Source organism: Gossypium raimondii, chromosome 7 (assembly GCF_025698545.1).
Source record: "Gossypium raimondii isolate GPD5lz chromosome 7, ASM2569854v1, whole genome shotgun sequence".
NCBI lineage: Eukaryota > Viridiplantae > Streptophyta > Magnoliopsida > Malvales > Malvaceae > Gossypium > Gossypium raimondii.
The window spans coordinates 45,981,212-46,053,300 of record NC_068571.1 but is presented as its reverse complement, the minus strand read 5'-3'; the positions used below and the strand labels follow the sequence as shown (position 1 = coordinate 46,053,300).

Below are 72,089 nucleotides of genomic sequence, written 5' to 3'. Positions count from 1 at the left end.
TTAGTCTTCAACTTTATTATTCCCTTTGTCTAACCTCGAGTTTCGTTCTTCTTGATCTAAAATAGAAAATTTAACTTATTTAATACTCACATTCATCAAAACAGCCCTCGACTCTAACTTTTTCAAAATTACGAATTTGCCCCTAAACTTTTACATAATTACATTTTTGCCCCAAGGCTCGGAAATTAAACTTCATCCCTTATTATTATGTTTTATGACATGCTGAACATTTTTCCCTTCTATGGCAACATCAAATTTCCACTCTAACATGTACTTAAGAACATTAGGTATTTTTACCGATTATGTCGTTTTACTCGTTTTCACTTAAAATCAGCTAGCAAAAGTTGTTTAACATAATTTCTAACTTCATATTCTATCATAAAACATCAAAATAAACAATTTTCACCTATGGGTATTTTTCCAAATAAAAACCCTAGGTTAAATTATTGCTAAAATAAGCTAAATTAAGCTACCGGGATTTCAAAAACATAAAGAACATTAAAAACGGGGCTTGGGATCACTTACTATGGAGCTTGGAAGCTTGAAAACCCTAACTATGGCTTGCCCCCTTGCTGATTTCGTTCACTATGAAGAAGATGAGCATAATTTGCCATCTTTTTCTCTTTTAATTCATTTTAATTACTAGATTACCAAATTGCCCCTAACTTAAAAATTTTCTATTTCAGTTATCCCATGTCCATTTTTGTCTACCAACTTAACCAATGGTCTAATTACCATATAAGTACCTCCAATTTAAAGTTTCATAACAATTGGACACCTTTAACATGTAGAACTCAACTTTTGCACTTTTTACAATTTAGTCCTTTTGACTAAATTGAGTGCCCAAACGTCGAAATTTTCAAACGAAATTTTCACGAAATCATTTTGTGAAATCGTAGACCATAAAAATATAAGAAAAATAAAATTTTCCTCATCGGATTTGTGGTCCCGAAACCACTGTTCTGATAGCCTTAAATTTGGGCCATTACAAAGCAAGTTTAAGCAAGATTGAAGAATTAAGAGGAAAGATAAAAGAGCTCGAAGATGCATTGCAAAACTCTGAATTGCAAGTAGAACTTCTTGAGAGGCATAACGAACAGTACCAAGAGCAGTTCCATCATTTCCAAAGTCAGATTAGAGATAGGGATTACATTATGGGTGAAGTCGTAACTCAGGTTCGGGAGGAAGCTGATCATCTGCAAACCTTAGTAGTTCAGGCTGATGTATTGAGTTTAAAGTATGAATCAGAATCGAGTCGAGGTCGAGAGTTAGCTTGCCTCCTTAGGAAAGTTAAGGCTTTGAGTATAAAGGCGAAGCCGTATATGTAATCCACTTTACGTGAAGAAACTTGTTTTCTAATCAAGTTTTTCTAAATGAAATTGAATTAGAATCAATGCCTCTTTTTGCATCCATTCATCTGTATTGCATTTTATCATATGCATTAAAATTTCAAAAAAGAGCCCTAATTAATTAAAATTATAACAGTTACCCTGGAAACCAACAAAGATCTGTCAATTAGATATCACTACGGTACGCGTCACAAAACAAAAGCAATGGAACAGAGATTAGAGAGATTGGAACAGTTACAAAAGGAGATGCAAGATCAGATGCAAGAAAAATTAGTTAAAATGCAGCAAAACATGGAAGAATCCCAAAGAGATTTATTGAGTCATTTAACGCAGTTACTAGCTGGGGGGCATGATATGGGGAAGAGTCCTCAGGCCAATTCTGGGGATGAACACGAAGACCCTACTTATCCTCCAGCTTTCGCTCCAACTAATATCCAGGCGCAACCAGAAGTGTACCCATAAAGGGTACCTGTCACCATTAGATCCAGTACAAGGTCGGTGCTCCGGTAATGATGAACTTTCCAACAGGCTCGGGTTTTAATCCCGGGGACAACCCCACCAATCCCGTGGTGGCCAATCTCAATGATGTAGCAGAAATAGAGAAGACAAGAGCGGACTTGCCAAAACAGCTAGAAGACCGGTATAGGTGGCTGGAGGAGAAGTTTAAAGCTATGGAAAATGCTGATTACAATCAAGGAATGGACGCTAAAGACTTGAGTTTGGTACCGGATTTGGTGCTCCCTCCAAAATTTAAAATGCCAGAGTTTGAGAAGTATAACGGGACTACCTGCCCTGAAGCACATGTCACTATGCTCTGTCGAAGGATGACGGGATACATCAACAATGATCAATTGTTGATTCACTACTTCCAGGACAGTTTGATCGGGTCAGCGGTAAGATGGTACAACCAATTAAGCCGAGCCAACATCCACTCATGGAAGAATTTGGCACAGGCTTTTATGAAGCAATACATCTATGTGATGGATATAACACCCGATCGAATTGCATTGCAGAACATGGAAAAGAAGCCTAGTGAGAGCTTAAGATAGTATGCCCAAAGATGGAGAGAATTAGCAACGCAAGTCCAACCACCACTCCTGGAGAAAGAGATAACCATGCTTTTTATTAATACTTTGAAGGCTCCATTTATCAATCACATGTTGGGCAGCGCCACTAAAAGCTTTTCAGACATAGTGATGTCCGGAGAAATGATAGAGAATGCCATAGGATGTGGCATGATAGAACCGGGAGAGAGCGCCAGAAGGTCAGCCCCAAGAAAGAAAGAACACGAGATAAACAATGCAAGCGTGTTTAACAAGGGTTATTCTACGTGATGGATATAGCACTCGATCGAATTGCATTGCAGAACATGGAAAAGAAGCAATTCATCTACGTGATGGATATAGCACCCGATCGAATTGCATTGCAGAACATGGAAAAGAAGCCTAGTGAGAGCTTAAGACAGTATGCCCAAAGATGGAGAGAATTAGCAACGCAAGTCCAACCACCACTCCTGGAGAAAGAGATAACCATGCTTTTTATTAATACTTTGAAGGCTCCATTTATCAATCACATGTTGGACAGCGCCACTAAAAGTTTTTCAGACATAGTGATGTCCGGAGAAATGATAGAGAACGCCATAGGATGCGGCATGATAGAAGCGGGAGAGAGCGCTAGAAGGTCAGCCCCAAGAAAGAAAGAACACGAGATAAACAATGCAAGCGTGTTTAACAAGGGTTATTCTAAACCAATCACGGTGGGACAAGCAAGAGCAGTAACCACTAACCATCAAGGTTCTTCAAGGCAGGAATCCAATCCAAGGCCAAATGAAGAAAGACCCCAATTCACACCCTTCCTAATAACGTATAGAGAGCTGTACCAAAACTTATATGACGCACACGTGGTATCTCTCTCCTATCTAAAACCCATGCAACCTCCATATCCTAAGTGGTACGACACGAATGCCCAATGCGAGTATCATGCGGAAATAACGGGGCATTCGATTGAAAACTGTACTACGTTCAAGAAGTTGGTTGAAAGATTTATTAAGATGGGGATCATAAAATTTGATGACCCATCAGGACCAAACGTAGCAGAGAATCTATTACCCAATCATGTTGATAAAGGGGTTAACGCGATAATCGAGAATAAAAGAAGGAGAATAAAAAATGACTTAGTCGAGATAAAAACCCCGTTAAAATGGGTTTGGAGACTAATGATAGAAGAAGGCCTTATCAGACAAGATTCAACGGAAAAGCCCGAGGGAACGAGAAAGTACTTTGAGTTCCATGCTGAAAAGGGCCACGATATCCAAAAATGTGTCGAGTTCAGAACCATGGTGCAAAACTTGATGGATAATAAAGAGTTGGAGTTTTATGAAGAGGTCAAAGGACTAGAAGAGGGAGAATTTTACGCTTCAGAGGAAGGATCAGCGAGGAAAACCCAAAGGGTTAATCACCCAGTAGTGATTATTCAAGGCCAAGGAGCACAGAACCTGGAATACAAATAGCGCCAAGGGTCATAATCTAAAAACCTGTATCCTTTCCCTACAAGGATAGCAAAAGGGTTCCTTGGAATTACGACTGCAATGTGACGATCCCAGGAGAAGAAAACTCAATAAATACTTCAAAAGAGGATGATAATGTAGGCTTTTATACACGAAGCAGAAAACGCTATGATCCGGCAAATGCAAGAGTGGGACCTGCGAAAGGAAAAGCTTTAGCAGTTAAGCGAGGGGAAGCAAAAGCGGCCAGAATTGAATCGCATATTAATCAGCCGGTAACTGAAAATGATGCTAGAGAATTTCTAAAATTCTTAAAGCATATCGAGTATAGCGTGGTGGAACAGCTACATAAGCAACCGACTCGTATCTCAATGCTCGAGTTGCTTCTGAGTTCAGAGACACATCGTAATGCATTGATGAAAGTACTAAATGAAACTTATGTCGTTAATGATATCTCGGTGAACAAGTTTGACCGCTTGGTTAACAACATAAGAGCCGACAATTTTATTTTCTTTAATGATAATGAAATACCACCGGGAGGAAGATGAGCCACCAAAGCCCTACATATCACCACTCGTTGCGGAGAATACACGTTGCCAGGGGTGTTAATCAATAATGGATCGGCCTTGAATGTCTCACCCTTATCCACCTTGAACAGGCTACCGGTGGATAGCTCTCACATGAAATCATGCTAGAATATAGTGAGAGCATTTGATGGTACTGAAATGAGGGTAATAGGAAGAATAAAAATACCCCTTTTGATTGGCCCGATTGTATACGAGGTGGATTTCCTAGTGATGGATATCAAGCCTTCGTATAACTGCTTGTTAGGAAGACCTTGAATTCATTCAGCAGGAGCGGTGCCTTCATCATTGCACCAGAAGTTGAAATTGGTAACAGAAAGCCGATTAGTTATGATAAGCGTTGAGGAAGACATCATTGCATCGGTAACCAGTGACGCACCGTATTTGGGAATGGATGATGAGGCAATCGAATGTTTATTTCGATTTTTAGAATTCGTGAATGTGACCTTTTTTGTTGAGGGGAATAAGATCCCAATGCCCAGCCTATCTAGAGCCACGAGGATGGGACTACAACTGACTGTTGGGAAAGAACTCGTACGTGGGAGAAGACTTGGAAGATGCATTCAAGAAAGGATAGAGGTACCAATGATGAAAGATAAACGAGACCACTTTGGTTTAGGATTCAAACCAAATGCCAAGCAAAGAAGGAAAGAGTTAGAGAAAAGATAAGAGAGAAGGAAGGCGCGTTTGAATGGAGAAGAAGTCAATTGGGAACCTATGACTTTCCCCCGCATATCCAGAACCTTCGTATCAGTGAGAACCATGTATTCTGGATGGAAGACACCAAGAAAGGAGATTACGGAGGAAATGTTGGGAAATTTAAACATCAATGCCATATTCAAAGAAGAATTCGAAGAAGGAAATACATCAGGCATCTGTCCCTATGAACCTGGGAGTGTTCTAAATAATTGGACTGCAGAAGAAATACCTGAAGTTTTTAAAGCTTTCCTAGAGTAATATTAAAAACATACTAATTGTTTTAAGCCTAGAGACCGTGAAAATTTTTTTGTGAAATGGGCATATGTTTGAACATTGCGACTTTAATGAAATATATCTTCGCAATGATTTTTTGAGCATATATTCTCTTAAGATTCTTTCATTCTTTCATTCAAATTGTCATTTTGGATTCTTTTATTCCAAATCATTCTTTCATTAATTCATGACCATACTAAATAAGTATTCTTAAATTCATACATTCCTTGTATATTCTTTGGTACCTATAACAGGTCCCCAGATATCAATGACATAGGAGACTCTACTATGGACTTGGAAAATCCTCTTGAATGGGATATATGTTTAGAGGAATCTCATGATTTTGAAGATAACATATATTGCAACCTATCTCCGGACTTGTTGAGGATGGTAGAGCAAGAGGAGAAACAAATTCTACCACATAAGGAGACGGTGGAGAAGGTAATCTTGGAAGAGGGAAAGGTAGTGAAGATCAGAACATGCATAACTGAAGAAGCAAAACGAGACTTTATTGAGTTACTTCGAGAATTCAAAGACGTCTTCGAATGGTCATACCAGGATATGCCTGGCTTAAATATTGATATTGTAGTTCACCGTCTTCCTATAAAGGAGGATTGCAAGCCAGTTCAGCAAAAACTCCGAAGGATGAGGCCTGATGTTGTATTAAAAATAAAGGAGGAGGTTCAAAAGTAATTCGATGCTGGGTTCCTGCAAGAGGTCAAGTACTCTGAATGGGTAGCCAATATTGTACCTGTCCCTAAGAAAGATGGGAAGGTACGAATGTGTGTAGATTACAGAGATTTAAATAAGGCTAGCCCGAAAGATAATTTTCCCTTGCCTTACATCGACACTCTGGTAGATAACACGGTGGGGCACTCGTTGTTTTCTTTCATGGATGGTTTCTCGGGATATAACCAAATTAAGATGCATCCTGAAGATATGAAGAAAACTACATTCATAACCCTATGGGGGACTTTCTGTTATAAAGTAATGCCATTTGGGTTGAAAAATGCGGGAGCCACATACCAGAGAGCCATGGTGACCCTTTTCCATGATATGATGCATTAGGAGCTTGAAGTATATGTTGACGACATGATCGCAAAATTCCAGATGGAAAGAGAACATGTGCAAGTCTTAAGAAAGTTGTTCTTAAGATTAAGAAAGTTCCAACTCAAACTCAATCCAGCCAAATGTATCTTTGGAGCTAGGTCAGAAAAACTTCTGGGGTTTGTAGTCAGTGAAAAAGGGATTGAAATCGACCCAGAAAAAGTCAAGGCAATTCGAGATTTGCCTCCACCACGTACTCAAAAAGAAGTTTGAGGTTGCTTAGGAAGATTAAATTATATTACTCGGTTCATCTTGTAACTGACCGACAAATGTGACCCCATATTCCGTCTTTTGAAGAAACACGAACTAGATATGTGGAATGAAGAATGCTAGGAGGCTTTTGACAATATAAAACAGTATTTGTCCAATACTCCAGTGTTGTCGCCGCCTAGGCCAGATAAACCATTGATCCTGTATTTAACAGTGTTCGACAACTCCATGGGATGTGTGCTAGGTCAACATGATGAGACGAGGAAGAAGGGGAAGGTGATCTATTATCTTAGTAAGAAATTTACTGACTGTGAGATGAGGTATTCGCCTATTGAAAAATTATGTTGCGCACTGATCTGGACCACCCGAAGATTGAGGCAATACATGCTCTATCATACGACCTAGCTAATTTCAAAGTTAGATCCTCTAAAGTATATGATGGAGTCAACGGCGTTGAACGGGAGGATGACTAGGTGGCAGATTCTACTCTTCGAATTTGATATAGTCTACGTAAATCAGAAGGCTATCAAAGGGAGCGCGATAGCAGAATTTATAGCCACCAGAGCTTTAGAAGACTACGAACCTCTGAATTTTGATTTTCCGAATGAAGACTTGATGTATGTGGCAACCACCGAAGAGGATTCCTACGAAAGTCATCATTGGAAGTCAAACTTTGACGGAGCTTCGAATGCTGTAGGCAATGGAATTGGGGCAGTCCTGGTGTCCCCTAATGGAGATCATTATCCTTTTACCAGTAAATTAGATTTCGATTGCACCAATAACATGGCTGAATATGAAGCTTGCATAATGGGCATCCGGGCAGCCATAGAGCGAAAAATTAATATACTAAAGGTATACGGAGACTCTACATTAGTAATATACCAGCTCAAAAGGGAATGGAAAACGAGAGACCCAAAGTTAGTCCGCTATCGAAAATTGGTTTTGGAATTGATTGAGGAGTTTGACAGTGTTAAATTTTTTTATCTCCCACGAGAAGAAAACCAGATGGCTGATGCTTTGCCCACTCTAGCTTCTATGATCAAAGTGAACAAGCCAGAAGATTTAAAGCCTATTCAGATTAGCATTCATGAGACCCCAGCTCATTGCTACAGTATTGAATAAGAGGAAAATGATGACCATCAATGGTACCAAGACATATTACGATATGTAAAGAGCTGTGAATACCCCGACCATGCGACAGAAAATGACAAAAGGACATTGGGGAGACTGGCTCTTGATTATGTCCTGGATGGGGAGGTTTTGTACAAGTGGGGAAATGATCAAGTATTGTTGAGATGCGTAGATGCTGTGGAGGCTAAGAAAATTTTGGAAGAAGTCCATGAAGGTATCTGTGGAACGCATGCCAATGGCTTCACAATGGCCAAATAGATTATGAGATTCGGTATTATTGGTCAACCATGGAAGGGGATTGCATTAATTATGCCAAAAAATGCCATAAATGTCAAATTTATGGTGACAAAATGCATGCACCACCTTCACCCCTTCACGTTATGACTTCTCCATGGCCTTTCTCCATGTGGGGAATGGATGTCATCGGGTCAATATTTCCAAAGGCTTCTAATGGGCATCGTTTTATCTTTGTGGTAATTGATTATTTCACTAAATGGGTGGAGGCTGCTTCATATGCTAACGTCACGAAATCAGCAGTTAGCAGGTTTCTAGAAAATGAGATTATATGTCGATACGGGATGCCTGAAAGGATCATATCTGACAATGCGCTGAACTTGAACAACAACTTAATAGCAGAAGTTTGTAGTCAGTTCAGCATCAGACACCATAATTCGTCACCATACCACCCAAAAATGAATGGTGCTGTGGAAGCAGCTAAAAAATATCAAGAAAATTGTAGGGAAAATGACTGAAACCTACAAAGACTGGCACGAGAAATTACCTTTTGCTCTCCTGTTATATCGAACATCCATTAGGACTTCTACTGGAGCAACACCTTTTTCTTTGGTTTATGGGATGGAGGCAGTTTTACCCATAGAAGTTGAAATCCCTTCTCTCCGGGTATTAGCTGAACTAAAGTTAGATGAGGCCGAATGGATTCAATCTCGATATGATCAGCTGAACTTGATAGAGGAAAAAAGGCTAAAAGCTATTCGTCACGGTCAGATGTATCAGAAACAAATGATGCGAGCCTATAACAAAAAGGTTTGTCCCAGAGAATTTCACGAGGGGGACCTAGTGTTGAAAAAGATTCTTCCTCTACAAAAAGATTTTAGAGGGAAATGGATGCCAAATTGGGAAGGTCCTTATGTTGTAAAGAAGGCCTTTTCTGGAGGAGTTTTTATCTTGAGCGAGATGGATGGTAAAAACTTGACGAATCCTGTAAACTCAGATTCTGTCAAGAAATACTTCACTTGAAGAAAGAGGACCAAAGTGAAAACCCATAAAGGGCACTTTAAGTTCAAAAAAAAAAGGAGAGGCCAAGGCGAAAACCCGTAAATGGCGCCTTGAGACCAAATGGGATTTAAGTTGAAAACCTGAAAAAGGTGGCTCAAATTTTGATGGGACATGAGGTGATCGGAGCAACTTAAATTGTGATCAGACCTGGGGCATGTGGTGATCTTGCTAGACGTAAATCAACAAGAAAGGGTAGGTGATATCTTGGGGCATCGACAAAGTACTGTAGATTTCCTAAACACATATCAAATTCAGAATGGTCTTCAGAAAGTTTGTGCAGGGAAGCTCATGCTGCGATATCTGGGGCACCTATTGTCATCTTATTTATTTTGAATCTTAGCAAAATTTGCTGTCTTGATTAATTTATTCATTTCAAGCTTTGCTCTCAATAAGATTCCCTATTATCCATTTTGATAATCTTTTTCATCTTATTCAGTTCGTATCTTAGCGAAATTTGCTATCTTGATTAATTTATTCATTTCAAGAGTCGTTATCACTAACATTTTGTTTAGTCCATTGTGATAATCTTTTCGAACATTCTTCATTAAAATAACGATTAATAGACTGATTATTTGTAATACCCCCTACCCGTATTCGTCGCCGAAATAGAGTATGAGGCATTACCAGATTTTATCGAATAAATATTTTTATTTTTTATTCAATATAACCCCTTTATAATTCTCTAATCTTCCCTGCAAATTTTAAACCAAGACCAATCCGGCACAACCAATCCATTTCAATATATTTTCAAGATAGATTTATCATATTCATAAGATAATCTCATCACATACCAAAACTAAAATTTGTTAACCATACCAATGGCTAACTATACATTCATTTCACATTAACATCTACTTTACTAGCTTATACATGCCATTGATTTCCAAAATAAAGTTTCTTTATATACCGAGATCTTGAGGTTGATAGTGTGATGCGTCTCCGACCAAATCCGACCTCTAAGCTCTTAACACTACAAAACAGGGGAAAAGGAACACGGGGTAAGCACTTTGTGCTTAGTAAGCTCATGTAACAAGAATTATACTTACCTAATATTTTCAATACAATGCAATAAACATTCATACATCCATTCAATGCATTATTCCCCTATCATGCACAAACTCAACATTCAAATTAGTCTAATAATTTATACCAGTCCAGGCTAAATCTACTGCAACGACAATTACTCTAATGAGCTTGGATCTGAATTACCAGTCCAGGCTAAATTCAGACCCTAATTCGGATTACCCGTCCGGGCTAAATCCACTTTCCACATATTCTTCGGGAGGGCTATATCAGGATAGGATCACTCGTCCGGGCTAGATACTTTTTACCGTCAATTCCTTTTCAGAGATCCATCAAATTTTCCTTCCATTCAACTGGGATTTATTTTCTCTTTTCATCAAGAATATCAATACTTCATCAATTATCATACAATAAACATCCAACTCATTTTCACATCAATAACAAACATTTCAAGCATTTAAGAATATAATTCAAGTTACACGAACTTACCTCGACACTTGTTCGTAACCAAAAATCTACTAATCCCGAACTTTTTCTTTTCCTCGATCTTGCTTCGTATTTGAATTTTCCGGATCTAAATAAATAAATTTAATCATTAATCTAATACATTTCATGTTCATATGTAACATTCTCTATAATTCCATTATTATTTATAGTGCATTCGAAGCTGTCTCACTGAGTCACAGTCACTAAATTATTTATATCTTGAGCTAAGGAACTCCAAATTAAGATCCATTAATTTTCCCTGAAAATATGCTTACATATCTTATTACCATAAAATTTTCAGAATTTTTGGTTTAGCCAAAAAGTACAGTTTATTCTTTAAAGTTTCCCCTGTTTCATTGTTTGACAGTTCCAACCCCTCTTCACTAAAAATTAATTATCTCATTATACAGAATTTGGATGATGTTTCTGTTTATTTCTTCTGAAAATAGACTCATTAAGGATTCTAACCATATAAATCATAACTCATAATAATTTTTGTACAATTTTTAATTATTTTCCAAAGTTAGAACAGGGGAATCCGAATTCATTCTGACCTTGTCTCACAAAATCTATTATATCTCATGATTTACAATTCCATTGCTTACACCGTTTCTTTTATAAGAAACTAGACTCATTAAGATTTAATTTAATATTTTATTCATCCTCTAATTAGATCTCTAAAATTTTGGTGATTTTTCAAAGTTAGAGTACTGCTGCTGTCCAGAACTGTTTTAGTGTATGATGTTAATTACCATTTTTCCCTAAACTTTCAATAAATGATAATTTCATCCTGCTCAATTAACCTCTCAATTGAGCTGATTTTTCTCAATTAACACTTTATCACATTACTTTAAACTACTTTATAATCTTTGGAAATCAGAATTTTAGCACTAGACTTTAATTCCAAACTTTTTTATGATTAAGTCCTACAAATCAATTTCTATTGAAATTACCTAATAAAATCATCTAATAAACAAATTAAAGCTTCAATTTCATCCTATTTCATCATAAAATTCCAGCACATATTCATAGAAACTTTCAAATTCATTCGTAAAATCAAAAACTAATGAATTTAGTAATAGGACCTAGTTGTAAAAGTCTTAAAAACATAAAAATTACAAGAAAAAGGCAGGGATTAACTCACTTGGTGCAAAAATTATGAAAAACCAGCTTGAATAAACCCTTAGGACGTTTTTGGCTGATGGGAATGCAGAAAAATAAAGAGGAATCTAGATAATTCCACTTTAGTCCTAACTTTTAAAGTAAATTTTGTAATATTCCAATTTTACCCTTAATTCTTCAATTCTCCAGATTTTTCTCAGCGTATGCCGCCCAAAATATCTCCTTTTGGGGTTATTTTCAATTTATGTCCCTCTTCATTTAACAATTGAGCTATTTAACCCTTCTAGTAACTTTTACACATTTTTCAATTTAGTCCTTTTGAATTAATTGACTACCCAAACATTTAGATTTTCTAACGAAATTTTAATACCATATTACTAACACTTCATAAATATTTATAAAAATATTTTTGACTCAATTTTACGAGATCGAGGTCTCGATACCTTATTTTTACCCAATTTCTTCAATACTTTCTTTTTCTAACTAACCACTAAATCGGTAAAATTTTTCTATCGATATTTTCATACGATTTTCCTATCATACCAATATTCATGCAAAAATATTTAAATAAATTTCTCTTTAAATCGGATTTGTGGTTACGAAACCACTATTCTGATAACCTGAGACAGGACTGTTGTTTAGCACACATCAAGTTTAAATGTTGAAATGTCTGAGGAAAAGTCTAAGTCAGGACTATCCTTTCAAATTGGTGACAAAGCTTTAATGAACAAGCAAGTGATGATCACCGAGTGATAAGAAGAGGTTTTTCGGAAGAGAAAGTTTTACGATTGTACATAAGCGTTTAGAATGGTGTAGGAAACCAAGGAGATTCAGATCCTGTGTCCCAGAATTACAGTGGATTGGACCTTGAAGATTACAGTAGGGGCAATCTGGTTAAGTAATATGTGAGCATTACCAACCGGATAAGATAACATTCTGACGTGTTGGCAATAAAGCCTTATTGAACAATGAGCAATAACAACTCAAACATTGAGGGATCATTTTCATGACATTTTACATTTATGCATACGCATTTAGTTAAGATGTTTTGATTTATTTCGATCATAATATTCTAATCACTAGGTATAATTAGGTTCATAAAATAGATTATGCAGGTCATGTTCCCCAGAGAACATATCAGTGAAGATAGCAGATCTTGCCTTCCTATACTGACAGCGAAGCAGATTTAAGCCGTTAATCTTATTTCCCTAAGCAGTGGTGGAGTAGGTTGAAGATTGCAGATATTGTCTCCCTAAGCAGTAGTGGAGCAGACCGAAGATGGTGAATCTTATCTTCCCAATATATAGAGAAGCAGATTTAAGCCATTAGTCTTATCTCCCTAAGCAGTAGTGGAGTAGGTTGAAGATTGCAGATTATATCTCCCTAAGCAGTAGTGGAGCAGAACGAAGATGGTGAATCTTATCTTCCCAATATAGTGGAGAAGCAGATTTAATCCATTAGTCCTATCTCCCTAAGCAGTAGTGGAGTAGGTTGAAGATTGCAGATTCTGTCTCCCTAAGCAGTAGTGGAGCAGATTGAAGATGGTGAATATTATCTTCCCAAGATAGTGGAGAAGCTGATTTAAGCCTTTAGTCCTATCTCCCTAAGTAGTAGTGGAGTAGGTTAAAGATTGCAGATTCTGTCTCCCTAAGCAGTAGTGGAGCAGACCGAAGATGGTGAATCTTATCTTCCCAATATAGTGGAGAAGCAGATTTAAGCCATTAGTCCTATCTCCCTAAGTAGTAGTAGAGTAGGTTAAAGATTGCAGATTCTGTCTCCCTAAGCAGTAGTGGAGCAGACCGAAGATGGTGAATCTTATCTTCCCAATATAGTGGAGAAGCAAATTTAAGCCATTAGTCCTATCTCCCTAAGCTGTAGTGGAGTAGGTTGAAGATTGCAGATTCTGTCTCCCTAAGTAGTAGTGGAGCAGATCGAAGATGGTGAATCTTATCTTCCCAAGATAGTGGAGAAGTTGATTTAAGCCATTAGTCCTATCTCCCTAAGCAGTAGTGAAGTAGGTTGAAGATTGCAGATTCTGTCTCCCTAAGCAGTAGTGGAGCAGATCAAATATGGTGAATCTTATCTTCCCAAGATAGTGGAGAAGCAGATTTAAGCCATTAGTCCTATCTTCCTGAGCAGCAGTAGAGTAGGTTGAAGATTGCAGATTCTGTCTCCCTAAGCAGTAGTGGAGCAGATTGAAAATGGTGAATCTTATATTCCTAAGATAATGGAGAAGCATATTTAGGCCATTAGTCATATCTCATTGAGCAGCAGTAGAATAGGTTGAAGATTGCAAATTCTGTCTCCCTAAGCAGTGGTGGAGCAGATCAATTATGGTGAATCTTATCTTCCCAAGGTAGTAGGGAAGCAAATTTAAACCATAAACCTCGCCCCCTGAAGTTACAACAGAGTGGATTGAAGCTACAAGTCGTATCTCTCTGAAGTTGTAGTGGAGTGGACCGAAGCAACAAGACACAGTGGACTAAAATGAAGCTACTTGAAAAGAAAAGCATCAAAAAAGTGAAGACTTGATGAGACCGGGTAAAATTTATCATTCTTAGTCTTTGTTCTATTCTCGTTACACGACAATGAGCAAAGAAGGGCAGCTGTACAACCTAATTTTGCCCGGGCCCAAACAGCCCAATACCCAAAACCCATTATAAACCCAAAAAACCCAACAAAATAAAACAAACCCAATTATAAACAGGCCCAATACAAAACCCTAGCCCATTTTCAAAAAAAAGGGGGGGAAATCAGCAGCCACCTAACCTTAGGTGCGTCGCACCTAGGGTCTTCGCCCACTTGCACTGCCGCCGTCTCCAGCGGTCACCAACTCTGCCACCGCATGGCCTCCTCACCTGCTCCACCTGCCAAACAAAAGGAAACACGCAATAGCAGAAAGCAGAGAAAAAAATATAATAAAAACTAAAGTATGTAAATCGGCTATAAAAAGCCTAGATATCAACCTTGTTTTTTTTATAGGAAGATTTTCAGAGAATAAAAATAGAAAACTAGTCTCAAGGTGAATACCTTTTTTTTGTTTTTTGTTTTAATTTTGATCTCCTATTATTTTTGTTTTATATATATATATATATACGAAAAAAAATAAAACAAAAAACAAAAAAAAAGAAGGGAAAATGAACCTTACCTACGCCGCGCCGGAGGAAGAGAAGACGAGCGGTTCCCCTCGTTCTTCGGGTCTTGGACTCATTTTTCTGAGATTTGGCCTTGGGTCCGTGTCCTAGAGACATTCGACTCCAAAAAGGGACCAAAAAGATCCGATTTTGAGCCACCAGCCGTCGCATGTGGCGGCGCTACGGTGAAAGTTCCTCGAAGACAGAAGGCCGGATATTATGAGAGAAAATGGGAGGGGCATCAGTTTTTTTATGAACAAAGAAAGAAAAAATGTTTTTTTTCTTTAAATTTTTACTTATATAGGCCATCAAAACGACGTCGTTTTGAGGCTGGCCTTAAACGCCCAAAACGGCGTTGTTTTACCCATAACCTGCGTGTGTGACCTGACCCGCCACAGGATCCCCAAATTTTTGACTTTTGGGATATTTCCCGCTTTGGTCCTTCCGCATTTTCCATCCTTTTAATGCAGTTTATTTTTTATTTGTAATTTTGACCCTGTTATTTTTCTTTTATTTCGATTTGGTCCCCATTGAAGCTGTGCGTTTTGGAGGGACGAGATTATTTCCTATTTGGTCCCTCCTTGTTGTTCGCGCGTTCAATGTGGTCTTTCTCCTTTAATTTATTTGCGACTTGACCCCAAATTTATTTTTTTAAAATTCAATTTAGCCCTCTGTTTATATTTTGGTTATTTTATTATTAAAATTAATAGTTTGATATTATTATTGCTATTATTATTATCAATATTGTATTATTAATATTATTATTATTGCCATGCATTCATGAGCATCTTTTGACTCCAAGTTTTATTATGTATATACATATACATTTTTATAATATATATACTTACATTTTTATTATAAATATATACTTTTTATGTTTCACATTTCATACATACATATACATACGTATATATATCTATATATTTTAATTCATATACATATATATGTATATATGCATACCTTTTTTTAACTTATATACGTATCTATATATATCAATATACACTTTTTAATTTACATGAATATAAATACATATATATATATATATATATTATATATGTACATACATATATCTTTTTACATTTTTATAATTTTATCCATCTTATTTATTTATCTACTTATTTACATTTTCATTATTATCTTGAAAGAATTGTTTTAGCTTTATTTATATGCTTGCACTACAGCAAAATGGACTTTTGGCGGCGTTCTTTTAGGCCTTTAGCGGCGCTTTTAAGCGCCACTAAAAGTATTAGCGGCGCTTTCACAAGCGCTACAAAATGCGCTGCTATTGTCATTGCCGCTAAGTTTAGCGGCGTTTATGTGAAGAAACGCCGCTAAAGGCCATGACCTTTAGCGGCGCTTCTGTCACAAACGCCGCTAAAGAACATGACCTTTAGCGACGCTTCTCGCAAAAATGCCACAAAAAACATAACATTTAAAAAATATATTTTAATCAAATAATATTTATTTTTATGATAAAAATTGTATTATGTTTTATTTTTTAAATTTGAACTTTAAATATACTTTTAAGGATAAATAAAAAATTATTTAAATTAAATTTTCTATGAAAATGATAAAAGAAGGCAAATAAAGGAAACTTAAATAATAATAAAAATTAATAAAAGTGAGAAAACGTAAATAATTAATAAAAATTAAAAATTGTAAAATCAACACCAATGCAATGCAATGCAAGCCATTGTTGAGTCTAATACAAGTGAAGAAACTAAGATCCTAAGAAGAGAATCCTATTTTACTAACAGCAGTAAATGCAACTGACAAGATATATCCATACTTTGTCCAGTATTAATATTGAAAAATCAGATCAGAAGAAGCAATCTCTTTGCACACCATTTCAATTCCTAGTAAGGCCTTCGAAAGTAGTTGATGAAAGCTGGCATACACATCCGATCAATCAGCTTTTAGTTTCAGAATTTCCTTGGCGGTCCTTAAACGAAAATAGGGCATGTGTTCCTACATAAGCATGGAAAAATTCAACTCAGTTCAAAGACAAAAAACCAGATATCGGGTTTCAAACGAATGAATGTGCATGTGAGAGTATCTCCAATATGTACTTCTGCCTTTTGTCATATATTTAGGCAGATGGACAACAGATTTTACATCCCAACAACTACTGCCCTGAGTACTAGAGTTTAATCACAGAAAAATCAAAATAAAACATGAACTACAAGGATGAAAAATTGTTCCATGGACTTACCTGCTCAAAACAAAGACTTAAGCCTCTGCTATAGAAGTCGATATATTTTAACATAAACATGCCACAATCAAACCTGTACATAGAGAAAATTGTTTAGGGGGAACAATTCAAATTCTAACACGAAAGGCATATGACACCACGAAACTAGCAGTGCAAATTAATAATTGAATTCACCAAATATTTGGAACCAATTGCAATAAATAGTTAGTATAAAAAGACTCATATACCTATAAAGCTACCTCACAATCAATTATTACATAATGTAAGTTATTTTGTTTAAGAAATAAGCTTATGAAGAACAAGTACTTCAAGTAATGCTCCCTAAAGTGTATTGCAACAGATACTAGAATACACACCCATTCTCCTGTGCAGCAAGATCTTTTTAGTGATATATAATGAACCAAAATTGATATTGTGTGAAAAAATCAAACATAATGCACATACATACCATCTGATTGCATCTGCAGCCAATCTTGTGTGCATATCAATTCAGTGAGCTTCGACGGTTAGGGGATGTAAGATATAGATGATACTGCCAATGCTAAATTACATTGCTCCAGTATTTATAAAACTTTGCTTTCCTCTTCCCTGCCAATGAACTAAGAAAAGTATTAGGGCTCTTGCACAATTCAATCAACAGTATGTAAACATGACAGATTTTAGAAAAAAATGTATATTTGCAGTAGGAATTTTTTTAGTAGAGAAGACATTAATGGTTTCAACAAATTGCTTGAAATAGCCAGTAATGGAACTTGCCCATTCCCACTCATCGTCACCTGAAGCAAGGTCTGAAATTCAGATCAAGCTCTTTTTAAAAACTTAAGTGAACTATGTAGCAATGTTGTAAACATGTTTGCGCCATAAAGGTGAAGCACCTACTCACCATGTACTGACCAAACTTCTCTTTGATTGCAGGCAAATTAGCACCACCACCATTACCTACCTCAATCTACTAGTTAACAATTATAATTGTTTTTCTACTAGTTAACAATTATAAATTTATACTTTTTTTCTCATCAAAAATCTTTTACCAAATTTTCTTATATTTTCTCATCAACCAAACACCCAAAATACAGAATTTATTATTAACTCATGTTAACAATAAATGCGTTAACGATTAGAAATAGTATTCTTCATTTGGAAGCCAATGAAGCTACAGAAGGATGAATCATTAATTTGTAACGAAAACTGCATGGAACAGTGGCTAGGACAAAAAGGAATATAGATTTGAACTTAAAAACTGCATAAACTATATCGATGTAGGCATAAGTAGAAGGATGTTCTGGTTTTGCTTGTTTAGACTAGTTGAAATTTGAAATTCTTTATCTTTTCCCTCGGTATAAAGATGATATACTTTTACATGTACTTCTTACATGAACGGCACTAGTGGTATTTGAAAATTTGAATAGCAGCAACAATTCTTCACCAGTTATAGAAAATGGCATCAGCATATAAAAATTGTCTAACTAGGTAATGTCATCATTATTAAAAAGAAAAAAAATGACTATCAAATCTGTAGATATCTACCTGCTGGCAAGGTCAATACCAATAAGGTCCTTTACAGTATCTATATTTTCACTATAGAAATAAAAAAAAAACACAGCGAGAGATTAGAATTTTTTTTCTAAAAGAGATGTTTGCTGCTAAATTAGAAAGATATATGCTAGAGAAGCATTGCAGTGGCAAAAGAACTATGCAAGGTAACACTGCTCCAAATAAGAGATCCCTAATTTTGAAGAAAAAGTTTGATAAACCAAAAGCAACAGCTTCAAACTGTTTCAGTTGTTTCAGTTGTTAAAGGCACCATGGACTTGCTCAAATTTTGCCAGTAAGTATAACTCAGTATATCTAAATGACAAAGAACAAGAAACCTACCTAGAACCAGCTGGTCGAAGAGACTGAGAAAGGGTGTATAAAAGTTGTGTCCAACACTCTTCAGCATCCTGTAAAAGACCCCAAATTACATATCAGAATATAAACAAATCTAAGACAAAAGAGTATTGGGCTAAGTGGAAACATCAAGCTTTTTAACAGCCACAGTTTTTCCATCATTCAAGTTTGCATAATAAACTCTTCCGTAGGAACCCTCCCCAATTAAAGCATTTGATCCGAAATTGTCTGTCTTTTCTTTCAGTTCTTCTAATAATGCAGGCACTTCAATAAGTGACGACGATTTTCGCTCTTCAGGTTTGATAGGAGAAACCACCTTTGAGTTCTTTTGATGTCCTGAAAGCATAGCAAAGATAACACAACCATGCTAACAAGAAAAAACAAATTAAACCGTAATAAGAAAATATCTTTATGAAGAACCTTTGACAGAGAAATTCATATTTCAAAATGCCAGATTGGAATATAAGACAATACATGTAAAACATCTTAAAAATAATCTTCATATATTATCAAGTAAAAGCCATATATAGAAATTAATATTAAGACTTCCTATGCAAAGTAAAAGAATTAGGAGATGACCAATGCTAACAAATATATAATATGCCTGAGTTGCATTCACTAAAGTAAACTTTATGTTTACTTTTTTTTCTTTTTTGTTAAAAAAAAAAAAAGAGTGAAGTCCTATGTTACTCAAACCCGGATGTCATTTTCATTTATCTTATAGGTGTACAGACCCAATTTTACCCGAGCCTAGTGCCAAAAATATTAACCCTGGGCCCAATTACAAAAACAAATACCTAATAGCCCAAGGCCCAAAATCTAAAACGGCCCATTGGGGCCCAAAAATTAAACAGCACAGGGAACCCTAGGGTTCCCTGCCCTTGCCTCGCGCCGCTGCTCCCATGTGCATTGTCAGCACGCCCACCGCCCGAGGTCTGCTCTTCTGGTACGACCTTGCACCAATGCAGCAAGTTGACTTTGCCCGAACCTGCAACACAAGAAAACAGCAAGGACAAACGGAGCAAAAAAAGCAACAAAGAAGAAACAAGAAAAAAGAAACAGATAGGACCTTTTAGTTTCGGCTATAAAGCCATTTCTCCAAAACGATTGTAGGGGGGATTTTTCTTTGATTTTTCTTTTTCCTTTTCGGCAAGAGCCGAGTTTACTGTAAAAGAAGAAGAGTTTTCTCTTCTTTCATTTTGGCTATGAACATTAAGGAAAATAAAAAAACAAAATAGATTTTTGAAGGTGACTTTCTTTTTTTCATATATGCGTTTCTGCTTGTTTATTTTATTTTACTTATTTTATTTTATCTTTTACATAAAAAAAATAAGAAAAGGGAAAAAGGAACTCACTGGGAGTCGCTCCGTCTTCTCGCCATCGGAGACTCCTTCTTCGGTGACGGAACCGGTTGAAGAGAGGAATAGCGGCTTTTTCCCCTTTATTTTCGGTTGTTTTGAGGCTAGATCCGGGCTCAGGGGGTCGAGATCTAGAAAATAAGCTTTTTTGCCTTCGCCGGCCACCGTGCGCGGCGGCGCCGACGCCGGCGACCGGAGTCCGGCACGGTGGCCATTGGCCGGAGCCAAGATCAGAGGGAGGGGGGCTAGAGAGAGTTTAGAGAATTTTTTTTAAATGAATGGATGAAAAATGAAAATTTTTAAAAAAAATTGACTTAAATAGGGCCCATGAAACGGCGTCGTTTTGAGCTTCAGCACCAATAGCCAAAACAGCGTCGTTTAGCCCTTTAACCCGCGCGTCGACCCGACCCGCGACCCAGGGTCCGCGTGTTTTTGTGCGGGCGGGTTATTTTCTCGCACAGTCCCTCCTATTTTTTGGCATGTTGCAATTTGGCCCTTTTTCACTATTTTCTTTTATTTTTTGATTTGGCCACAAAATTTCATTTTTATCTCGATTTGGTCCACTACAACGCAGCGTTTTGGGGCTTTGGTTTATTTACCCTGTTGGTCCCCCATCTTTCAGCGCGCGTTACAATTTGGTCCCTCTTGTCTTCTTTATTTCGATTTCGCCCCGTTTTTTTATTTTTATATCAATTTAGTCCGTGTTTTAGCAATCTTATTATTTTGTTAATTATTTTAATGTATTATCATTTATTATTATTATTATTATTATTACTATTATTATCATTATTAATTATTATTAGTTTTATTTTCCTTTTATTTATTTGTTACTATTATATTAATATATTAATTAGTTTTATATTATTTTCTAACTTTATTTTTATTCTATATAAATACATATATGCATTATGCATGTACATATTTTTATAATTCATTTAATATATACATACATACTCATATTTTTCATATTTTATAATTTATCTACATATCTATATATATATATCCATATACATTTTTTTCTTTCACGAATACATATATATATCTTTTATTTTCTTTCTTTCTTTATTTATTTACATGTCTATTTTGATGCTTTAGTTTTTATTTGTTTATTTATTTATTATTGTGTATACATGATTGACTTGTCTTTTATATTTATTTATTTCATTTTGATGATCGTTAGTATTATTCGTACTTACATTACCGAATTCATGATATTAACATCGTGTTTTATTTTTACTATTTTGCGTTAAATTGTCTTCGTTCAATGCATAAATTATGACTTTTTGAATAAACAAAATTTCGTGTTTAGATTTGATAAAGTCGTACCCTAACTTACTGGGTTTCGATTTTCGCAATAAATCTAAATGCTGAATCTTTTCAAACTCAAGTTTTTAAACGATCCCGGGAATTAAGAAAAGATCGTGTCCTAACTCACTGGCATGATCTCTTTTCTAAACCCGAGATAATTAAATGTCTTTTTAAATAATTAAATTTTTTGGCATGTATTCTCGTATCGGGAATTCGATACGTTGTGTCCTAACGCATTGGATATGACATGTCGTTTTCTCGAGACGAGGATTTTTTTTTCTAAAAAATAATAAAGGCAATGTTTTGCGTTTGGAAATTCGAGAAAATGTGCCCTAATGTGCTGGGTTTCGATTTCTCGTTTGACCAAATAGCCAAATATCCTCTTAAATCTTAATCCATGTTATTCAAGTGTTTTCTAGGATAGCATTTTCAATTTCTTTAAAGTTCTCAATTTTCGACACCAAGACATTAAGTAATCAACGAGGTACCAATTTTGGGCGTATCGAGGGTGCTAATCCTTCCTCGTGCGCAACTGACTCCCGAACTCGTTTTTCTGAATTTTGTGGACCAAACTTGTTGTTTTAATAAAATCAAACCGTTTATTAAAAACAACCACTTTTCAAGGTGACCCGATCACACCTTATCAAAAAGGATTGGTGGCGACTACCGTTTTCGTTTTCATTTTTCAAAACCCAAGTCGACCCAGTTTTGTCAAAAAATTGTGTCAACAATAGGGATATGTATTTGAAGGGTAATATCTCCATACCTATGTCCACCCTGATTAAACTTGTTTTCCATCCAAAGATCACAGTGCAATGAATCAAATAATAATAATAATAATAATAATAAATGAATCCCTCAAGTTTTGTTCTCAGTGGAAATAATAATAAATAGAAGCAAAATTAGCTGATAAACACATGAAACACATTAAAAAGTGAAGGTAAAACAATTGATAAACCAAACTTTGTGAGATAAACATGTAAAAAGCAGATAAAAGAAAATTTGTGAGATAAACATATAAAAAACAAAAAAGTTTGTAACCCAAATTAAACAATTAAATATACCGATTTCCTCTCTCTCTTTTTTTCTAAATAAATAGGATGGTAAACCATGGTTGAATTCTTTTCATTGAAATGGAAGGAAGGAATTGAGTAACTAGTATTGGAAACAACTGAAAGAGACACATTTTCTAAGTCATCATTCAAAATTTCAGTCATGGTCAAGTTATTGCCTCGGCTTGCTTGAAGGCGCACCTTCCGCCTCTAATCTCCTAACCTATAAGTATAATGCACCATGTCTTCAGATATTTTCAAGATTCCAAAATCAAACAAAAATACAGCTTTCTAAAACAAAAGAAGGAATCATTGTAATTTACCAAAGCAAAAGTGTCGATGAGAAACAATCGCTTTCCATTAGATTTAACGAAATGAGAACAAAGGCCTCATTGTGAAAATAGAGTGGGAGAAGCTAACAATCAAATCGTAGAGGGAGGAATCGCAGCGCGTAGTTCTGCTCCTCCAAATTTTTTCGTTTGGGATTTTGTGAACAAATCAGCGCAAATTTGGGATTTTTTAGTTTTTGGGTTTTAGAGGGAAATTTGGGGAAAAAAGCAGCGCCAATTTTTTTTAAGCAAAATGAATTTTGTGGTTATTGCTTATCTTTTGCGGCGTTTTTTATAAAAACGCCACAAAAAATTATATATCAAATGGTTTAGAATAAATATTAGCATTAGTGGCGCTTTCTCAAAAACGCCACTAAAAACAGAGCATTTGTGACGCTTTTTCAAAAACGCCGCTAAAGCCTCAAAAACTCAATAAAACGACGTCGTTGGGCCTAGGTTTTTTGCGGCGCTTTTCTAAAAACCCACTAATGCTCATTTTTAGCGGCGTTTTCCGAAAAGCGCCGCTAATGCTTATTTTTAGTGGGAGACTAGCCTATCTCATACCATGGTTTAAAAAGTAGGGTAAAGTCAGGATAAATTACCATGGTATGATATTTAAATACATCAAATGGTTTAAACCATTTAATCTAAATTTAGATTAAATATTTTAAATATAAAAACATTAATTAATTGTATAAATTTTCATCATTTAATATATTCAAGTAAACATTAAATCCTAAACCATTTAATATATATAAAATTGATCTATTATCTCTTAAATAATTTAGACTATAATCATAATTTTAATAAATTAAAATTAATATTATCTCTTTTACAATTATATAAGAAATTATTTAATATATAATTTAAAAACACTAATTAATCTAAGCCCTACACCCCTAACACCTATCTCTTAAACCCTAAATCATAAAACATAAACCCTAAACCCTTATCCCCTAACCCCTAACCCCTCTTTTACAATTATATAAGAACTTAATTAATATATAAATTAAAAAATACTAATTAATTTAAACATTAAACCCTAACCCGACCCCAAATCTCTAAACCTTAAATCACTAACTCTTAACCTCTAACCTCTAACCTCTAACCTCTAACCCCAAACCCCTAACTACTAACCCCTAAACCTTATTTAATATATAAATTAAAAAAATACTAATTAATCTAAACCTTAAACCCTAACCCAAATTCCTAACCCCTAACTCTTAAATCACAACCCTTAAACCAGAATCCCTATTCCATAATCCCTAATTCCATAATCTATAAACCTTAAAATTGCAACTCCTAAACTGGCCTTAAATCCTAAATTAACCATATACCCTAAACCATATATATTAAACCTTAAACTATAATAATTAATTAAATATTTTAAAATTAATACTATCGTATCTTTTACAATTATATATGAAATTATTTAATATATAAATTAAAAATCAATCAGTCATGTACCCAAAAAATTTAACATTATTTAAAATAATAGTATTTTATTTTTTTTATTTTTAACAAATATTTTTCAATGTTTTTGCGGCGCTTTTTCAAAAATGCCGCTAAAAGCCAGAGCATTAGCGGCGCTTCTTTAAAAACGCCGCTAAAAGCATGAGCAATAGCGGCGCTTTTTCAAAAACGCCGTTAAAAGCCTGAGCATTAGCGGCGCTTTTTTAAAAACGCCGCAAAAAGCCTGAGCATTAGCGGCGCTTTTTCATAAACGCCGCAAAAAGCCTGAGCATTAGCAGCGCTTTTTCAAAAACGCCGCTAATGCCCCGAAAGGTAAAAAACGATGTCGTTGGGCTTAGGTTTTTTGCGGCATTTTTCCAAGAAACGCCGCTAATGCTTAATTTTTAGCGGCGTTTTTTGTGCAAACGCCACTAGAAATGCCGCTAAAAGCCTGTTTTGGTGTAGTGTATTGTATTCTTGTATGTTATTGTTTTGTTCTTTTATTTATCTCATTTTCGTTGTTGTTGCTCGTATTATCTTTACACTATCGTATTCATTATTGTTTTGCTATGCATATCAACAATGTAATTTGTTTTTGCATTCTTTTATTACAACCTCGTGTTTCATTTTACTCGATATATCAAAATTGGTTTAAATAAATGGCATTTCGTATGTTTAGATCCGAGAAGATTGTACCCTAACTTACTGGGTTTCGATTTTCACGATGAATCTAAATATACGAGTCTTTTCTCAAACTTAAGCTTTAGATGATCTCGGAAATTAATAAAAGATCAAGTCCTAACTTACTGGGCCTGAACCCTTTTTTTTAAATCCGGGATAGCTAAATATCTTCTAAGCAAGTAAATTTTTAGCATTCATTCGCGTATCAGGAATTCGAGACACTGTGTCCTAACTTACTGGATATGATTCTCGTTCTCGATTAATGTGAAAAATGCCTATTTTCCCGAAAATTTTCAACATTTTAATACAAGGATTGTATTTTTAAAATTCTTCAAATTTTTAAATTTTCGACATTAAGACATTAACTAATCAACTAGGTACCAATTTTGGGCGTTACGAGGGTGCTAATCCTTCCTCGTACGAAACCGACTCCCGAATCCGTTTTTCTAAATTTCGTGGACCAAACCTGTTGTTTTAATAAAATTAAATTGTTTATTAAAAACAACCACTTTTACGAGGTGACCCAATCACCTCATAAAAAAGATTGGTTGCGACTCCCTTTTTTCGTTCTCAAAATCCAAATCGACCCCGTTTTATCAAAAAATGGTGTCAACACAGGGGATGTGTCAGCAAAACGCGTCCTTGAGGGCTCGCTTTGCCTACGTGGCAACAAAGCGCATCCACGGCAAAGCGCATTGACGTGGACGCGTTTTGCTGCCACGTAGCGCGCCCCTGGGGACGCGTTTTCTCCTCGCGTGAACAGTGCAACAATCATTTTTTTGACCGTTGCCCCCCAACGGTAAAAAAAACTATAAAACCCCCCACCCTTTCATTTTTTTCACAAACTAATCATCTCTCAATTATTTTCTCAATTTCCTCTCAATTTGCTCTCAATTTCCTTCCAAATTTCTCTCTAATTCATATTTAATTGAGAGAGAAAATAATTGAGAGGGTGGGGGGGTTTTATAGTTTTTTTTTATCGTTGGGGGGGCAACGGTCAAAAAATGACCGCTTAATCGCTTCACGCCAAGAAAACGCTTCCCGTGGGCGCGCTACGTGCAAACGAATACGCGCCCACGTCAACGCTTTTGTTTACGATAACAACAAAGCGCGTTCACATAAGCGCGCTTTGTTGCCACGTAGGCAAAGCGCGCCCTTAGGGACGTGCTTTGCTGACACGTCCCCTGACATCGCGCTGACGTGGACACGTTTTCAAGGAAAAAGGCCCGTTTCAATAAATTTAAAAATAATGGGCTTTTTTTGGTATTTTGCCCTGTACCTTCCCTACTCCATTTTTTTATGTATACTAGTATATATGTATCATTATTATCATATTATTATATGCATTATTTATGTCAAACTAATAAATGTATGTTGTTTATTTCAAATTTATTTCCAATTTATTTCAAATACTAATTATCCAATGTTTTATTATTTTATTTTGTGTCTATTTTGAAAATCATGTATGTAATTTATTTTAAAACTTTTATACATAGGACATATTAATTATTTTGTTTTCCTCCTTGTGATTATTTTGATGCATCTTTTAGAAAATTGATTGTTAATTCATTTGATATTTAACTGTTGATATTGGGGTTTGTATAATATGAATAAAATTATCGTTATTTGTATTTATCTATTGCTTGCTTGTTACTTCTTAGTATGTGTTTAGATTACCATTTATCTTTTACGCTATATATTAATTATGCTATATTTGTTTTAAAAAGATGTGTTTTATTAAAGCAGTACAATCACGCTATTCCATAATTTTAAAAAAAGCTCGGTGTTCATGATTCTCAAGAGGATTGTGCCCTAACTTACTGGGCTTCAATTCTTTTTGATGAATTTAGATAACCAAGTATTTATTTTGCAATAAAACCATACAAATTCTAAACAAAGTTTTTTTTTCGGGATTTCAAAATGTTAGATCCTAACTCACTGGATATGACATTTTGTTACCTCAAGTTAAGGATTTTAAAATAAAGACAATATTCGGTGTTTAGGAATTTCGAGAAATTAAACCCTAACTTACTGGATTCTGATTTCTCGTTTGACCCAAATAACCAAATATCCTTCTCAAAATGCATGAATTTTAAAAATTGAAAAAGACAAACTTAATTTCGAAGATTGAACTGTTGCACCCTAACTCACTGAGTGTGACAATTTATTTCTTTGAAATGGGTATGTCTTATCATCCAATTCAATTATTCAAGTTTTCTTTTCAAAGGATCGTATTTTAAAATCTTTTTAAATTTTCAGCACTAAGACATTAAACAATCAATTCGGTATCAATTTTTGGGCGTTGCGAGGGTGCTAACCCTTCCTCGTGCGTAACCGACTCCTGAAATTATTTTCTAAAAATTCGTAGACCTAAAATCGTTTTCAAGGTGATCCGATCACACCCCAATAAAAGATCGGTGGCGACTCCCATTTTCATTTTCAAAGCCGATCCATATTTTTTTTCCAAATAAAAAAATGGTTTCAACAGTAATATTGAAATTAATTAGATTAATCTCCTACATTTTAAATTTTTATCTTATATTTCCATATTATTTTTAATGAAATAAACTTAATAATTCATTTAATAATTGTTTACTTAAAATTCTTTTGATTATATAATCTTGAATCTTCCATAGTAAGTTAAAAGTAAAGAAAAATAATTGCAATTAATTAAATGAATTGCTTGTTCTAGGTTTGGGTAAAGAAGAAATGAAAATTTCATGTTTTGTTTGGCATGGAATATAAAATTAACTAATTTACAATTGAAAGACTCGAGATCATATAATCAAAAAATTTGGGTTTAATATACAATTATTAAAGATTATTTATTTGAGTTAGTTTTAATAAGATTTAAAAGGAGACTAAATTAATTAATTAAATTTAATTTTAATATTATAGCAACAAATCAATTGACACTATTAAGGGATAAAAAAATGTAACACCCCTAACCCATATCTGTCGCCAGAATAGGGTTACGGAGCATTACCAGAGTTTACAGAATAATACGGTTAATTCATGACATTTACTATTTATATCTGAAACCAATCATATTCAATCATATTGTCCCTTAAATGGACCCTCGAGGCCCAATTTATGTGTTAGAAACAAATCGAGACTAAATCGAAAACTCATAGAATTTTTCATGAAATTTCAAAAATTTTCCTTGGTACAGGGGACACACGCTAGTGTGGTCGTTCGTGTGGGCGTTCGATGTGAGGCACATGGTCGTGTCCCAGCCCATGTCCTTACCCGTGTAACTCTCTGACTTGGGTCACACGGCTAAGCCACACGTCCGTCTACTAGGCTATGTGCAAAAACCTGGGTATTCTGTTTCTAAATTTTAAGGTGCAGAGGACACACAACCATACCATTTGCCCATGTGCTAGGCCGTGTGTCACACACGGCTGAGACACATGCTCGTGTCTCTGCTCGTGTAGATGAAAATAGGCCATTTTATGACTCTTTTTTTTCACCCATTCTTGACTTCAACCTACACACTTCAAATTTCATACATATAGACCATAAGAATATCTCTAAAACAACCAAATTCTAACTTTAATATAATCATATTATCACATATATTCTAACATTCTAATTGGATCATAAAACAATTCACACATTCAACTACTTATATTAACATGTTTTATCAATTTATTCATCTCTAAGCCTAGGATCTATCTATCCATTAACCATACTAATACTATACCAAACATGATAGAACCAGTTATATATAAGTTAACTTGAAACATAAACAAAATATAATTCTTAGCATTTACACAACCATTTCAATCCCTATACATGCCATATAAAGCATAATATGTATAGCAAAATCTATCAAAGCAAGTTAGATAGTGCGATCTGAAGTGTTGATCCAATCTCCCGATTTCTCGAAAATCTACAAAAAACATTAAACAACACAAGTAAGCTTAATGAAGCTTAGTAAGTTCATTGGTTTCAATCATAAATCTTATCGAACATAATATAATAAATCATTTAAATAAATCATTTTACATACACTTCCTGCCAATCACAACTTCAATTGATGAATCCACTTATTCCGATCAATAACAATAATAACTTTAAATCTTCAAACATTAATTCCATATGCCACTTACCAACCTTTAACAAATTGGAAAACGTCTTACGAATTTGAGTACATCGTATATAGAAGCCCGAAGGCTGCACAGAAGCACATGAGTGCTAAACAGAAACCCATTAGGGTTGAACAGAAGTTCATAGGAGCTAAAGGGAAACCCATAACGGTTAAACAGAAGCTCAAAAGAGCTAAACGGAAACCTACTAGGGTTAAACAGAAACTCATATGAGTTAACTGAAGCTCATGAGAGCTAAACGGAAAGTAAACACGAAAGTTTGCAACAAATGCTGAACCCCGATTTACTTGGGTAAATTGTTGTCAATTTTTCCTTTGCCAGAATGACTACATCAATCCTGCATTCCGTTCGTTTCGAACATTCAATTCAATTTCATAACTTTAACATTAATTTTATTTTCAACAAATGATATGAATAAATACATAATACTGTTCATTAATTTAACATTTAAAATTTAAATTTAACCATACGAACTTACCTGGGTTAAGTTGCAAGATTTGAAGAAGTTCAAGGACTATTCTGTTATTTTCTCTTTTCACGTTTGTCAACGGTCTCTTGATCTAAAATGTAAAATTATTCATTCATTAGCATATATTTCAGTTTCAATTCACTTCACAATTAATACCCCTCAATTTTTTAAAATTACACAATTACTCCAATTTTGACAATTTTTACAAATTAGTCCGTTACTAATTAATCCATCAATTGAGCTAATTTTTTTCTCAATTGGAAATTTATCTAAACATTCTAGGCTAATATACAGCTCTTGATATCCAGAATTTCAACACTAAACCCTAATTGTTAACCTTTTCACAAATTGGTCCTAAAATCAATATCTATCCAAATCACTTGATAAAATCCTCATATAATAAAATTAAAGCTCTAAATATATTAATTCATCATAAAAGTCCAGACTCACCAATGCTAACTTTCAAAATTATCTATAAAATCAAAAACTAATGAATTAGATAGTTAGACCTAATTGTAAAAGTCTTAAAAACACAAAAAATTTAAGAAAAGAGCAAAAATTGAACTCAAATGATGTAAAAATATGAAAAACCAGCTTTTGGAGACCCTTCTATGGTATTGGCTGAAGATTGATGAAGAAATGTCTAGAATTCAATTTAGTCACTTTTTCAATTTTTATCTTAATTCCCAAATGACCATTTTGCCCCTAAGTCATCCAATTTCAAGATTTTTCTCTGCACATACCGTTTCAGCCTTTTTATAAGTGTTTAATTGCCTTTCTGGTCCTCGCTTATTTAACACTTAAGCTATTTAATCTCTATTTCTTTAACTAGCAAGTTTTTGCACCTTTTTCAATTTAGTCCTTTTTATTTAATTAACTATCAAAATGTTAAAATTTTCTAACAAATATTTAATACTAACTTAATGGCACTCCATAAATATTTATAAAAATATTTACGGCTCGGTTTATGAAATCGAGGTCTCGATACCTCGTTTTCAAACCCAATTTACCTAATAAATTCTTCTAAATCACAAATTACTAATTCAAAAGTCTTTCTAAAGTCAAACTTGACTCATAAATAATAACTAATAAATTTTCGAACTCACTCGTCAGATTTAATGGTCTTGAACCGCTGTTTCCGATATCACTAAATTCAAGTCGTTACAAAAAACTTTGGATAACTTATTTAATTGATTTTGATATTTTGAAATTTCAATTTTCAATATTGAAAAAAAAATTAGAAATTTCAACAAGGAGGTAAACAAGTACATTTTGACAATTTTTAAAGCATTATTTTAGTTTTTACCGCTTTTTCACTTTAATCTTTATTTTTTTATCCCGATCAATATTTAAAAAAAAGAAGAAGAAATTTTTTGAGTGACCAAAATGAAAGCAAGCTATAAGTTGGGTGACCACAATGAAAGTGTGAACATGATGTGGTGTGTACAAGTTAACTGCCGTTAAAAATTTAACGTTTAGGTGACTAAAATAAAAATACTCTAAAAGTTAAAAAAACGAAATTACAAAGATTTCATTTTGAGTCACTAAATTAAAATCTCCCCAAAAATTTGAGAGGACTAAATCGTACAAAATGATCTAAAGAAGAAAGAAAAGAGAGCTAACTTTACTATTTATGTTTAATCATATGACACATGAATTTAGATAAAAGTGATTTAAAATTTTCTTGGTCCACACTTGCTGGTGTAAGCTCTAATTTAAGACCTTATTTTGGGGTTATGTTTCGTTGGTTTTAGTTCAATTTACAGAGTCTAATTGCATTAAACTACTAGAACACCAGATCTAGAAATAAGAAAGAAAAATTGGGAATATGAAGAAACAATACACCTTTTGTCAATGCATTTTGATTGAATAATTTTCTTTTTCTTTCCTTTACTGCAGAATTACGTAGTAATGGTAAAGGTGCTATGTTCGGAGTCAGTTTAAGCATCATATTAATAAATTTATTTTTATTTAAATTCGACCAGACCTAAAATATACCTAAATTCATCCATAATTGTAAATGACTAATTCAATTTCATTTTAGACTGGTTCATATTATTTTTATTTTTGAAAAATATTTATATTATTTTAATTTAATAATTAATAATTTTAAATATTTTTCATTTATTAAAATTTTATATATAGACATCTTAACTTTATTTAATTTTTATGTAATAAAAGTAACATAGTATAATATATTACAAACTTAAAAATGGATTGGGCTCAAGCCTTAAACGTTCAAATATGAATTTGATCCATATTTTAAATGAGCATAATATTTTTACTTCAATATTTTGACATAATACAACACCACTATACCGGTCTCATTTGTTTTTCAAAATTTAGATGTCATAGAGAGATGACAGTCATACCCTACAACAACATTTGAGATTTGTATTATATTTGAATTTTAAAATTTCAAATTAAAATACTATAACATATTAATCATGTTATCAATTAGTGAAATTTAGATCTTATCTTTAATAAAATTTACAAATGTAATTCTATTTATTAAATATTTTTATATAAAATTTAAACATTTTATTGAAATAATATTGTAACATCCCCAAACTTACTGAGTCAGGAACAATGTTAAAATATATTACAATATGAGAAGGTTATCAAATAGAAATTATCAAAGTTAGTAGAGGGTGAAGATAGATACTGAAGGTAATTGAAAAGGCTCGTATATTGTGAGAAATAAATTTGGGGTATTGACTAAATTGTAAGAGAGTGAAAAGTATTGGGGCAAAAGCGAGAGAATTAAGAGTTGGAGTGATTAGATTGAATTGAAGGGAAAAAGAGGAGGGATTAGAGGTGAAATTTTACCAAAAGAGAGTATGACTATGAATGATATTGTAGAGAAAGTTGATGGACTAAATGGTCAACCTATAATTTAGATAATTATAACATGTTAATGGTTAAGGACTAAATTGATGTAGAATGATAATTGGTGGAAATATTTTAATGTTTATTTTTTAAAATTATTAAACTAATAGATATTATTTTAGGAACATGAAGAAAGGATGATGACATTTATTCATCTTTTCTCTCCCACACGTTACTTCCTTCATGAACAAAATTAAGTTTTAGTTTTTATTCATTTTAGTCTATTTTCCACCATTTCCAAGTCTTCCAAGCTTAACTCCTCCAATTTTCTTTATGAATATTTAGTGAAATCAATAGAAAAACTTAGTAGCTATCTTAGTTTCATGAGAAGTGCAACCATAGTTGTCTTAGAGGAGAGAGAAAATAAGAACTAAGGTTTGATCATAAGAGATTAAGGTAATTGTGATCAGTTTTTCATGAATTTCATGTTAGTTTTGTTTAAAGAACATAGATATGTTATTTGATTATAATTTTGATAAGTAAATCTTGTATGCTTTTATGTGAAAATGAAGAAAATTAGGAGAAGCAAACAACAAGTTGGTGACAAAGGAAAAGAAAAAACCAAAGAATAGAAGAAGGCAAAGAAAGCTTGATTCCAAGCCTTTGGTAGTAAGTAAAACAATACTTTTTACTTAATAAATATCTAAGTATAGAATTTTGTTAGATCAACTATATTAATATTTATATGATTAATATTGTACATGAATATGTTATAATACTTAGTTGATATTAATTAGTGAATGTGTTGAAATTTATTGGATATCAATTACAAGGTAATAATATTATGTTTTGTATTGGAAGTGTGAGAAAAGGGACTAATTTGTAAAATGGGGAAAAGTTTATATGAAAGGTAAAAATTATGAATGAACATATGTATTTATATATATGAAGTGATATATGCTATTGAATGATTTATGTCATGATTTTGAACTATTATGAGAATGATTGTGGAGTTTTGAACTGATAGGGATTAAATTGAAAATAATTCAAAAGTATATAAATTTTGTTCTGAAATGTAAATGAGAAATTGACTCTACTATATTTGTCCATATAGGCAAGATATGAACTAGTAAAGTATAGATGACATGCCATTAGAAAGCATTTAGTGTGCTCTTTGTTCTGTTAATGCACTTCGGTGCCACTTTGTTTTGATTAAACACTTCAACTCTATTATGTTTTAACATAGCACTCTGATGCTACTGTGTTCTATTATTGCACTTTAGTGCATCTTTGTATTACTTTTGCATGTTCTACATGTTCTGTTAAATATAAATTGGACATTAGATAAATTCTAAAAGATAAAATAAGGTTAAGATTATTGTGTTAAGATTAAGCATAAGTGACTGGAATGATAATGAATTCAAGCATAATAAATGAGGTATAGTATAGAAATTCTATTGCTATTAAGCTCTAAACTTAATTATTATAACATTTTTGTATTTTGTTTACATTTAATTAATGAAAAGGTAAGTTTATTTCTCATCGTATTTACTAAGCTTTCACAAGCTTACTGCATTATTTTTAATACGTGGGTAAAGATGTGAAGTGAGGATTTGTCGAGGATCAATTTCTTCACATCTCAAAGACTTGGAGAAGAGTATGAAATCTCCACCATTTTGATCTAAGTAAATGGCATGTATATAGGCGAATAATGAGTAAGAAATGGTAAGGAGAGATTGATTGATTGACATGACGAAACACTGAAAACTATCTTTACATCTATGGTCCAACTCATGAATTAAATGGAGATTTTACATTCGGCTAGGGTTCCATCTTATTAAAATTTCCCCAACTTGTAATTATTTTTATTCCTATACTAAATTTTAAATTTAATAAGAATTATGGTCGATGTCTATGAATTTCACCCTAGTCATTAGCATGATTATTTTGTATGGTCTCGACAACCCTACACTAATCTTAATGGACTGAAATAAATTACAAGAACCGATGTGTTCAAATGTGGACCAAAACCTCGAAACTAAAAATAGTAAAGAAATAAGGCAAAAAAATGTTTACCTTACAAGGACTAGGTGCATTGATATGTGGATATTCATAATTCTCGCCGAGACAAAATGCAGTCGAGCCATTAATCAGACAGATTAACGTTGAAAAGAAAACCCTAAAATAAGGGATAAAGGTAGATTATAAAAGGTTTGCAACATTGCATCATTGTATTAAAACTTATAAACCTGCCTTGAAACTGTATAGGAAAGATGCAGCGGTGGAAATTCTGAAACCCCCATGCAACTATCATATATTGAGATTTCAAGGTTAGTTCCATAAACCTGTAATACATTTGTAAACAAATTAGGTTGGCAGTTTCAATCCAAAGTCATACAGATTAGGTGCTGGTCACCGCAAATTCTAATATTTATAGAGTTGGAAAGTATGGGAGAGGGCGAATTTTGAAAAAGCATGACGATCGTAAAGAAAAAGAATAAGAAGACGAGAAAGAAGAGAAGTTGGAGGGACAAGAATATCGTAAGGAGGAGAAAGGAGATAAGAAGGAGGAGGAGGAGAAGAAAGATGAGGAATGTGAAGATAAGGAGGATAAAGAAGGTGGTGGAAAGGAGGAGGAGGAGGAGAAGGAGTTTCAAGATAAGAAGAAGAATTTATAGATAAAAATGGAGATGGGTGTAAATAAAAGAAATCAACCCATTGTATTATATTGTGTAGTATGATAATTTACAAGTAAATCAAATTGAGTCAAAAGGAGAATTTGTCTGCTAAGTGTCTCCTTTGAAGGAGATGATTCAACGCCTGCAATTGGGGCCTATGTAATGCTAATTTCACTCAACTCTGGACTTTTGAGTAGTCCCAAATGTATTATCTTTCACTATATCTTCCAAACTTTTATTTAACTTTTTAAGGGTTTTTTTTTTTTTTTGTGAATTTGATTATTATTATTTAATTAAAATATTTGAGTATTAATTTTTTAAAAAATCAAACCGCTTTACCTTTTTTGTCTATTTGAATTTTTTGAGTTAAATTTGACCATTAATCTTTTAAAAATAAATCATTTTCTTTAATAGAAATGTTAGACTAAAACATTAACTCTTTTAATGATGTCTGGCGTAACTACCTACATGGTAGTCTACGTGCATTTTATGTTAATATGGTATTATTTGTCTTAAATGTCACGTCAAGAAATAATTTAAAAATTATAAAAATATTTAAAAATAAAAATTCAAAAAACTATAAAAAATTTCATAAAATCTTAAAAAAAAAAGAATGAATGAAGAACATGCGAATTGCCATTCCGATTTTTAGTTAATATTTTCTTTTAAAAAATCAATTCAATACTTTTAAAAATTTAAAATATGTCTCACCAAATCCTAATTTTTAATTGGGGCTCAAGAGATCAAGTGTTCACTATGTCTCATTGGAGAGGATAATCTTCAATTTACCCCATCCAGTAATTTTATTATATTATTTCTTATATAAGTATTATTTTAATTATAATTTAATATTAAATAATTAATTTTAATACAAATATACTTTTAATAATTATTTTAACATTACTATGAATTTAATTTGATTTTAAAGAATGGCTAGAAATTAATTGCCCCCTTTTCATACAAAGTAAATTAATTTGATGAAGTGAGTAAAATTGTCTCTTGAAATTACTTATAAATTATAAAATGTTCCAATGTATTAAAATTTTGAAAATGTTAGATACAAATGAATACCCTCTTACAGGTATACTTAATGCAAGCATTGATTGGTTATTTTACCAATTAAGGCGACACTCTTTCATTTGTCCAACAATTTGCTACCTATATAGTAATTCATTACCTTGCATCACAAGTCATTTGTTCATTTATGTTTACTCCTGATCATTAATCACCATAATTTCTTTCTTACATTTACAAATATTATATCTTTTACACTCAATCACATTACTTCTTGGCTTATTCAATCTTTCCTTATTCATTGTTAATTGAATGTTGGAGGTATTTATACTAGAGTCTTGTCTTTGACAAATTTAACATGTTAAATTTATCAAGATATGCGTTTAGTAGTATATAATATCATTCATTTACCGTTGTTACCATATCACTCTGCATTAATCAATTAATACATTGCACGTAAACTAATCACTTTGCAGCCCGTAGTATGGAACCATATAGTCGGATATTGGTATATATTCAATCTACACTCCCATATGTGTATTAAAGTGCTCCACCTTACAATCTAGGACACACATTGAAGCGAAATACACCAATATGAATCAACAATTCAAATTCATTTTTATTTATCTTTTATGCCAGATGGAAGTCCTGTTGATGAAATTATTAAGAAAATAGAGTTGTAGACTCAAGTTATATATTGTTTATATCTAAACAATCACCTATACAATATTGAAATTTTGATAAAGAAAAACACTTCAAGAAAAATTGGAAAGTATCACCGTAGCATATATTTCATATCACATGTGCATTAAAAATATGAGTAACAAAAGATTTGATCTCTGCTTCTAAGTTGTGTAAATCCTGTGGGATAAACTAAAGATATCTATTGAATACCCTTACAACCTATGATTCTTTGTTGAAGTTTCAGTTGAATGTTAACTATCTCGATACCTTATCAATAGTCACACATAATTCGATTTAATAAGACATCTAGAGAGCAATTAGATTGAAATAGAGTGATGCAAGAAAAATAAAATATCATTATAGTGTTTCATTCATTTATATTTACCAATGTTCCAATTATGCCTTTTGTTGTGAATATAATAGTGAATAAAAGAATTTTATTTTATCATTGATAATTGAAATGTGACTAAATGGGTCTGGGTACTACATATAATTGTTAAAGTTTCAGTTGAATGTTAGATATTTTAATACCTTATCAATGGTGATGCATAATTGATTTAACAAGACATGTCTAGAGAGCAGTTGAATAGATATAGAGATACAAGAAGAAAGGAATATTATTATAGTGTCTTATTCACTTGAATTTACCAATTATCTAATTCTGCATTTTATTATGAATATAATTGTGTATAAAAAAGTTCATTTTATCATTAATAATTGATCTAGGTATTTCATATTAACTCTATTTATATTTACGACCTATTATATATTGAATAGTTGTATGGCAATCAACTCTAAAAATACATTAAGTATGTTAGTCGCACGGCTTATTTTCTTGTATAAATTTTGAAGAGATAGGAGATAGCGATATCTTTATAATTTCCACATTTTCTTATTTTTTAAAATATTTTGGATTTAATATTTTTTTAATATTTATTGTGTTATGAATTTAATTCAAATGTCACGTTAGTGATGATGTGTTATGTAATGTCAACAAAGTCATCGGTAAATGTTTCATATCACGTCAGACAAAAAAAGTTCCGCTAGTTGACTGACAGTTTCAATTAATTTTGGATTTGTTTGAAATCTTTTGTAACGTTGTAGGTGAGAATGAGAAAAAAAAAAGGGTTTAAGGACTAAAGTGAAAAACCTACAAAGCATCAGAGGTGAATTTCACAAGTATGCCTTTCTAAAATTGCCACTTGGTTTTTCGTAGTAAGAAAGGCAGCGGGGTTTTCGAAAGAGAAACAAAAAAATGCTAATACATACTTTTGTGTGCTCTTTGATCCGAGAAATGAATGATTCCCGATATGTCAAACTGAGTTTATTAAATGCTAAATTGTCGGTAATATGATATTAACTCAGAAATTTAAAAAATTGCAGCTGCAGAATAATTGGAATCGATTGCATATTATTCTTGAATTTGAACCCTTCTTGAAATGAACTCATTTGTGACCAATCTTTGATAAAAGAATTGTTCAACCTTCATCCATGGCGACAATAGAACCAAGAAAAATCCATAATAAAGATCACTCAACATCTATAAGAGTATAAAATATCTTACGCATTTCACAAACCGTTTATGCCCACACCATATGTACATCCAGTGCTCATAATGTAAAAATGACATCCAGAACTAAACAGGTAAACGTTAAAACCAGGTATTATCCTTAAAAAACTACTAATGCTTGTCTTGTCTTGTCTTAAGAAAAAATCATATAGTTACTGGTGTGTGGCCTGGAGGAGTCCATCACGAATCTGAGTAGCGACATCACGAACAGCTCCAGGACCATGAGGGATAAACACAGCTGAGGACTTAGAAGCAGCACCAATTTCTTTCATGGTGTCAAAGTACTGGGTAACCAGGACCATATCCATAACATCCTTTGCAGTAGTCCCCGGGACATTAACGGAGAATCCAAGCACGCTATCTCGCAAACCATCAACAATTGCTTGTCGTTGGCGAGCGATACCCAGCCCTGACAAATATTTGGACTCAGCCTCACCTTCAGCTCGTTTGATTTGCAAAATTTTCTCAGCCTCTGCCTTCTCATTAGCTGCCACTCTCAGCCTTGCAGCTTCAATTACAATACGATAAGAAAAATCATATTAAGGTCACTGCTTATCGAGAAAAATAACAGAATGGAAGAAAAACGCCATATTCACATTAAAATCACATCAGAACACTAAATTCTAGGTAATAATTTACTACAAAATATAGTGGTATTCTGTTGATATCAGCACAGACACCACTGCAAATTTGTAATAAAAACAAATTTATCTGCTTCTGGAGTCATGAAAAGCTTCACCCGTGGGTGAAGACCCATCGGGTTATTTTGGTACAAAACTTATATATTTTATTTACCAATGGGGGAAAAGAAATGCATGATATGATGATGGGGAGGCATTATTGAAACACCCAATTGACAGACATCTCGGGGTATGCACTCTAAAGCTAAAATGATTCAAGCAATAACAGATGACAAGAAATTTGAAGGATCAATGTCAAAAGGTTAATTCCCAGGAACCAGTTCATATTTTTTGGCTGAAAAATTCATTAGGCCAAGTGTTGCTTTTATATTTCTGTACTAGCATGATCTTATTTGCTGCTTACTTCAGAAAGAACACAGCTATGAATCCAATGCACATTTAGCCTAACCTAAAGAACAGCAAGTTCGAAAGAGCAAGAACCAATTAAGAGGCAACAAGTATTTTACCGGCATTAATTTCATTCATCGCACGCTTCACATGCTCGTCAGGTTCTATGTCCACAATAAGTGTTTGAACAATCTCATACCCATAGGCAGACATAGCCTGGAAGAAGAACAAGAGGGTAACAGAATTCGAAACATACTTAAATGTCAGCTTCAACATCGCAACAATTTAACATAACAATGCCTTAGACCAACATGTGGGGTTGGCTTTCACAGAATGTGATGTACTTAATCAAATTGATTACCTTCTCAAGTTCTTCTTCAACAGCTTTAGCAATTTCAGTCTTTTGTTCAAAAACATCATCCAGATTTAGCTTCGGAACACTTGCTCTAATAACTAAATGTATTGAAGATCAGAAGAAGGGAAACGTTATAACATTTTCTGTGTAAATTTGAAGAAAAAAGTGATGAATGAGTTCATTCACATGTATATAAACTTATGAGTGCACTGCAATGTCAATACCTACTCAACAAAGTATTGTTCTTACCATCAAACACATAGGCTTGAATTTGTGTCCTTGTGTTTGTCAGCTTGTAAAAGGCATCACTTGCCTTGTCTGCCAGTGCCCGGTATTGAATAGATGCAACAACATTAACAAATACATTGTCCTGATAAGATGTCCATAAAAACCAGTTTCACACTGTACAACAGAGGCATATTAATGTATGGAAAACATTATTTGACAAATTTAAGGCATTTGAAAGTTAGATAACAAGAATATTTATGGAAGTATTAGACCATTTTATTTCTTCATAATCACGAATTTTCCCTTCACTTCAAACAACACATCCTCCTCCACTTAAATTCCACCAGAAACAGAGTAACTGACAAAAGCATGACTATTTATGCTAAAGTTGGAGAAACTAATAGAAGTGCACAAAAACTGAAAGGCCATTTATATTCATCATCCTAAAACGTCTAAAAGTTATAGAGCAAATAAGTCAATAACTGAAAAATTACAACATATACAGACCTTAGTCTTGGTTTCACAACGAACATCCAACTGCTGCAATCTTAGCGACAGGTGGCCAGCAAGTTGACTTCCAAGAAACCAAGGTAGGCAATGGCATCCAGGTTCAAGAACATCCTCAAACCTGCCAAATCTCTCCTTAATGGCTACTGTAGACTGGTCAACTTGTACACAACAGAAAAGATTACCCATTTGGATTTTGCTCTGAGAGTCGAACAGTTTATATATCAGTCTAAAAGAACTCAAAACAAATACCAGTACTATCTATGAACTAGCATATTCCAGCATGCAACATAAGCGACAATCAATGGTTTCTGCATTTGTAGGGCATAAATATAAACCTCAGAACATGAATATTAAGATCATAAAAAAAGGGTAACCTAAAAACAGAAAATACATCCAACAAAGTCATGAGAACAAAATAACCTTCCCAACTCAAACCCAATCAGCTTCAAGTGGCAATTTACAAGAAAAAATAAGCTTGGCAGATCACCACCTCAATTCATAAAAACCAACCCAATTCTCAAAATTATCTCAGGGTACATGGATTCTAGAGATAAAAGATAAGAGCATATAAAATGATTTAAAAGACTTACAACTTAAAAAGGAAGGCAAAGCAGAAGAAACCAAAGAAAAGATAGGAAGATAAGGCCATAAAACTCGAATGAAAATGTAATATATAAATACTGCTGCAAGTTGGCTAGGATATTTTTCAATAATTGTCATAATTTCCCAAAAACGCATTACTGAAGCAATTTCATTGACCATAAATTGCAAGTCAAACTGAGACTTTTATTCAGCTACATTCTCACCTAGCATTCTGATAAAATAAATAAATAAATAAATATCAAGTTGTCAATTACTTTTCGCTGTTAATATATTAGTCCTACATGTATAAATGATAACAAATTACATATAAATAAAAATAAAATAAATGAACATTAAGAATTCTAATCCCATCATGAAAAGCATCTTATTTCTTTAAAACCCACGAAAAGTAATATGATATTATACCTATTGTTTGAACGGAAACTATAATAAACCATAAAATTTTCGACATGGGTTGTAACTATCAGGACAAATTCATAGGAAACATGAACAAGGCAAACAGGTATACTCCATAATCATATTAAACAAAAAAACAAAGGGGGGTGGGGGATTGTGACAGCTAGTCTCTTGTTTGCCGGCTTAAATAGCTAAATCAACCATATGGATTTCTTGTTTTTGACCAATTGCATTTGGTATCGTCGACGAAATCGATTCAAAAACTAATGGAATGTAATTCATTAATAAAATAAGAGAGGCGATAATTAGAAAGGAAAAAGTGGATTGGATTTTGAAGTGCAAAGAAAGAAAGAAGGTTTTTCAAACGTAAAATTGAGATCATATAGATGGAGCGAGAAGATTATGTTTACCTGATTGATTGGATTTGTCTTTGTGTTATTGATTATTCCTTTTCAAAAGGAAAATTGGAGTTGTTGAAGAGGAAGAAGGAGAAGAAGCAGCACATAGAATCAACTGAAATTGCGGGCTCATAAAGTGTGGATTGTTTATTCCCAATTAGAACAAGATAAAATAGAATCTTCACCCTCAAGTGACCTTTTCCATTAAACATTAAAATACCATTTATAAATTTCCCATTTACTTCATGTATTTTTAATTTTAGGGATTTACATCCCTATGCTGTTTAGGTTTAAAAATCCAAATTCCATAATTAATTTTGTTAAATTTATTAGAGTGGCATTTTGAAATAAAAAAATATTTATTCAGTAGCAAAGTAACTAAACGGTGTTAACAGTCGAACCTGGATTTTAAAATCTGAAAAGTAGAGAGACTAAATTCTTAAAAATAAAATTATAGCGGTTAAATTCCAAATTTACGAAGAGTACAAAGACCTACGGTATATTTTAACTTAAAATGAAACTAAAAATTTATCATAGGCGTATATGTATGGAAACTAAGCATTTAGAAAATAGGTGCGAGTCTAAAAATATCATACAATAAATAATGAAATATAAAGTTTGAAAATAATAATAACAATAACAATGTAATAGGTATGAAATTAAAATAAAAATTAGTTTAAATTGTGAGTAAATGAATTTTAAATAGACCAATACATCATTTTAAGAATATTAAATGCACTTCAATTGTTTATCATTATCTTATCATTTTCTTGAGTTAGTATCCAGTTGACTTCGACACCAAGTTAGCCATGCACTTAAATAATAGTATAGATATTCAAACAATGATGATGAATCAATGTGTAATAAAATTGAAATGTATAAAATATTAAAAAATTATATCAAAATATCAACTTTACTTTTTGAAATGAGAAAAGATAAAAGTATCATTGTAATAATATTATTTAAAATGTATAAGATTGTTTTAATAATTTCCTTAATCGAATCGATATCATTGCAGTCACACACTTAAGTAGTGTTTGGTACGATGAAAAATAGTTACATCAACGTTTGCCATGTTAAATTTATTTACTTTTCTTGAAATCTAACTTTCTCTTAGAGTTACTTTCCCATTAATATGGTAATGTGAGAAAAGTATATTAAAACAAAACTGGCCTATTTCATATTAGTTTAAGATATTAGTCTATTAAAAATCACTTTTTATATCTACTTGAATTATAACAACATTTCTTTTATGAGAATCAAATCATAGATTTAATTCATTATAAAATTGGGACTTATTTGAAACATTTGCATTCTTTTTTAGATTTAATGACCCTCAATCTTAGAAGAAAGAATAATAAAGAACTAAAGAAAGGTAAACACTTACATTTGTATGAAATACTTATTATTTTGGTAGAATACGGGTAGAAGAATTATTTCATTTAAGTTGTGCATGAATTGTAGATTAGATCGAATGTGATTTTATATTCCTATGACTTAATTATTTGTAATTTTGCTCGTAGCAATATTTTGAATCAACTATTTTTTTATATTCTTATAGGTCAACTTTTAACTAAAACAAAACGGATTTTAAGTATTTTTAATTTATTCCAAAACAATGTTAATATACGGGTTATTATATTTAGAAAATATATGCAAGATAAATTTGAAACAATTTTACTTTTAATTTAAATTATAAATTAAAAATAATTTTAAAATTTTCAATTCAAGTTTATTATTAAATATCTAATCTAAATATTTGTTAAGAATAAAGTTTATTATAAAAATTAAATACATGAATATTTTCGTTTATCTAATAAGAGTAAATTCGTAAATTATCATTATATTCATTGGAAAGTACTTAATGAACCAAATGTGATAATTTAACTTTCTTGATATTTTAATCAATACTTTCCATTGTATACCAAAAGTTGTAAAGTAACTTTTCAACAATCATATCCCTGGCACTCACATTCCATTGAAATTATAGCATGAAAAACATTGAACTCTACCTTAAATAATAGTAAGTATAGATATATAGACAATATAAGTGAAACAATTTGTATAATAATATTGAAATGTATAAAAATATCAAAATATTTTTTGTTGAAGTGGTGATAAAAGATTTTATAAATGCTGATGGCAAGGATTTAAAAGTCAATATTTGCAAATTTTATTGGTTTTTCTAAATATATTTAAAAAAACAAAATTACTCATATCCATATAATTTATTTAAAATAAGTAATGTTATTTTAGTAATTGAGTTGGTAACTCGACACCAACTCAATCACACGCTTCAATAATAATATAAAATATAAACAATGTAGGTGAAACATTTTGTATAATAATATTGAAGTGTATAAAATATTAAAATAAAACTTTAGTTGAAATAATAAAGAAAGTATTTTATATACTTTAGTGACATGCATAGTTATTGAAATCGGATCGGATTATATCAAAGTAAAGGAAAAGTCAATTAACCCAATAAACAAGTATAAACCGCGACTGAATTGTGAACCGGATGAACCGCTAAATTTTTTTTTAGCCCAAATCACTTAAAACCGGCCCGAACCATTATAGTTGAATCCAAAATAATAAAAACAAAATAAAAAAGAAGGTAAAAGTAAAGCATGGGTGGGGTGGCCTAGTAGCACTTTCAGACTTTCTTTGCCAAAGGCAAAGCTGCCTCTACCTTGTTCTGCTTACTACCACTTCTCTCTCGAGATTTTATGTAATTAAGATGTGAGTGGAAAGAGAAAGATATGAAATGAGGAGGAAAGTGTGATAGAGAAAGAGACAGAGACGTGTACAATGGAGAAATGAGACTTTAATTTTTGAAAAGAGAGAGATATGGGAAAAAGACTATATACCAAATACCATTTATTTTCCTTCCCTGCTCCAACAAGATAGAGCCTCTTGAAAAGTCAAAAATTAGGCTCTTTTTTTTTTTACTTAAATAATACAAAAAATAAATTTAATAACTGAAACGGTATGCTCATAATATTATTTATTAAAATGATATAGTTTTACTAGTGTCGCCTGTCAAATTGGCAGCACCTGGCTGAAAGTTTATTAAATTAAAAAATAAAATTTTAAAATTTCTTGAGAGTGCTTATATACATGATATTCTTAACTATTCTTTTGAAAATTTTGATTATTTTTTAGATTTTATGTTGATGTTAAAGTGTATATAATTTTATTGCATCAAAAAGCTTGAAATTCAAAATATATTTACTTTAATATTAAACTAAAGGGCTTTTATGAGTAAAAACCATAAGTTAAGGGCTTGTGTAACTACAAAAATAGGATAAGGGCTTGTTTAAAAATAATATAGTGAGTTGAATAAAAATAGTATAGTGAGTTGAAGAGAAATAAAAAAAACAAATAAGGAGGGCTTATAAGATAATTAGCCAGATTTAAAGCTTGGCGCCCCAGGCACCCTTTCCCTTTTTTAACAACCACTCTATCTGGAAAAATTGCATAACAGGTCCTAAATACTTTAGATCATTACTTTTCAATTAGGTGCCGCCAATTTAACAGGCAACACCAATAAAACCATACCATTTTGGTAAATAATTTTATGGCCATACCATTTCAGTTATTAATTTTATTTTTATATTATTTAAGTGAAAAAGCCTCAAAAACTAACATATGAAATTTCAATCTCATTCTTTCTATCTTATTTTTCCATATGCTAATCTATATTTATTGTATATTGTTTAACAGATTAGATTGGAAATTGGTGATATTATCCATTTCGGTTTTAAAAAATTTGGTGGCATGTTTTTCTTTAATAAGAAAATTTTGAAATGTCATCTTTTGGGCAGTAGATTTGGACCATCAATAATCAAATGTATTGTCTCTAACCTTTGTAAAGAGTCGTGCAATTTCATGGGGCACCTCGTAGCTCAAGTGATATTATGTTTACAAACATGTCACTTATAAGTTCTTGGTTGATGGTTCGAGCTATATTGAGTCTAGGTACCTCCATTATTATTCACACGCCTAATACTAATACCTAACTCGAGTCTCGTAGGTACCTATCTCCATTGATTGAGGTGTCCTCCTCCATGAATCGTACACAACTCTCTGTAGAGGCCGAGGACAAAATCCTAACATGGCTATTAAAATTATTTTGTTAAATTTATGTTCATTACAATATTGTTCTTTAGCTACATGGTTACCAAGTGAGTATTTATTTTTATTTCAAAATGTCACACCAACTATTTTAACAAAAAAAATTTAATAGTGTTAAAAATGCATATGAATTTTAAATTCTGAAAGATAGAAGGACTAAATGGTTACCAAAATAATAAGGGTAAATTACATTAGTTGTCACTCAACTATGTTTCTTTTCGTTTTTCGTCATCCAACTATGAAAGTTACAAAATAGTCACTCAATTATTAGTAAATTTTTTTTGGTCACCTAACTATGAAAAGTTACAAAATAACCACTCAACTCTTTAATTTTGTCTTTTTTGTCACCCAACTATTTTAGATTTTGGGGTCTATTGACCAAAAAAGACAATTAAATAATTAAGTAACCATTTTGTGACTTTTTATAATTACATGATAAAAGAAAATTTACTAATAATTAAATGATAATTCTATACCAAAAAAAGAGTTAAATCAGTACTTATATAATTTATCCTAATAATAATCACATGCCAAATAGATCACCCAGGAGAAATTGAGTAATCAATGATTGAGGAAGGTTTATTAACTTGGAACTTTAGTAAATAAATGTTGAGAGAAGACAAAAGGAGACGTGGGGCAAGGGGAGCTAGACGTGTGGGAAAGCAGGCAGCGCGGGCGGTGGGGCAAAGGAGGAGGGGAAGCGTGGGCGGTGGGTGACCCATCCTTGTAATTTTGAGCTCACCCGCTTCCTTTTTGATAGCGATTGATTGGACCCCATTCTCTCCCCTCTTAACTTATTTTATAACCGTCTATTTACCGAAATACCCCTAAGTTTAATCAATTAATTCATTATCAAATATGCTCCTCTTCTTAAATTTAAATTTAAATTTAAATTTTATATTTTTATTTTTATAAATTTATTCTTTTGACTTTTCAAATTTCAAAATTTAAATTTTGTTGTTTATAGATTAAATTTTTTATTAAATTTGTTTATATAACATTTTAAAATAAAAATATTCATAATAATTAAATAGGGTAAACTACTAAAATAATCATTTTTGTTTGTTTCAGGTTACATTTTAGTCACTTACATTATCGTGTTGTAATATTTTAGTCACTAAGTTGATAATTGTTGTTAACAGTGTAGCGGTAAGCTAATGTGGCACGTTAAGTCATCATTTCAAACAAAAATTTATCTAATCAACACTTAATTATAAAGAATCAAATTAAAGTCTTTATATGTAATCTAAGTTTTTAGTTTGAAGAGATTGGATCATTTGGATTTTTGAATATCTTAAATATCTTTATCTTAGTCTTAATGAAGACAATTGAAGACCTTTTATATAGTTACTTATGGGGAATGTGATTGCAATTGATTGTATCATATCAACCCTAATAATAAACTCTTATAAACGGTTGAGTTGAATTAGGTAACATATAGATATATCAATTATCTCTCTTCAAACAAGAACTAGTTGTAACGATTCGGAAATTAATGGTATCAAAACCAGTGGTTTTGAAACTTCGTTTTTCAATGATTGAGTCCGTAAATATTGTTAATTAATATTTATGAGTCAGTTATAATATTATATTAAATTTTGGGTGATTTAATTTATTAATTGGATAGTTAGTTAAGCTACATGTGTATTTACCCTAAACTTAATGGTGTTACAAAAAAATCGAGACCTCATTTTCAAAAATTGAGCCTCTAAATATTTAATAGTTTTTAGATAGGTGAATTAAATTTTGGATAGATAATTTCGCCAAATTAGTGATTAATTAAGGCATAAGACTAAATTGTAAAAGTGGTAAAAAATCGTTATAAATTTTAATTGCTAAAGAATTTATGTAGCAATTAAACCAAGATCCAAAATGGCAAATAATTCATTTGGGTATATAGTGGACGGTTGGTAAGATTGTAAAAAAATAAAAATATTATAATTATAATAAAATAAATAAAACATGAAAAACATAAATTAAAGAAAGCGAAAACCATTTTCTTCACTTCACTCGTCTCTTTCACGAAGCAAAAAGGAAAAAGAATAGGTTTTGAGCTTCAATATTTTCGGTCTTGCATGCATGGTAGGTTAAATTAGTTCATTTTCTTCTAAAATTTATATTTTTGATATCGTTATAATTTGATTTAGTTAATTTGTGTGCTAATTTTTAAAATTTATAAATAATATCATTGATGAATGATTGAAGTTTTGGTGTTTAATAGTTACGTTTTAAGCTTAGATATGAAAAATGACTAATTTGTAAACTAAAAACGATTAATTTTGAACATAGGGGCTAAAGTATAAATATTTTCAAATTGGCATGAAATTTTTGTAATTATAGAGGGCTATAGAAGGATGAAATTGAGATCGATTTCGAAATTGAGACTCAAATTTGAAAGATATGGTAATTTCGGTTTTACGGCCTAAATTGAATAAAATGCAAAACTTTAGGGGCATTCGAATAATGAAAAAAAAGCTAATATATGATTATAATAGAATAAAATAAGAGGGTTGGAATTGATAATTTGAACTAAATTATTGTATAGATTGGAAATTGAACCAAACTGAGGATAATCGAGAAAAAAGCAAAATTACTGATTAGTCCTTGAAGATTTTGTTGTTTGCTATTTTGACTAGGTAAGTTCATATGGTATGTTTGTGTTAAATTTTATGTATTTAAAATTGTAATTTTAAATATGTTTAATTGAAATTTGGATTATTTACAATTTGGTACAAAAAGGTGAGATATGGACTAAATTATAAAGAAATGACAAATTGACTAATAAATTGAATATAATGAATTTTAGTTTGAGATTTATTAGTTGAATTGATATCATTATGTTTAATTTCCAAGATAGAAGACTAAATTGAATAGAATTGAAAATAATATAAATTGATGAAATTGTGAAATTGGCTTAGTATTGTAATGAATAATGTTATGTTATGTATTAAAATGATGTCTTGATTGATGAATTGATGATATTTATATCGATAAAACAAGGATTGAACTATAAAGAAATTTGAATATTGGTTATTCTATTAACTGTTCGGGTAGAGTTGAATATAATTGACATGTCATAGGATAGGTCAAGTACGGGTTCGACTACGAGTCAATGAGTGCTGGACACATTTATACTTTGGTTATACCAATGAGGCATTGGGTGCCAAACACATTGATGAGCGTAGGGCACACGGCAGACACTGGGTATCAAACTGGTGTGATTGGTTGGATCCGTGTATTCGTCTAAGTCCGAGTCAGGTTAATAGGGATATAAAATGTAAATTGGATAAATGATATCTGAATTGAGTTAAAAATGAGCCCTGAGGGCTAACTGAATACAACTGATGTTTATAGACTAAAAAATTATTGAAATGAGAATCTGGATTTGAGCATATATGTATGTAAAATATTATGGATGTGATATTGAATTGATTTAATGTTGATTGAGTATATAAATGGACTTGGAATGTTGGTTATAAGTTAATTCGAATATTATATGTTTGAATTACCATATGATTCAATATATGTTGAACTCACCCTTTTTATATGTGATGGTCATGTTTAGGCAAACCTAACAAGGTAATAGCTTATTGTATTAGATTGTAAACTAAGGTTAGTTTGTGTTTAAATACTTGTGAACTTACTAAGCATTTGATATGCTTACACCGTTGTTTCCCTTTCCTTGTAGACTGGCAACTTGCGGAACATGTCTAGCGGATCATAGAGGAGCTCACACTATCTTGTTATTAATTTGGTAGTCTTTCTATCATTTAAAGCTCGGTTTTGTGGCATGTAAATAGGTGTTATATTATGTGATATCTTGTGAATGGATGGTTTTGGTTTAAACTTTGGTTAATGTTGATTTGGGATGATAGTGTCCACATATGCACAATTGTATGATTTTGCTATATAATAAGTTTTATATGTGAATCATTATGAATGGTTCATTTGATTGTACATATGGTTTGTTTTGTATATGAAAATGACACAGTGAATGATGATTTAAATGTATTGAAAACATAGGAGATTAGCTTGTATTTTAGAAAGTGGTTTGATGTGTTTTAGTGCCAAATTAAGGTATGTTAAATTGATTGAATTTAGTATTGAGTAATTGATGTTATGAGATGCATCTTGGCATACTTTTATATAGGGAAATGTTGCGTAAATATGCACAAAAAGTGAATTGGGATTGTTGGCTTGAAATAGGTACCAAATGACTCACATTTCCTCGTCACAACACCAACCGAACAGTATGTGATGTCGTGATGTCGGATGGCTTGATGTCGTAACATGAAAAATTGTTTGGAGATGTCAGAATGTGAAGGATTGACGTCGTGATGTTGATCTTGAATTTTTAAAAACTTTACAATTTAGTCCTTGTTAATGATCAGGTTTACAAAAAAGCTTTTGTAAGTTCTATTAAGCCTAAAATTTAATTGTGTATATTTAGGTATTTATGATATTATTGAATATTTGAATGATTTTTATGGTTTAATTGATAAAATTTTTTAAAAATGTTACAAAAAGTTCTCTATTTAATCTCGAGTTGACTCTAAAGCATTTGTGTGCTCATACAAGACTAGAAAAAGAATGTTCATGTTATTCAATATTGTATTATTGATTGGTTTCATGATTGATGAAGTGAAATGATGTTTTTACTGTGAATTTGTTAGTAGTTGCTCCGACGATGAATGTGACACTTTGTTGCTTGGACCCGACGATTAGGTCTGGTAAAGGGTGTTACATTAGCTTCGAGTGAAAAATTGTAAGTAAACTTAAGTGAGTCACTTAGTTTATAACTAAGTTTTCAAGAGAAGAGTCTTAGTGGGGATTCATCCAAATTAGAGTATAGGTGTGAGGTTGCTACATGGTAAGTGTGTAGGACTTAAAATCCTAGTTTGCACTTGTTGATGTATAATGGATTATGCTTGAGATGTATGACATATGAAATTGCATGACTTAAAGTGGATTGACATAGGCAAATTTGGTATGGAATGACTTGGTGAATATGTGGTAATCGGCATTGATTTGTTGAAGCTTAATTGATGTCATATAATGAATGTTTTAATGGAAACTTGAACATAGTTGTTTGACTATTTAACATGTTTTGGTAGGTTTTTAGACAATTGGTAATGGTATTTTCATGTATATTTGAATGGTTGAAATGGAAACTTTGAAATAGGTACCAAATGGTTTATTTTTACCAAAAATAGAGCCTACGTCCCAACGAACAACCTACATCATCGCAACATCGATTGACAGTGAGTCATGTTAAGACGTCAAGTGGCCTGAGGTCACGACATGACATACTATTTTGGCTACATCTCAATGTGGAGGAATTGGATTCACGACATCGACCCTGGATTTCTAAAACTTTGCAATTTGGTCCTATTTTATGCTCAGGTTATTAAAAGAGCTTTCGTAAGCTTGATTAAGACTCGGAATTGATTAATTATCATAGTTTGAATGTAATTGTCATGTATTTGAATGAGTGAATGATTAAACACCGTCGATTTGACCATAGTTGCTCCAGCAATGACTGTAGCATCTTGTAGCTTGGACCCAGGGATCGGGTCAAGCGAGGGGTGTTAAAATGTGTCAGGCCATATCAAGCCAATGTGCTTTAAAAAATTTGAAAGATCAAATAATGAAATAAACAACTACAACACTTGTTGCAATTAGGCCTAATGCTACCAAGAGTTTGAAGCAAAACTTGCTTTAGAGAAGAAAAGATCAAAGATGTATGATTGTTGCTCATCAATCTCGAAAAAGCATCACAGATCATGTGTGGTATTTCAATAGTGGATGCCCTTGACATATTACTAGTAATAGCTCCTATCTTACAAACTTCCAAGAAAATCATGAAGGTGAGGTGACTTTTGGCGATGAAAAAAAGGTTCGAATATTAGGAAAAGGTGTTCTCAATAATGATAGTATGCCAACACTTGACAAGGTCTTTCTATTAGAAGGATTGAAGGCAATTTGCATAAGAATCTGTAACACCCCTAACCCGTATCTATGGTTGGAATAAGGTTACGGAGCATTACTAGAATTTACAGATTAAATAATAGACATTTGACAATTGCTACAAGCTTATTGAACCCATGAAATGCAACAAAGCTAATTCTTGTGAGTTGCAAGTTTGGCATGAAAAGTTGGGTCATGTTCATTACAAGGGTCTCCAATGCCTTTGTGTCATTTTTCATGTCAAGTGATGCTTGCCAATTTAAGTGGATCCATTCTAAGAGTTTGTGGAAACTATATAAAGGGTAAATAGCAACGAGAGTCATGCCCGTAGTTGCAATTGATTCAGATAACACATCTTTTAAAACTATTTCATATGGACTTGATTGGTCCCTTATAGACTGAGAGCTTGAGTGGAAAAAACCCTAAACCTTAAATTCTAAATATTAAACTTTTTCCTCGTTTATACTAGTAGTATATATTGTGTGTAATTCCTTTTGTTGGGAAGTAAAGCAATAAAGGCAAAGGGAAATAAAAAGGAATGAGAGAGGAAAGCCCTTAAAAATAACTTAAATGAACAAAGAAAAAAAAATAGAGAGCAAAGGGCATAAAAGAAATTTCAAAGACAACTCCATGGGCAAGGAATGCCCCATATAGGTCTTTCAAAGCTCACCTCTTCAATAGAACCCTTTCAAAGCTCGCCTCCTCGGAGAAAGAATCTTCTTCTTCTTCTTCTTCACTTTACATCTGTCAAAGCTGAAGAAAAAAAATAGGTTATTCTGAGTGATGGGTGTGAGCTGCCGTTGCTCCCACACCTCCCATATCACTGAAATCATCATAACCAGCTTCTTTCGTCACAAGTCTTAAAACAAGTGAACAACTTTGTGTTCTTTAAAATCCAAAAGCCAGAGTGGTCTTTCTTTCTCTTCTTTTTCTTTTGTTTTTTATGTTAATTTTTTAGATCATTTGATGATATGGTGAAGATGATTTCTTGAACAAGATCGATCATTTAGCTTGAAACTCTCATGGCGGGTGGGAGGGTCTTCTCTTGTAATAATACTAATAGTGTTGGTGGTTCTAATAATCTCTCTGTTTTACTTCAAAGTCAAAGGGTTCCTTCTTCTTCTGAGCCTATGGATCCTCTTTTCATTCCAAGACCAGGCTCTTCCCCTTATTCTTTCTTTGGTATTCCCTTTTTTCCCTCACTTTGGGATTTGGGTTTGTGATAAATAATCTAAAGTTTTTTTTTGTTTTTCATTTACGTTAGTTTCAGGTACGAGATCGATGGTAAGCTTTGAAGACGTCCATGGAGGAAACAGATCATTCTTTAGAAGTTTTGATGAAGAAGAGAATGGAGATGAAGATCTTGATGAGTATTTTCATCAACCTGAGAAGAAAAGACGACTCACTGTTGACCAAGTCCAGTTTCTAGAGAAAAGTTTCGAGGTTGAAAACAAACTTGAACCTGAAAGGAAAACTCAACTAGCTAAAGAACTTGGGTTACAACCCCGTCAAGTTGCCATTTGGTTTCAAAACCGCCGTGCTCGATGGAAGACTAAGCAGCTTGAAAAAGACTATGACACTTTACAAGCTAGCTTTAATACCCTCAAAGATGATTATGGTAATCTCCTCAAAGAGAAAGATAAACTTAAACAGGAGGTACTTACCTTTGAATCTTTGATTGAATTTAAACCTTTATATGGGTTTGGCTTGATTTTGATATTGGTTTATCAGGTTCTTCAGCTTACTGATAAGTTGGTTATGAAAGAAAAGAACAACTCAGAGTTATCGGATGTGAACACAGTGTGTCAAGAACCACCACAAAAGCCTGTTGATTCAGACAGCCCTCATTCATCTTATCCATTCGAACCAGATCAGTCTGATACATCACAAGATGAGGAAGATAACTTGAGTAAGGCTTTGTTTCAACCATCTTCTTACATCTTCCCAAAATTGGAAGACAATGATTACTCCGACCCGCCTGCAAGTTCTTGTAGTTATGGATTTCATGTTGAAGATCATGCTTTCTGGTCTTCGGCTTATTAAGTTACACATCTATATGTTACATACATACATAAATAAATATATGATGTTGTTTGTGTATTATTACTTCTTGTACTAATAATTATGAATTAAGTAATAAAAAAAAAATACCAATCATTGGCATTGTAGTACCAGCGTGGTGTAATTCTAACGAGTAAATAACATCCTTCTCATAAGAGTTGTTGGAATCTATTATTTTGGTAGCAACTTGGTGTATTCATATGGAAGAATCCAAAGATGATGTAGGAAGAGATTACTGGCTTTAAAATCACTCACCAACTACACATCTCAATGTCTCATATTTTAATCACTTAATTTTAAAATATTATAAAATAATTTTTGAAAGTTAAAATCTTTATTGTATGACTTTTTTCTTTCTATGATTTTTTCATGAAACATATTTGAATGTTATGAATTTTTGATACTAAATGTCGATCGACTTGAATTTAAAATATATATTTTACTTGTAGCTGTTGTTGAATTGTTACTTAAAACTTATTAATATGACTTTAAATAAAATACTTAGCAATCAAGTAATTTAAATAAAGATAATTTTAATATCCCTTCTTGTTTTCTTATTGGTGTTAAAATATGAATCTAAAAGTAGTTTTGGATGTTACTATTTTAAGAAAGATTGCATTGGGATCCTCTCGTCCTATCTTTTGTCTAATAAGTGGCAATGAATTGAGCTAAAGATGAAAATGAACAATTGGTTTAGAAGTTTGCATGTATTGTATTATCCTTACTAAAAAAATTATTCCTGCTAATTATAAGAGCTGGAGATTCGATTTTTGTACATGAAAATAGAGCACATTTACTCTTTTTTTAAAAGCAAAGGATTGATCACTATTATTAACACGGTTACCTTAATTTCGATAAAAAACAATTTTTACAGTTGCTAGGATTTCCACCTGGTAATGTAATGATTTTATACTTGTGGGGTTAATTAGTAGGAGATTTGGGCAATCTATTATTTGAATGTGTTAGGGTTTTCATTTTGCACCTAATTTTGTTTTTTTCTTCTTTAATGTTTTCATTCACTCTGCTTTTCTCAGATAACTCTAATATTTTTAAAATAAGATGAACTTTTTATTTTCATTTTATTATTTTAGTCATTTTTTAAACAAATTTTACGTCTAATTAAAATAAACATATCTATTTTCTTAACATTGAACCATAAATGTCATCCTTTAAAGTTATAATTATTATATTTATTCTAAACATTTGTCTATTAATACATTAATTATGATTTCTAAATTATAATTAGTGATGCAACCACTTTCCATAAATGATTTATTTTAACATTATATATTTATTTATTATTATATAACTTGCAATAAAAATAAGATCATAATTTTATGAAAATTGAGGCTAAAAAATATTAAAAGAACTAAACTTGTTGGTAAAAAATTTATGTAATAAAGATAATTTAGTAAAATATCTTTCAATCCAACCAAATAAATCAAACTCCTAATATAACATACCAACATTCCACCTCGTCATTTTACATACTTATAATCTTATTTACATTTTTTAATTAACCACCCTAAAATGCTTCAATTCAGTTTGATACCCATAAATTTAAAAAAATTTATATAATTTCAAGAAATCATAATGTGTATTTGTACATTACAGATTTTTTAAAACAACATAAATTAGTAAGCGTAATGCATATAATTATACATATAGGTCTCGAGTACTTAAAACTTAAAGCTTTCGCCCTTACCAACTGAGCCAAAGACTCAATAATTATTAAAAAAGCTATTTTGATGCAAAAAGAATTACACAAATTCAAAGGGGGCAGTTCTGCTGTTTTGGTGATAAGAAAATGAAAATAATGATATGGATTATACCCCCAAATCAAAATCGGAAGGCAAAGCTCATTAAATTGGGTGGTTCATATTTATGCTGATAATTTCATTTATCCTTTGCGAGATATTTTTTTAGCCATATGAGCAAAGCAAAATCAAACGATTTAAGCTTAAAATGTGATATCTTGGAAAAATCATACTAATTTCTAAATTATCACATATCAAGTTAAGAAACCATTATGTTGTAACGATCCGGTTTCTAGTGGTGCCAGAAAAAGGTGGTTTCAGAATCTTGTTTCTATAACCCGAGTCTGTAAATATTAAGTAAAAATATTTACGGAGCTTATATATAGGTGAATTGAATTTTGGATAGTCAATTTAGTCAAAATTATGGTTAATTAGGGCCCAGAGACTAAATTGTAAAGTCCAATTGCTATAGGTTTTTTATTTAGAATAAAGATTGAGGACTTAAATGGTAATTATACAAAGGACTAAAATGGTATTTAAACCAATATATTCAATCACTTAGTGGACGGGTATTGATGGATTATTAAGATTAAATTATAAATTAAATTACGTTTAATTAATGAATAAATAATGGCTAAGTAAGCTTAATTAAAAATTAAGCTTATTATATAAAGAAAACACCATTGGAGGTTTTCATCTTCCTCCCCCAAAACCACCGAAATATTAGAAAGAAAAACTCAAAAGGAAAGCTTCAAAAACCGTAAGCTTTGGACATCAATTTGGTAAGTTCAATTAAGTCTTTTTCTTGTATTTTTTTTTTTATGTTTTTGAGGTCATGGAAGTTTGATTTAGCTAGCCCATGTACCAATTTACAAAATTGTTACAGTTTTAGAAAGTTGCCATCGTTGAAAAATGAATTAATTTGGTGTTAAATCGGTAGAAATTAAGCTTAGTTTAAGAAAATGACTAGATTGTAAAGCTAAATTGATAGTTTTTATATTATGGATTAAATTGAATAAACTGTAAAATTGACAGTATGAATAAGAAATAGGAGGTCCCTAATGAGTAATTGTGAAATTGGATTTCAATCCAAATCTTTAAATTGAAAATTATGTTAGTCTCGATTTTAGGGACTAAATTGAATAAATCATACAATATGTATAACATTGTAAATTAAATGTGATTTTGATGGAATTTGATATTATATTATTGTTGAATTATTACTTGTAGTTAAAAATGATGTAGGATCATCAAAAGGAATAGGAAAATTGAAAGCTAACAACGAGTGGCACGAGCTTTTGGTTTGTATCTCTATGACTAGACTAATCTAATTATTGCATATTTATAAAATTTTGCATTATATACTGTTGAGGTGATTTATTAATGATTATTGAATTGAAATGCTATGGTTTAAATTGAACATCGAGACAATGACTAAATTGAATAAAATAGAAAGTTGTATGACTTAATTGATCTAGGAAATTAGTATGAAATTGAGTTGAATTATGTTATATTATATGCTGAAATGATGATTTGATGTTGAATTGAGACTGATGGGATGTGAATTGAACTATGTGATGAAATTGGAAACTAGTTATCCTATTAACTATACAAGTATATACTTTGGTTTAGCTAATGATGCAGTTACGTGCCAATACATTTTCTTCAGTACATTCAATGATACACTTACATGCCAGTATGATTGCTTCAGTATACCCCGATGATTCACTTACGTGTTAGAATATTTTCTTTGGTACATCAAATGATGCACTTATGTACCAGTATGATTGCTTCGGTTTAACCGATGACGCACTATGTGTGCTAGTGCCTTTCCTTCAATTATCCAATGATGCACTGTAGTTCCAGATTGAGATACAAATTTATTGATTCGTATATTCATCTTGAAATTCGTGTCAGATTAATAGGATTATATAAACACGATTTGGCTAGGCTATATGGTAGATTGAAATGAAATGCGAATTGATTTGATATAATTGCTCACATATGAATTGTGATATTTGATAACATGTGAAAGACCATGCAAATTGGCTAGAAACGAGCCCTGAAGGTCAATTAAGTATTTACGAGCTAATAAACTAAAAAATGATTGAATTGATGAGATGAAATTGAATATGTAAATTGATGAATGTGTATATATATATATATGAGTATAAGTTTATAAATGGTGATATGAAATGATCAAATATGTGTGAAGTTCAATATGTGGAAAATGGTTAGATAGGTGTTAGGAAGTAAGATATGAAATAACCAAATGAATTGATCATTAGGTTTATATTACAATTTCCATACAAATTAGTTAAACAATAGACTTGGATTGATTATTTTCATTTGAGTAACATTTATATTATATTGACTTGAATTATAGAAATACCATGGAGCTTTATCGCTCAACATACAATTTGTTTTTCCATGTGCAAGTTAGGTCCCAATCAAGATCCCGAGCATCGACTTCAACATCCAATCACGATGCCAGACTCAACAATGTTTGTATAGATTCTCTTTGATGGTTATATGACATGTACTTAGGTTGAGTCGATTTAGATATATTGCTATGTTTTGAGGATACTAAATTTGCAAGTTTGGTATAATAGACTTAATTATATGGAAGTAAAATTTGTATAAAGTTTATTATGTGGTTTAGTATTATATAACAGATGTATTTCCATATGGTACTTGTGGATAGAAAGTATCTTTGAAGCCTTAAATGAATTAGGCTAACCAATAAACTTATATGTAATTTGGCATTAGTGTATAGTTGATTAAGGTATCATGATTTAGGTAAATTGTATTATTTGGCAGGAAATATGGTATGTTTATGCACATAAGTTAATTTGGAAATTTGCAAGTTGAAGTTCAATTAGGAATTGTAGAAACAATATGTGACGTTACGAAGTCAAACGTATGTCACAAAGCGGCAAGGAACTCCCTTACATTACGACATCAACCCTATAATTTTAATTCTTTTACAATTTAGTCCTAAATTGATCTTGGGTTAGCATTAGAGATTTCGTAAGCTCGTGTAAGTTCAGAGAATGATTATTTATCGTATCTGAAAGACCCTCACTTGACCTGATCATCGAATCAGGTATGGAGTGTCACAAATGGACCCAATTTGAACTAATGACCAAATTATAAACTTAATAAATTTTAAGACAGACTTTTTTGAATAATATATTTATATCTTACAACAAAATCCTTAAATCCAAATAAAATATTATTATCTCAGAGTTTCGAACTTCTTAGTAAACTACTTAGCTATATTATATTTGACCACAAGGCAAAACCTTTGAAGATACCCCTTTCCTATGTTCATGACACCCTACTGATGTTGATTCCTGCTCTATCACTATTTGGCTTGTCCCTCCTCAAGTTCCTTATCTAACGAGCCCTGCAATCATAGGCCAAAACATTTGTAAGTTCAAATGAACTTAGTGAGTTTCTTCACTACCACCATGCATAGCTCGCCCCTTCTTAGCTAAGGTATTAACTTAAAAGAAAATAAAATAATTTAACTCCCTGTTGTACTCAAACTTCTGCGTCATGCTTGAACTAGCGGGCTCTCATGCATTTTTCGCCTTCCCTTATTGGCAATTCGGCTGCTAATACCATAAGTTCCTGGTCGAGCTTATATCTCGACAACAGAGTTTTAGAGGTTTCTAAATGTTTTGTTATCTTGGGTTAGCTTAATCAAGTTTCCAAGATAAAAAAATCTATAAAAATCAAAGAAAAATGGCTAGGGACTTACTTGAAATTAAGGCAAAAAAAAGCTTAAAGGAAAAAATAATGGCATCCTCCCCTTTGTTTCAAGTTTGAACGATTGGAGAATATGATACTTCATCTCTTCTACAACTAATTTACTTAATTAATTTATTATGTTTTAATCTTAATTTACTTAATTAATCCACAATCATCATTACCATCCACTAGAACATGATTAGTAATGGTTTATTAACCATTTTGGTCCTTTTGATAATTGTAATTTAAGTCCCCAATCCATTTACCAATTAAAAATTCATAGCGATTGAATTTTACAATTTAGTCCTTAGGCCTTAATTAAACACAATTTCGGTTAAATTAACTATCCAAATTTTAATTCATCTAAATATTAGCTCCTTAAATATCCCTATTTAATATTTACAGACTCGGTTTATGGAAACGTGATCCTGAAATCGTATTTTCTGACACCATTAGAAACCGGGTTGCAACAAAATTTACTAAAGGAGAGCGTATGACCAAGATGTGGGGATGCTGAAGAAAACATAGTACATGCTTTGAGGTCGTGTTTAGTTGCAAAAGAACTTTGGGTTGAAATGGGTTTTGATTGGGAAAGCATAGAATAGGTGAATTATTATTAAATGTGCTACAAATTGTTGCTTTTAATTTGTATAATTGCAATGGAATAAATTATTATCACCATCTAGAACATTTAGAATGAGAAAACAGAGAAAATAATAAAGGTGAAAAAAAACCAAGTGGAGGAATAATGAAAGCTTATTGAAACTAATCTACAAGAATATGAAGAGGCAAAGATAGAAAGGATTGAAAAATAAAGAGGTTAAAAAGAATTTTGACATATCTTACGAGAGTAGAATCGATGAATCCAGAATTAGGATAGTGACCAAAAATGAAAGCAATGAAGTACTAACATCACTGATTGGAAAGGCTAATTCAGTAGCTAACTTATTCACAGCTGAAGCAACTATTGAATTTTGAGTAGTGCAACTAACCAAGGAGTTGGGTATCCAAAAAAACCATATTTGAATAAAAAATTTTAATTAAGAAGCTTTAACAAATGGCCCTTGACAATTCTCCCATTTCATGTTTAATGGAAGACAATAAAAGACTATTGACAACTTTTAGTAGATGTGATTTTAGGCATAAAAGTGCTAATCAGGTAGCTCATGAGCTAGCAAGGTCATGGAAAGAAACTCAAACAAACAATGTGTGGATAAAGGAGATTTTGGATAGTCTTTGTCCTTTTGTGGCAGATAATAAGGCATTCATATAATGTTGTTTTTCTTTTGAATGAAAGAATGACATTGCCTAAAAAAAACTTACATCTTTCTCATTTTCTCTACTCTCATCATTTCAATTTGGTGTGACTTGTTTTTATGCATTATGAAAAAGCACCTTGTTTGCCTTATGGCCAAACACATTGTCTGAGCAAATGTTTGAACAAGGCAATTTACCAAATGCAATGAGAGAATGAGAGAAATAGGCACATAAGCTTTGTTAATGCATTTCAGAAAATAGTCCTACTTTGCGGAGCTTTACTTAATGAATGATTTATTCAACAATCAATCTAGTAACCTATTGGCTAAAGCCCAATCTACCCTTATACAAGAAGTAATTGTAGCCCCAATAGATAAAATCAATTCGTTACAATCATTCACCTAAAAAACCTCACTTACAACAAATATTAACTCTCAAATAATGCCTATAAATCGAGTGCAAAATACAAACACGAGATAACAACAAATACTCAAAGAACTGTAGCACAAACATTCTCCTAAAAGGTGTATTGATCCAAGCATATGTGTCGCATATTTAAAGGCAAAAATGTGGCAGCTCCTCCAATCAACTTTTTGAGGATAAAAATTATCATTTGTGTTACAATATTATCCAAGATAAATTCCTCCAATCTTTATCACTTCTAGGCTAAGTAAATTGATCAACTTAATCACTAAGAAAAAGCTCAAAGGATAAAGATAAACTCTGGAGATAAGGCAAGTCGATCCTTCATCCTCTTTCACACCAAAATACGATTAACATAATTTGGAAAGAACCAAACCACAACCTTAGGATCATTTGTTGACAATGTAATACATCAAAAGGACCTCAGTAAAAAAAAGTCAAATTTTAAATTGATCTCGAGCTATCTTGAAGGCATGTTTAGGCTACTGTTCAAAGGGTTGTCCAGATAGGTTGCCCAAACACGGGCAAGAACACAGTGACCATAAAGTAGTCCAAGGGAATGTTTGAATATGAGATGGAAGTTATGAAACAAGACAGGTAAGGTCTCATCACATTAGAATAAAAATAATCATTTTTTAAAATTTTCATTCATCTTATTTGTCTTTCCTATGAAACAAACTTATTGTTTATTTCCTTTACATTTTTCCACTTTTCTTGCTTTCTATCATTTTTTATCTTTTTCACTCAATCAAGCATCATTATAAGTTGATAATTCATAATCGAGATTTGTCTTTTTTATTGATTAAATATAAATATAAATATTGTTATTATATATGTGTAAAATCTATTGATAAATTGTGAAAATATACTAACAAAGATGATTAAAATTATATTAATAATATACTAAAAATAAAAAAGGGATAGTTGGACCTTTAATAGATTTAGATTTAAATCTACACATAGTAATTATTTATTGTGAGTGCTTAAGAAGATAGAACTAATGCATCCTTTATCAATGATCCATTTGCTATGTTAATGCATAGCATTTAGTCCTCATATTTTAAACATAATTTGGTTATCTACTTTATTAATGACATTAGTTGGTCCAAATAGTTAACATCCTTAATTATTACGGTTAAAATGATGTCGTGATTTAAAAAAATATTATTTTAACACACAAAACAAATCTATTTCGTATAATAAGTACACTTTTCTAACACACACACAAAAAATATTTCGATACGCATAAGTTTGAAATAGTATTTTTACCCAAAATAATTAGGAGTGTCAACTATTTGGAGTAACTAAAAGTAAAAATACAAAATACAAAATAAAAACAAATTATGTTAAACTAAAGTATAAATATTAAATTCTAAATTTAAATATAGTAGAGAGATTATAGTCATAATTTAACATAAATATATATACCTAAGACAATCATTTGTCATTTGATTTAATAAAAAATGAGTTTTAGAAGGGATAAATCTCAAACCATACATGAATTTTAATTTAGTGTCTAATTTTATACATAAAATTTTAATTTGATTCAACTTTCACAAATCACTAATAACATTTATTGAATTAGCACAATTTTATGTTGAAATGTTGCAAACACAAACAATTATATTCATCGATAGGAAAATAAATGTATGAATTCATTTCTTTAAATATGTACAATTAAATTAAAATCAAGGTTTCATGTATACATATGAAGTACAATTTAAGTTTCATGAGTATAATTGCACCAAATCAAAGTTCATATATCGATTACATATTATACCGTAATTCATATATAAATTTGATATTTATTTCTTTTAAAATAATATTTTAATTAATAAAAAATAATTTCGATCCTAGTTACTTTAATAAATATATACTACAATTTCAATAAATATCTAATAAATAATTATAATTTAATAAAATTGCTATATATTTATATTTATTCAAAAGAAAAGAAAAAGAAAATCTATGTGTGTTTGAATGACTTGTTCTTAAAGCATTAGTTTGTGTGCAAACATATACTCATGACGTGGCTCATAATAATGACAAGTGGATAGGGATTCAAAGCTATGGAGTCAGCATTTTATTTATAACTTATCATGCACTTCTCTTGTTTTAAATTATCATGAATAGTTATATCATAACTAAGACGAATCTATAATTACTATAATGTCTTGGGTAAATTCCTCATATAGTCACCTAAGTTTTAGCATATTTTTATTTTGGTCATCGAAATGTTTTTATTAATTTAGTTACTCCCTTAAGTCAATTTCGCATTTTAGTCACTTCACTATTAAAATGTGTTTGGTCACTAATGGAATGCTGACTTCGCTCGGTATGATAATAAATTTAGCCCTTAATGTTTATCCATTTTGTTGATTTAGTCCTGATTTTAAAAAATTCAACAAATTTAACCATCAATATTTACACACTCTATCAATTTGGTCTTGATTCTAAATTTATTGTTTACATTTTTAATTTTTCTTAAATTTTTAACTTTTAGAATTAAAATCAAATTGACAAAATATATAAATATTAAAGGTTAAATTTATTAAAATTTTTAAAATCAGGACTAAAACAACAAAATGAGTAAATATTTAAGGTCAAATTAATTATTATATTCTCACCAAACATATTTTAATAATGAAATGATGAGGGAAGTAGTTTCCGCTAGATATAACATAAAGAACCAATAATTGAGCTCCGAGTGGCACAGGATTTCCTACTGACCATCTAAAACCCACATCGGTAGGGCTTTAACGGATGCCATCCACGTGGAGGGTTCGATTAAAGGTTTACCTTGAAACAGAACAAAGCAAATAGCATCGCCAATCACATCATAGACAGTGGAGATTTCCGGGGCCCACCCAGATGTGGAGGTTGGTCCTCATACGTGGCACCTGATCCCTGATTTTTATTGCCAATGATGAGGGGTCAAAACATTAATGGGTCCCACTATAACTTATGGAGGACGGCTGTTGTAGGACCGTTTACAGTTTACTTTGCTTGAGTTTGGGTTTCAACCCATGTTAATTACACAAATAAAATATTAATTTTACATTTTGATATATTATTACCTCCACCAATTATATATATTTTTGTTAAAATTAAATAATTTATTAAATTCAGTATCACGAGTCAAAGTAACATGAACTCCATTAATCTAAATAACACATCTTTATTGATAATGTTTTTCTAAATTTAGAGTCACGATACTTTGGTGCAACAAATGACAGAGATTTCAAGTAACACTAAAATCAAGGTTCCTGTAAATTAAAAGTTTAATTTGTCAAAGCTGAGGCCCTGACTCTTCGAAACCATAACTAAAATATAATTAAACTAAAGTTAAAAAATCTTTAAAACCCCTAAATCTTTTCAAAAAAATTTTTTAAGCCATTGACTCAATTAATACACAATTAAGCTATCTGACAATTAAAGTTAATGGTCAACTGTTACCCTTTATTTTTCTGGTTCTTTTTACCATGTGTTGTGCCAAGTGGTGAAAATTGGTATTTTACATATAAAATCATAAAAATATATAAATTTGAAAAACTATAAAATTATTAAAGTGCGAAAAAATTATAGAATATAGAAAATCATAAATTATTTTAAATGACAAAAATCATATAAATTTTCAAAATTTGCACCCAATTTTAATATATATATATGTTATGAAAAATAAATATATATTATAAAAATATAAAATTATGAAAATGATTAAAATATAGAAAATTATTTAAAATATTAAAAATATAGAAAAGTGAAAAAATTGTTAAAAATGGAAAAGTGCAAAAAATATTGTTACAAATTAATCAAAAAAATAATATAAAATTACAAAAAATTATATAAAACTACAAAAATATAAAAAGGGTAAACTACACCCATGGTCACTTTTGTTTACCTTAGGTTACATTTCAGTCACTTATGTTTGAAATGTTACGTTTTAGTCACTTACGTTATTGTGTTGTAACATTTTAGACACTGAGCCGTTAATTGTCGTTGATGGTGTAATGGTAAGCTGACGTGGCACGTTAAATTATCATTTCAAACAAAAACTTTAGGTTAAAATATACAATTGGCCCCCATAATTTTTCGTTTTGAGCAATTTAATTCTTTTATGTTCTTTTAACTTTCTTTCTTTATTTTCTTTATTTTCCATTCCCTTCTACTTCTCCCTCTATTTTCCTACCATCTTTATTTCTTTTAACATACCAGGAAGTCGAATTGGTAGTGAAGAAAGAAGCATGGTATGGGTTTATGGGTTTTGGTTATAGGCAAATGATGATAATCGACTTCCTACTTCTTTTTTTACTGCCAATTCGACTTTCTAATATGTTAAAAGAAATGGGAAAGATATGAAAACAGAGGGAGAAACAAAAGAGAATGGAAAAAAAGAGGAAAGTTTAAAGAACATAAAAGAAAAAAATTTAATTACTTAGAACGAAAAAAATAAGGGGATCAATTGTATAATTTAACCTAAAATTTTGTTTGAAATGATGATTTAACGTGTCACGTCAGCTTACCGTTACTCCATTAACGACGATTAATGGCTCAGTGACTAAAATGTTACAACATGATAACATAAATGACTAAAACGTAACATTTCAAACATAAGTGACTAAAACGTAACCTAAGGTAAACAAAAGTGACCATGGGTATAGTTTACCCATATAAAAATATAAAAAAATGTTTACAATTTTATATAAAGATAGTTTCAGTCGTCACTTGCCTTCTCAATTCATTTTCTCACCTTAGTTTACATCTCAAGACACTCCCCTATTGTCGATGATAGCCAAAAGGATGCATCTTTTGGGGAGGTTTGCAATGGATAACACAACAAATAGCTTCAAGGATCAAATAAATATTTTATAATTTTTAACAGGTCTTGTAGTGTTTACGGATGCAAAAAGAATAAGACTTAAGAGAAGAAGATGTTAAAGAAGATATATTTTCTAATTAAAAAATTAAAAAATACTTAAAATAATTACTTTAATTTTATTATTAATTATTATATTTATTTTTGAAAAATATTTTTATATGTTATTTTTAATTTTTAAAATTATAATTAAAGTGCAAGAGAAGTATTTGATGTTTAAAACATTATTGGAACCTTGTTTGAAGCAAATCAATAGATTTTCTTTTTTATAATAAGACTAGACTTTGTTAAGAATTAACTGAGCTCAAATAAGATAACTCATCGAAAACAAAAGCAAGTTTAAAAAAACGAATCCAGCAGCGAGGCCCATTAGGCAGAAATGGGGTTTTTTACAAAAATATTATAAAAAAATAAAAATTTACTAAAATATTACAACTTTTTTTTTATTTACGAAAATATTACAACTTTTTTTTATTTACCAAAATATATAAACTTTTTTTATTTACCAAAATATATATAAAAAAACAAAACACGCAAAAAAATCGACAATGTCTTTATTTACCCCAATGGTATTGGCGGCACCAAAGGTGCCAAATAAATTAATGGCACCATTGGTGCCAAAGTCATTAGCACCATGGTGCCAAAGGAAAAAATGTGTAATTGCTTGTTAAGTCCTCCTTATTTATTATTTTCTTTTTTTCCCTTCAACTCATTTTTTATTTAATAACTCTATTTTAATTTAATAAGCTATTCTCATTTAATAAATCTATTTTAATTTAATAAACTATTAAGTAATACTTAATTTTTAAATTAAAATAGAGTTAATAAATGAGAAATTAATTAAGTGAACATCTGCAGTTTCAAGGACCTGACATGCAAATTTACCATTTTGAATTTTGAAAGTGAATTGCTGCTGTTGCGCACTAAAATTGGAATGTGGCTAATTGCCTTCTAAGCCCTCTTTATTTATTATTATTTTTTAGTCCCCTTCAACTCATTTTTTTATTTAATAACTCTATTTTAATTTAATAAACTATTAAGTAATACTTAATTAAAATAGTTGTAAAAGTTGTAATATTTTGGTATTACTTAAATTAAATTAAAATAGAGTTATTAAATAAAAATTGAGTTGAAGGAGAATAAAAGAAAATAATAAATAAGGAGAGCTTAGAAGGTAATTAGTCACATTTCAATTTTAGTGCAAGCAGCAGCAATTCACTTTCAAAATTTAAAATGGTAAATTTACATGTCAGGTCCTTGAAACTGCAGATGGTCACTTAATTAGGCTTCTCATTTATTAACTCTATTTTAATTTAAAAATTAAGTATTACTTAATAGTTTATTAAATTAAAATAGATTTATTAAATGAGAATAGTTTATTAAATTAAAATAGAGTTATTAAATAAAAAAGAGTTGAAGGAGAATAAAAGAAAATAATAAATAAGGAGGACTTAACAAGCAATTACACAATTTTTTTCCTTTGGCACCATGGTGCCGTTAATGACTTTGGCACCAATGGTGCTAATTAATTTATTTGGCACCTTTGGTGCCGCCAATACCATTGGGGTAACCAAGACATTGTCAAATTTTTTTTATGGTTTTGTTTTTTTTTGATATATTTTGGTAAATAAAAAAAAATTTATATATTTTGGTAAATAAAAAAAAATTTGTAATATTTTCGTAAATAAAAAAAAAGTTGTACTATTTTGGTAAATTTTTATTTTTTTATAATATTTAGGTAAAAAACCCGGCAGAAATGAAACAACAGAAAATCAAAGAAAAAATGGAAACTAAAACGTGCCCCTGTCCAGTCGAATTAATAGACTGCCACCCCCACTTCCCAAAGTATACGTTTTGTTGTCGGTGGCAATCCTTTAGAGATTTCTGATGCTGTTCAGAGAAAAAAAAACACCATTGAGTATCTTTTCCGTCTGTGAAATAATCACACCGTCTCTTCAATCTGGTTCCTGTCCCGATCCCAACGAATGCATCGCATAAGGCGGCACTGCGCGTTCCAGGTAAACCTCCTCACCTCTGTTAAGGATTTATGTGGCGCTTATATGTGCCGTTTGGTTTGCGTATCTTGATATGCGTCTAAAATAGATCTTGTGGAAATGATTCTTGCTTTGGTGAATATCTCTAATACAAGCTCCTATTTTTGACTTATCTTCAACATTGGACTGACACTTTTTGATAACTATCAATGTATCCCCTTCTATTTCGACTGCATCCACACCCATCCTCATCCCCATCCCCATCCCCAACCTCACTGCTTGAGAGCATGCAAAAGCTTCCACAGCAAATGAAGAGGCTATCCGATTTGCCAGAACCGATTTGGAGACAATCACCTCCCCCCTTTCATTCCTAGCCACCGGCCCCGAAGCAGATCTAAAAAGTTGTTGGCTAAAAGCCGCATCAAAATTAATGCGAACTACATGATTCTCTAGGGTTCTCCATTCCGAAGAGGAAAGGTGTTTTGTAAGGCTTCTGTTACTGAGGGCTTCATTCTCCTGCACAAAACTCATTATTTTGTCTGCAATCTCCTTTCCAAAACTGTTCTGTCCCTCATGAATTTTTTTATTTCTCTCACTCCGGATAACCCAAAGTGCGTAGCAGAATAATCGACATTATCTGTTCGAACCATCTTCAAACACCCAGGTGAGCCACTCCTAGTTACCTATATTGGGGTTATATATCGCCCATGCCAGGTTTAAATATGTTCACACTTCTGTTGAAACAGGACATTTTCGAAATACATGCACAGAGGTTTCCACTCCCAAACCACACATTGGGCATACTGTACTTGATCCACATTAGAACGCAGAATGAGTGTGGAAGAATCCGGACGCGGATTGTAAAGTTTATTCAAGTCACGGATTCAAGTCACGGATTTGACTTAGGGCTCTAGACGTTTGGAAAAAAAATTTAGATTTTGACACAATTTGAAATGTAAAGTCAGATAAAATAATTAAAATAAATAACTAAAATAAATAAAATAAAATAATAAATTTACGATTAAAACAAGAAAGAAAACTTGACAAGAAAAAATTTGAAGATGATTCTCAAAATCTGAAAAGATTGTTAAAACTCTTCTAAAAGAAATTCAAGAGAAATTTATTAAAAAAACTTAAAAAGAATTTATTAACTCATAAGAGAAGTTGAATAATAATGATTTGATTGTATTGTATACAATGCAAAGGTCTAGGTTAGTTAAATAAATCTAAATAAAACTTTTAAGTATACTAGAATGAAGAAAGGATATTTGGCTTTTGTTTTCCTTCATTGCCTTGGCTCACACAAGAAAAATTGGGAAGGTTTTCTTTGTGATTTTTGTTGGATTTTTTTAATAAGCAATGACAAATATGAAAAAACCCACTTGTTAGATTGATAAATTACACAAGAAAAATTGGGAAGGTTTTCTTTGTGATTTTTGTTGGATTTTTTTAATAAGCAATGACAAATATGAAAAAATCCGCTTGTTAGATTGATAAATTGATGAAATTTTAGTGTAGAAACATGTTGAATATTAAGTTAAAAACCATGAAATATTAGTTGTTGAATTTAGGTTTTATGTTACACATGTTAGAATTAAAGTGGGTGATGTTGGAATACAATTTAAACTTTGAGGCCATTTTTAAATAACTAAGGACTTATTTATAATAAATGAGATTTATGAGATTTATTAGTAAATAATGATAGTCTGAGGTCTTTAGAGAATAGCTATAAATTCGAATTTAGATTCGGACCTGTAAATAGTAAAATATGAGAATTTTAGATAATATGATTTAAAGGGACTAAAGTGAAAAGTTTGAATAATATATTTAATGATGAGAAATTAATATCGTTTCCACACTCGTGTCATTGAACAAGGTTGAAAACGAGGTCAAAACGTCAAGGAACAAGATAAAGATGAGAACAAACGATGAGCAAATAATTCGCTTTGTGCTAACATAATTTTCCTTTATGTCATTAAATGATTAGTATTTTAGATCGTGAATTCATTGGTATTAAATGTAACAGCTCGGTTTTAGTTAAATCGGAATAGTGGTTTTGGAACCACTAATCCGAGGTTAAAAAATTAGTTTAATAATATTTTTGATGTTTACAGCATGTGATTATATATGTGTGAAAGTTTCGTGATTTAATTTTATCATTTAATAGCTCAATTTGAGAAAAAAGACTTAATCGTGTAAAATGCAAAAGTGGCATTCTTTATGTTAAAAGTGTTTAATTGCTATGATTTATTAAACCAAAGGTCCTTATGATGATATTAGACCATTGGTTGTGTAAGTGGACATTTATGGACAACCATTATATGATTTGCATGTTATATCATTAAGGGTAATTAAGTAATTTGGTATTTAAGTTAATAAAATTAAAACAAAACAAATGAAATTCATTTTGTTCATCTTAGTTGACCAAATTTGAAGAAGGAGAAGCCATTAAAATACCTTGAACATTCAACCATTGCATGATTCATTAGTAAGTTCGTTTTTACTTGGTTTTTGATGATTTTTACTTTTTTTAAGATCATTACTTCGTATACTAGCTAGCCCGTGTCTTAATTTTCAAATTTTTTGATGATTTTGTGAAATGTCATTGATGAATATTCAAGCTTTTTGTTGTTTGATGATGGAAAATAAATATTTGATGTTAGATTATCATGTTTTATTAAGTGATTTTTGATAAAAATGCTTATTAAGGATTAAATTGTGAAATTCGTAAATTGAGGGGTTAAAATGTGATATCAATAGAATTTATGGATTGCGATGGACATAAGGAAGATTTGGACAAGCATGAGTATATTGAAATTTTTTGTTATTTTGAAATAGGGACTAAATTATAAAAATGTAAAATTTTGGGGGCAAAAGTGTAAACGTGCCCAAATGTGTGTTTTGGATTAAATTGAATAAAGTAGTGATTGAATAATCTGAATTTGATATTATATAGATCAAGAAAAGCAGAAATCAGAGTTAGATTGGGGAAAGTCGAAAGTTATCGAGTAATTGATCTAATTCGCCAATTCCGAATACGAGGTAAGTTCGTAAGTAAATAAATATTTTTAAAATTTAAATATAAATGTTATATACATTGCTGAAATTAATTCGTACATGGTTATATATTGTCGATATTGAATTGTTTATGAATATAGGATGCTGAATTGGATTTGTATATGATTATATATTGCCGGACTTGATTCATGAATGGTTATACCTTGTTGAATTGTTTGGTATATGGATGTAAGTTGTCGAATTGATTCGTATATGTTGTACCTTGCTGATATTAATTTGTACATGGTTATATATTGTCGATATTGAATTGTTTATGAATATAGGATGCCGAATTGGATTTGTATATGATTATATATTGCCGAACTTGATTCGTGAATGGTTATACCTTGTCGAATTGTTTGGTATATGGATATAAGTTGTCGAATTGATTCGTATATGTTGTACCTTGCTGAAATTAATTTGTACATGGTTATATATTGTCGATATTGAATTGTTTATGAATATAGGATGCCGAATTGGATTTGTATATGATTATATATTGTCGAACTTGATTCGTGTATGGTTATACATTGCCGAATTGTTTGATATATGGATATAAGTTGCTAAATTGATTCGTATATGGTTGTACATTGCTGAAATTAATTCGTACATGGTTATATATTGTCAACATTGAATTGATTATGAATATAGAATGCCGAATTTGATTTGTGTATGATTATACATTGCCGAACTTGATTCGTAAATGGTTATACATTGCCGATGTAACAGCC

The 72,089-nt window shown here is 31.6% G+C and overlaps 4 protein-coding genes and 2 long non-coding RNA genes across 12 annotated transcripts; 4 read left to right on the top strand and 2 right to left on the bottom strand.

The window, feature by feature from the left end:
- Window positions 1–2,682: 2,682 nt before the first annotated feature.
- On the top strand, window positions 2,683–4,400 carry LOC105803517 (uncharacterized). The gene is made up of 2 exons (XM_012635744.2): window positions 2,683–3,798; window positions 3,903–4,400. The coding sequence occupies exons 1-2, from the start codon at window positions 2,683–2,685 to the stop codon at window positions 4,398–4,400; spliced, it is 1,614 nt and encodes a 537-aa protein (XP_012491198.2).
- A 2,763-nt stretch (window positions 4,401–7,163) lies between these two features.
- Window positions 7,164–8,114, top strand: LOC105803523 (uncharacterized). The gene is made up of 3 exons (XM_012635755.1): window positions 7,164–7,577; window positions 7,731–7,836; window positions 7,927–8,114. The coding sequence occupies exons 1-3, from the start codon at window positions 7,164–7,166 to the stop codon at window positions 8,112–8,114; spliced, it is 708 nt and encodes a 235-aa protein (XP_012491209.1).
- An 8,425-nt stretch (window positions 8,115–16,539) lies between these two features.
- On the bottom strand, window positions 16,540–20,683 carry LOC105787761 (uncharacterized). Of its 5 annotated transcripts, none has more exons than XR_008197751.1 (5): window positions 19,817–20,683; window positions 19,005–19,355; window positions 17,578–17,728; window positions 17,130–17,202; window positions 16,540–16,885 (listed from the first exon to the last, which is right to left on the bottom strand). It is a non-coding gene; the product is annotated as an uncharacterized LOC105787761 (long non-coding RNA). The 5 variants fall into 5 exon arrangements; XR_001131649.2 differs by having other exon boundaries at window positions 19,005–20,184; window positions 20,375–20,683; XR_001131660.2 differs by having other exon boundaries at window positions 19,005–20,007; window positions 20,375–20,683.
- A 17,822-nt stretch (window positions 20,684–38,505) lies between these two features.
- On the bottom strand, window positions 38,506–42,248 carry LOC105787774 (hypersensitive-induced reaction 1 protein). Of its 3 annotated transcripts, none has more exons than XM_012614335.2 (6): window positions 42,086–42,248; window positions 40,674–40,874; window positions 40,188–40,308; window positions 39,945–40,036; window positions 39,703–39,799; window positions 38,506–39,063 (listed from the first exon to the last, which is right to left on the bottom strand). In XM_012614335.2, exons 2-6 carry the CDS (start codon window positions 40,860–40,862, stop codon window positions 38,708–38,710), a joined length of 855 nt encoding a protein of 284 aa, XP_012469789.1. In that variant the 5' UTR covers window positions 40,863–40,874; window positions 42,086–42,248; the 3' UTR covers window positions 38,506–38,707. The 3 variants fall into 3 exon arrangements, with proteins under 3 accessions (XP_012469789.1, XP_012469793.1, XP_012469797.1); XM_012614339.2 differs by lacking the exon at window positions 42,086–42,248 and adding an exon at window positions 41,267–41,416; XM_012614343.2 differs by lacking the exon at window positions 42,086–42,248 and adding an exon at window positions 41,097–41,254.
- A 10,595-nt stretch (window positions 42,249–52,843) lies between these two features.
- LOC105787797 (homeobox-leucine zipper protein HAT5) lies at window positions 52,844–54,348 on the top strand. The gene is made up of 3 exons (XM_012614352.2): window positions 52,844–53,359; window positions 53,442–53,833; window positions 53,909–54,348. The coding sequence occupies exons 1-3, from the start codon at window positions 53,200–53,202 to the stop codon at window positions 54,218–54,220; spliced, it is 864 nt and encodes a 287-aa protein (XP_012469806.1). The 5' UTR covers window positions 52,844–53,199; the 3' UTR covers window positions 54,221–54,348.
- A 13,742-nt stretch (window positions 54,349–68,090) lies between these two features.
- On the top strand, window positions 68,091–71,865 carry LOC128042442 (uncharacterized). The gene is made up of 2 exons (XR_008197910.1): window positions 68,091–68,325; window positions 71,258–71,865. It is a non-coding gene; the product is annotated as an uncharacterized LOC128042442 (long non-coding RNA).
- The last annotated feature ends 224 nt before the right edge of the window (window positions 71,866–72,089 follow it).

Excerpts from the sequence above, each read along its gene's own strand:
- LOC105803517 (XM_012635744.2), top strand. The coding sequence starts at position 2,683 with ATGGATATAGCACTCGATCGAATTGCATTGCAGAACATGGAAAAGAAG. Across the intron at positions 3,799-3,902 it reads CAGCGAGGAAAACCCAAAGG|GATAGCAAAAGGGTTCCTTG; the intron begins GTTAATCACCCA and ends TTTCCCTACAAG.
- LOC105803523 (XM_012635755.1), top strand. The coding sequence starts at position 7,164 with ATGGAGTCAACGGCGTTGAACGGGAGGATGACTAGGTGGCAGATTCTA. Across the intron at positions 7,578-7,730 it reads GAAAAATTAATATACTAAAG|ATGGCTGATGCTTTGCCCAC; the intron begins GTATACGGAGAC and ends GAAGAAAACCAG. Across the intron at positions 7,837-7,926 it reads GACCCCAGCTCATTGCTACA|AAAATGACAAAAGGACATTG; the intron begins GTATTGAATAAG and ends ACCATGCGACAG.
- LOC105787774 (XM_012614335.2), bottom strand. The coding sequence starts at position 40,862 with ATGGGTAATCTTTTCTGTTGTGTACAAGTTGACCAGTCTACAGTAGCC. Across the intron at positions 40,309-40,673 it reads GTTGTGAAACCAAGACTAAG|GACAATGTATTTGTTAATGT; the intron begins GTCTGTATATGT and ends ACATCTTATCAG. Across the intron at positions 39,800-39,944 it reads TTGAAGAAGAACTTGAGAAG|GCTATGTCTGCCTATGGGTA; the intron begins GTAATCAATTTG and ends TTCTTCTTCCAG.
- LOC105787797 (XM_012614352.2), top strand. The coding sequence starts at position 53,200 with ATGGCGGGTGGGAGGGTCTTCTCTTGTAATAATACTAATAGTGTTGGT. Across the intron at positions 53,360-53,441 it reads TTCCCCTTATTCTTTCTTTG|TTTCAGGTACGAGATCGATG; the intron begins GTATTCCCTTTT and ends CATTTACGTTAG. Across the intron at positions 53,834-53,908 it reads AAGATAAACTTAAACAGGAG|GTTCTTCAGCTTACTGATAA; the intron begins GTACTTACCTTT and ends TTGGTTTATCAG.